This window comes from Amblyomma maculatum, chromosome 8 (assembly GCF_055883805.1).
Source record: "Amblyomma maculatum isolate TAMU_Amacu chromosome 8, ASM5588380v1, whole genome shotgun sequence".
Classification (NCBI taxonomy): domain Eukaryota; kingdom Metazoa; phylum Arthropoda; class Arachnida; order Ixodida; family Ixodidae; genus Amblyomma; species Amblyomma maculatum.
In genome coordinates, this window is record NC_139351.1 from 29,676,605 (window position 1) to 29,748,693 (window position 72,089).

Consider the following 72,089-nt stretch of genomic DNA (forward strand, 5'->3'; position numbering starts at 1 on the left):
CAAATCATTCGTCTCCTTATACAGCTTACCGGTATCATCGCTAACTATCCTACCGCCTACTTCTACAGAGCACTCAGTAATGATATCTCTGAAATTATTGTTCCTTGCCTCTAGGGTAATGTCGCCATCCTCAGTTAGAGCTGAAAACCTATTCTGTAGCGAGATCCTGAACTCTTCTGCCCTCCCCCTCACCGCTAATTCGTTGATGGGTTTCTTGATATCATTTTTTGATATATCTATATCATTTCCTGTGAACCAAAAATGAACGCCTGTTCATTTTTGGTTCACAGGAAAGGAAAGGCGCAGTATCTGTCCCACTTGTTCTGTGGACACCTGAACGGGGCCGTAAGGGAAGGGAGGAAGTTGGTAGCGAAAGCGAAAAGAGAGAAGGGGTTTCGTAGTGGAGGGCTCCGGAGAAACATCGACCACCTGGGGATCTTTAACGTGCACTGACGCGCACTGAAATCGATATTATTACTGAGCGCGCTGTAGAAGTAGGTGGTAAGATAGAGAGGATAGCGGTAAGCTGTCTAAGGAGAATAACGATTTAAGAAACACCAGAGTATAAAAACTCCCAATACAACCGACCACATGAATTGGCAGATATCAAAGCAACAGAACCATGTTAATTGGAGAAATATGGGAGTGGGTATATAGTCAGGCTAATGATGATGATGATAATATCTAATCAATAAGCACGAAGTGGCTGATATAATGAAGTATAGCATGGAGAAAATTGAGCATGCTGTAAGAACGGAGGAAGCCTTAAAGCGGTGCAAAATGAATTGGGTATAGGTAAAAATCAGATGTATACACTAAGGGACAAGGCTGGCAACGTCATCACGAATATGGACAAGATAGTCAAAGTAGCCGAGGAGTTCTATACTGATGTCTACATAGCCAAAGTAGTCAGGACAGTGGTTAGAGCGCCCGTCTCGGCTGCGGGAGGTGGTTAGTTCGAAACCCACCGCCGGACACCTACCGGTAAAAATGGGTACAAGCGTCCCCCGGCCTGGCGCTCGGCTTTTCTAGGGGTGTGCGTATGGGAGAAGCTCCGTAAACCCCGCTGCGCGCCCCTTCTCCGCAGTGGGCCCAAACCCAGTTTCGAACCTCGCAGCCTGCAAAGGTACTTGCTTTGAGCCTCACCTGAAGTGCTCCCTTTGAGCCTCAGCTGCAGCAGTCGATCCTAAAAAAGAAAAAGGCCACATAATGGGCTTTTTGCCGCGCGAGGCGGCCTTATTGTTGTCCGATGGCGGAACGGGTCACTGCCACCTCGGCGCAACTATTTAGGCCTTGACACCTTTTCCCAAACATTTCACCCAAGAAGAGCCGAGCACCAGGCCGGGGAAAGCTTGCACCCATTGAAAAACCGGTGGGTAACCGGCGGCACCAGGGATCGAACCCGGTACCTCCCGATTGCGAGAACATGCTCTACCACAAGGCCACCGCTTCTTTTTTTTTTTTTCTTTATTGCATGAATTGGTACAAATACATCAGTAAAAGATCGTGGTTGCCATGCTCCTTGGCTGACAACCGTGTCTAATGGACTTTCATTACCACAAGTTCGCCCATCAGACTCAAGACCTCCTCCGCAGTGTCTTGCTGCTTCAAAATTTCTTCTAGTTTACATACTTGTTCAACAAAATAATCACATACAGATAGTAGAAGCTTTGGATGGCCAGAAGTACAGAGGCGCTGCGATAAGAGCGCGCACGGAAAAAAATGGAGGACGCTTAAGCTTCGCCTTCAAGAGTGGAACGCGATAGCGTTATTGCACCTCGTTCGCGCCGCCCACTCATTCGCTCGGTATGCTCTTGAGTCCCGAAAGGGAGAAGCGGGTGAGCGAAGATGGTTGGTTGGTTCACAGGAAGGGAAAGGCGCAGTATCTGTCACACTTGCTCTGTGGACACCTGAAACGCGCCGTAAGGGAAGGGAGGAAGGTGGGAGTGAAAGTGGAAAGAGAGAAAGGGGGAGCCTTAGTGAAGGGCTACGGAGTAATTTCGACCACCTGGGGATCTTTAACGTGCGCTGACATCGCACAGCACACGGACGCCACTTCGTTTCGCCTCCATCGAAACGCAGCCGCCGAGGTCGGGTTCGAAATAAAGTTTTTCAACTCGATCGTGACGCTGACGGCTCACGTCCCTGGAGAGACTATCTATCTATCTATCTATCTATCTATCTATCTATCTATCTATCTATCTATCTATCTATCTATCTATCTATCTATCTATCTATCTATCTATCTATCTATCTATCTATCTATCTATCTATCTATCTATCTATCTATCTATCTATCTATCATCTATCTATCTATCTATCTATCTATCTATCTATCTATCTATCTATCTATCTATCTATCTATCTATCTATCTATCTATCTATCTATCTATCTATCTATCTATCTATCTATCTATCTATCTATCTATCTATCTATCTATCTATCTATCTATCTATCTATCTATCTATCTATCTATCTATCTATCTATCTATCTATCTATCTATCTTGCCGTGGCGCAAACACCACCACTATCTATCTAGTCAGCCTTATCCAGTTCTCAAGGCGTCGTTTAGTTGTCTCCAAAGCCACAGCCCTCTCATCCCGCTGTGTCACATCACTATCCACCGCAGCGTCTCCTTGCAGCTGTACAGACGCGAACCCCAGCACCTGCGGCAAGGTCGACCCACTAGGCTAGCATGGCATGAGCACTTGGCAGGTCATCACTATATGTGTTCGATCGTCTCTGTCTCCCGGCCGCACACAAGGCATCAGCGTTGTCCTTGCCCTCGATCCGCACGTGCCATTTCTTCGTGCGCAGCACCCCCGCACGGGCCTCAAAAAGCAGGGCGCTCCCCAGGGAGTTGTCGTAGAACTGCTCCTGAGTGATGTCGCTCTAGTGCATGGAGTAGCGTTGTGGAGTACACACTGAGAGCCGGCTTGGCCGCTGCACAGTTCGCCACTGCCTGGCTTCCGCCGTTGCCACGTGCTCACGCACCTTCGCAGTAGTCTAGCAGGTGTCTTTGGTGTTTATTTTTATTTATTTTCGATACCCTCAAGCGCCGAGGCATTACAGAGGGGAGTGGGCAAGCAAAGAACGCAAAAAAAAAAAAAAAGCTTTTTTTTTCGTTAGGCGGCACAACAACGTAGTTTAAAATTTAGCAACATACAGTATTCCAAGCAGTCAAGGAAATACAGAAAAAAAGTGCGGAAACAACAAATGTAACAAATGAAACGCAAGAAAGTGATCACAGCAGAAACAAAAAATAATAAAAAACGAAGAAAATAACAAAGCACTAAGAACTAACTATTCGCATCAGATAAAAGCGTCCCCATCAGAGACTGTTGGCAGTTGTACCATGGTTGTACCCGATACTTTGCACCCAGTTCACGTAACCTCCTTATCCAGCTCGTGCATACTCCGCAGTAGAAAAGGCTACGCTGTACTCGATGAACCCAACGGTCCGCTCCCAGAGTCCATGAACGCATTTCAAAACTAATCTTGGCCACTGCGGTGTGGAACGGTTGCCAGCTGGCGGTACGGGCTGAAGAGATAACGCGAGATCCCTGTTTGCCTCATGACCGTCGATGCGTGCATTATGCATTAAGTTGGCCTTTTTAGAAGAGCAGGTATGCCATATGAAAAAGGAGATCTAAGTTGCTTCACGACTGAACGGCCCGTGCTTGTTCCGGTGCTTCGACAGTGCATTTCAGTGCACCATTCGCAGGCCTTTTGGAGGCACGGTAACAACTGAGTAGTCCTGATATGGGTGGACTACTCCTACCCCTTTTTAAGCCCAAGGGCGGGTATACAGACCCATTTGAGCGATCCCTCGCGCCCCATTTACTCAGCCCGAGGAACCAATTCAGCACTATCGTCGTCTTCCTTGGCCGAGAGCATTAGCCCAAAGAGGGCGTTCGATCATGCCAGCGACGCAGCCATCGCTGACCCGACCTCGCGAAGCATGAAAAGCTGGCGACACGGCTGCCGACGCTCTGCCGCTGTGGGACATCAAGGTCGAAATCGAAGCGGTGCTCTGAGCTCGCTCAGCAGTCGACGAGCGACCGGCGCGCGGGCACCAAGGAAAACACCTTCATGGGCGATGCACCCCGGTGAGGCGAGCAGAGACGATGCGCCGCAACGCAGCTAGGAGGCTGCACCGCGCGTACTGCCCATTGGACGCCGCCTTTATCTCGGCGCTCCTGCTGTCCATAAAACGGAGGCCGCGCCGCGACGCGCGTCGGCGCTATGCCGTCGTCTGCTGCGAGCGGCCCAACATCGGCATACTCTCTCCCTCGACGACGCGCGACGGAAGTGACGTGAGGAGACTTGTGGCGGAACACCCCTCGCCAACGACGACGTCACGGAGCGGCGGCGCTGACGCCACCCGCCGCCGAGCTGCTGCCCGCGGCGGCGTCTCAAAGATGGCTCTCCTGTTTTACACGCTCTACGGGTTTGCCATCGTCTTCTTCGCCGGCTGGTGGTTCGTCTGGTTGCTTCACTTATTGGCCATCTTCAACGGGTGAGTCCCTGCGCAGCCCGCCGAGCGCGCGAACCGTCGTTCTGCCCAGGCAGCCTTCCTTGGCTTTCCGGCGCCGGACAAACTGCTGCCGGAGCTCCCTGCGACGTGCGGTACCCTCTGGGACGGAGGATTCCTCGAGCGAAGTTTGTGGGCCAACCGCGCACGCGAGGGTGAAAGTGGGCATCTCGGCGACAGGCTGAATCGGCGTCGTCGGCCCAGCCGCTGAAGATACGTCCCGATGCTCCCAGTCGCGCCACCGACAAATACCCGCAGATTGTCGCCGTGATTTGGCAGCCGCAGCTTGCCCGCCGCGCTCGCCGGCGCGTTGGATGGGCGTGGTTTTTGTTCTTTCTCGACGCCTTGCAACGGGCGTCGGCAGAAAGGGCGTCGTGCTCGGTATTTTTTTTTCCTTGGACGAGGGCCTGCCTTGTTTTCCTCGGTACGCGCCCTTCAGCGACGATTACCGCACCGAGTGGCGATCGTCGGCTGCCCGCCCCATGTGAAGTGCGGTGTGTGACCAGTGCTGTGGTGTGTCGCAGGCATCCCGTCAGACTGCACGTTGGGGACAGTGCTCGCCGTGAGTCATCGGGCCGGAACGGCTCCGCTGCGTCCTATCAGTCAGTCGGTGTTGACTCGCTTACGAACGAGTCGCGAGTCCAAATGTCGTTCTTCCGCCTGTTAGCTGCAGAGCGATGCGTTTCGTGAGTCGCCTGAATTCCGCGTTTTTCATCGTTTTCCTTACGAGTTCAAACAGGGCCTTCAACCTTGTTTGTCCAATTAGACTCTGAGAGCTTTCCGCAGCAACGCTCGGTCTGTGCCACGAAACCCGTGCCCGGGTAACGGGATTACTAGCGCAGCAGTCGTCCCGATCGTTGCGCGCCTTTGTGGTGGCGGTTTCTCCTAGTCTGCACGTTTGGTTTTTTCCTGCCCGCGATTCGAGGTCGTAGGCCGCTAGCCTGCGAGGGCGCGAGTCCGCCTTGATTTCGCCGGCGCGACACTGTCGTCACGAGGACGATCTCGAGATTTTCCGCTCTGGACGGCACGGTGAAGTCGCATATTGCAAGCGCATTCGCAAGTTCCGCACCTGGGTCCGTGTCGCAACGTGGCGAAATGCTGGGAATGCAGTTGTGACGCACGAAAATGTTTTCCGCGCTCTGAATATGCGTGCCTACCACGCGCGTTCGTCCGTACGGCTAGGCGCGTGCTGCTGGATGTTCTTGCAACCGCTGCCGGCACTCGTTTTCGTCAAAACAATGGGATAATCCGGGGTTTGGCTTGCATTACAATTCGCCGCCTCTTTCCAGCCCAGTTTTCGATGGTTCGATCCGCGCAGTCGGAGCACAAAGTTCCAGTACCTTAACTTTTTGGAACAGGGCCCTTGGTATATGCTGCCTCTGTCCAATAGCATATTCGTGATCTTTCCAGACATGCACTCTTAGTCCTCAAGCAAAGGCCAGAAATGGTTTAAGTTAGGTTAAAAAATTGAAAATTGCATTCCTCTCCTCCTTGCAGGCAACTAGTCTCAAATTAAGGTTTTTCATCATTGATCACTGTGATAGATTTCTCAGAAGTGAAGTTGGTGGCATAAATTGAGCATTTTGTAGTGGTGCTAGCGTGCTTTCAACTTTGTGTTTCATACTTTGCACATGCTTCATGAAGGCTTTGTGAATAGTGCGAAGGGATAAGCGTAATATTCATTGTGTTGCATTATATTGACAGCACATGGTATCAAAGGCCACATAACTACAGCTTGACAGAGCAGGGAAAGGTTGTCATCGTGGCTTTCATAGTAGGGAGCTGCACGCTTAATAAATGCTTGGTTTGTTTATTTTTGAGACCCTCAGGGCACAAAGGCATTGCGTAGGGGAATGGGAGAGCATAAAGTATGAAATATACAGTGCAGCAAGAAAAATATAAGTGCATTTGAAGCAGCAAAACAAGAATGTTGTCAGCAATGCTATTGAGTCTGCCTAGCGAATTGCTAAAATGCAAGAATATAATTTTTTTTATTTAAAAAGGAAGTTAATACTTTTTGCCTTTCTCTTTATTGCATGAGTGTATCATGGTGCATGATCTATAGCATATCAGTTATCTCGTGTGCAGGCAAGTCACTGCCTCATATTTGCGGGAGAGCCCGTTCAGAACGATGTTTTGAAACCTGGCACCCAAATTTCTCTGAAACTAGCAGGTTAACCAATTTTGTCTCACCACTTAGGGAAGGCAGACTGCTGAAAGCATTGAATAGTCCCAGTGTGCCAACACTACCTAGCAGTGCATAGGCTGTACAAGTAATGCCTGGGTTTGAGCATAATGCCTGATTTAGAAGCACCAGTATACAAGCTACGTGTGCAAACAAATGTTTTTTTAAATCGCACCATTTATGTGGTGTACAATGCATATCGAAGCATCTGCCTCTGCTTTCGTAAGGTCAAGCAATCTGAAAGCATACACATGAGAATGTATGCAAAAACATTTGAAATTGATTGTTTAGTCACTGTAAATGCCATGTCCTTTATGCTGGAGAGTTCATCTAGAAGAAAATTTTGATAGAAAGACCAAATATCAAGAGCTAACAAGTCTCTCTGGTTTCTGTGGACAATACACTATACTCGAGCAGCAGTCTCATGCATGGGGTCATATGCATGACTGCAAGAAACATCAACACCGCTGCAGAGCCTCTGGTGAATGTTGCTTTTAAATTCTCCTGCTGTGCAGCTTTGGACGGACGTTTTCAGCACCCCCTGAGTGCGAAAATAGTCAGAGGGAGGAAGTTGGCGGCAGAATGAACCGTTTGCAAAATGGGCACCTGCCATTCAAAAGCCAGTGCAGAGATAGTCAGGTCACCATTTTCACGTGCTAGCAGGCACACAGTCATGGGTTGGAAGTGAGGCATATAGATCTTTTAGAAGTATCTCGGGTAATCTTTTATATGAAGTCTTTAACCACATGTTGCAGGTGTGGCAACTATGGTTAGGCCCCTCATGAATACCAGGATGCTGTCTTGAGCATGAAGCATAGCCTTCCAGCAGTGTCAGCATGTACCAGCGTAATGTGACATTTTCCACCCAGAAGAGCTGGCCTTGGCTCTTACCGGGCTCTGCACTCATCTTGCAAGTAGTTTCCACTGTGTCGAACCTGCAGCTGTCTGAGCTTATCACAGTGGTGTGCGCTGTGTAAGTGTGTTCCATCCACGTCCATAATGCAGCAGCTGGTGGCTTCATCGCTGGGAAGAAAAAAGAACCATTATGCAGCTTCTGCGTGCAGGTATGCGCAGGAGACTGAACCGACCAGGCATGTGTCACGTTAGCAATTGGTGGCACATTGCATTGCAACAGGCCTCTGCAGGGCTCTGTTCGTGAAGATTTTCACTGCTGATCCACTGAACAAGATGCTCGCTGTACTTTCCAAAGAAAAGCAGAAGCGTGTTTCCAATTACTGCATTAGTGTCAGCACTGCTTGTATATTTGGGGATTACTTGCTGTCCTGCTGTCATCGGGAGTGGGCATGAAAATTGCAGGTTCCACAGTGCTGCAGACAACTTGTGAGATGAAGTATACACTTGGTGCGAGTCGGCACATGTGGCTATCTGGGCTGCAGTTGACAGACTAGTGGGGAAAAGGAATGAGGACTGCATTTGAAGTGCTTCCTGTGTGTCGCATCCATTTCATGCTGTTACGCAATTTCCATGGGAGCTCTATGCTTTCCTTAGTCAGCTGCATGCTGGCATACTTTGCTTCCCTATGCACCACAACTGCACGGTTTCATGACTCATCACGTAGAGGTAACCAGCACGGCATGCATGGATTGTTTATTCTCTTGGTCCATCGTAGCTGTAGCCAAGAGCAGTCAAGTGCAAGCAGGATGTTGCACAGTAGGTGCAGAGCTGATGGGAGCAGTCTGTTCACTGCTTACGTTAAGGAGAATGTCAGCATCAAAGTGCAGGGGCACTGGCTTTACTACCGTTTTGCAGCATTGGCATGCTGCCAGCTCAGTTGTGGTGTCTTTTGCAAGCAGTAATCTTCTCGCAGTCCACGCTTCCTTTGCAGTCATAGCCCTTGCTCAGCGTGTAAGTACATTATCAGGTCACCTCAGCAATGCCAACGGACTGCATCCAAACAAAATATTCAAACAGGTTTTTGGCATGCATTGTAGTCTGAAGATGTGTAATGCTGTACATGTGTGAGGGTGTTGAATCCAGCAGAGGTTATTGCCCTGCACACGGTGTACTTTTGCAGTTATTTCGGCAGTCCATTTTGTTTCATTTTTTTCTTTTTTTTGTTTGTCTGGCTATTTCCTGAATGGAAAGGGAGTATGTAGCGGGAGCTATTTCAATGAATGAACTGAGCTGTGTGCCGCTGATTCGCAGCACATTGTAGTGCAGTGTTTCAAGCGCGGGATATGCTTTTGGATTTTCTGGTCCCTATGCATCTTGCATGGCACTTGCAGCACTGTTTCTGCTCTAATGAGGCAAGCGGATGGAGTGTCTCAGATCTACATGTACGTCGCTGAGCCATACTCGTGCAAGACACGCATGTTTACTTACATTTTTAAAGGTGATTGAGGTCGTGCTGTCGCTTTTATCCATTGCCTTGCACTCTTCTGTGTTCATCCCATTGCACATGCATTGTTTTTGGCAGATTTGGGATGGGATGTAGAATAGCCTGGCTGCTATTGAGTTGACTTAAGGGTTGCCATTCTGTAGAAAGCATGTTCTGCTCTGGAGCCTAGGGAGACACTGGATCAATTCCCAAGTGTAGCAGCCGCATTTGAATGTGCGCAAAGTGCAAAAGACGCTCATTTGACATGCGCTTGCTCTGCATAGTAAAAAAAAAAAACTCCACGAGGCGGAAATTAATCTGGAGCCCTTCACTACAGCATCCCGCATTGCCTAGGAGCAGCAGTATTGTAGTGCTAAGCTTCGCATACCATACCAAAACAAAGGTGCCACGTGGCGTGAACAAACAATCATTCTGGCCTCGATCATCGTCAGATGGTCGCTGTGTGCATGTTTGCCTGCTTGCATGCTTCCGGTGTCGTTCTGTGTGTGGCATTTTTTGGGAGCGCAGCTGCTTGTTCTAACCCTGTAGTTGTATTTGTGCGAAGCTGGGACACTGTGTCACGAGGCCATTTCCAGGCAGGAAGGAGACGCGTCGGCGGCTGTTCGCACTCACAGCTGGCTTGGTGGCGCAGGGTTTTCATCATTGGTGCTAGAGCAACAGTACTGTCGGCAGCAAAAATTAATTGGTCATGAGTGTGCAGAAGAAAAGTTTATTTCGAGCCTAAAATATCTCTAGGTCTGGCCTCTATGCTCTGTCCACTGGTGACACTAACATGTGACCGGATTGTGAGGCAGAGCTGCCATGAATTTATTTATTAATGCCGCGAAGGCAGCGTCCCTTATACAACTCTTGCTGCCAATAGTGCATCAACAGTACATAGATCTTGTCCTGCTGGATATCTAGTCAGGTTCTTCATCCAGTGTGGAATTTGTGTTAAGATTACACACATTCAAGTGTGGCACTGCCCTGGTGCTTATCACGTGCTTAGCAAGGTTTGATAATGGACGTGGCTGAGGTGACTTATCTTGGGCTCTTTTTTTTTCACAATGTCCTCACATATTCTACTCTTGAAAGGATGCTGTTATTGTGCGATGGAATGCATTGTGCTGGGGTCACTGGGCTGCTGACATGCCCTTTCCAAGGACGTTATCCTGATGCTGCAATTCAGGTTCATGCAGCAGTGATTATACTCATTTATGAGCGTTCACAAATGTTCGACTTTGCATTTTTGTTCTGCATTTTCATTAAAGGGCCATGTCATAATGCACCGAAGAAGAAAAAAAAGTGGCTGCTGAGCTTAGCTAGGCACAGATATACATACAGAAGAAAAATTTAGCTCTCATTAGGTTTGTTTTACCACATCTTGCTATGCTTGACCAAGTATTTGGCGGATGCTTCACGCTCTTGTTGGGATTAAGGAGGCCGGATTGAGGTCTTGGTAAAACTTTGTCAGAGGGGATGAAACACAGAATGAAATCTGACAGCTTAGCATGTGAAAAAGCCTGGCACAGGGAAAAGAGATGGCACAGTTTTGACCTTGTGGCCAGCAAAGTTGATCCGTTTGCCTTACCTTGGATTCTAAACCAGGCTTTTTGTATTAGTTACTGAAAGGAGGCTTCAAAGACACCCATGCAAACTCCAAAAATGCAGGTAGTAATTCTCATACATTGAAACCGTACTCTGCCTCCTCAAGACTGAAGTCTATTTTTATACCTTTCTTGAATTTTGCATCTGTGTATTGATCTCAAACTCGTGTGCAACATTCAGACTTGAGACAATTATCTGCATAGAGTGCTGGCTTCTAGGGCATTACTATTAGGAAGTGTCAGATATTTAAAGCTTTTGCTCCAGCTTAATTTGTGCCTGGTCTAAGACACGTACTGTCCATATGCATGACCTTATCATCATGTCTTGGCCATGACAGTGGTTTGTCCTGTGCATGACAGTTGTAAATACCAGTTGTAAAACTCCACTGCAAACCTGGCCGTTCCTTATGGCCACTTTTCAGCGGTTGGCAGGTGAAGGTTCTAGCTAGGAGTCGCAAGTGGACACTGCCGCTATTTGTCGGCAATAAAATTTTAGAAGCAAAATCTAAAATATTGGTCAAATATTTAGGCGAATCCTCCAAGGTGGAGTACATTTCCCAAGCGCAGCCATACGGCTACAAAGGAAAGCTATGCAGCTTTCCTTTGTAGCCGTATAGCTGCACTGGGGTGGATGTCAATGAGTAATTGCTCCGTTATTAGAAATCTACTCCACCTTAGGGGTTTTCCATAAATATTTGACCAACACCATTCCCACTTTGAATTATAGATCAATTCGCTTTCGCCCTACCATCAGATTTGCTAACCGTCCTGGTTAGCTCATTCAGTAGAGAAACTGCCCTCGAAAAACGGTGGTGCCGGGTTCGATCCCCGCATCATGACAAACTTTTCTTTAACTACAGAGTTTCTGAGAAAGCTGTATGGCTGCGCATGGGTGGATGGATGTTAAAAATTTATAATAGTTTTTGTTGTGGCATTAAACTTGTATCTTTGCCTGTGAGGTGTTCCTTGCTGCATCCTTTTCTCTTTTTTCTTTTACTTTGCTGAAAGAATGTCGTAGCAGTTATCAACCAGACATTGAGTTCATAACTTGCATGCAGCTAACCTAGCAAGGTTAGCTAGGTTAGCTTCACTGACATCAGCTGGCCACTATTTTGTTGTGCGTGGAGCATGGTGAAAGATCATGAGTGTGTTTAATCGGTTTCTTCACACCTACTCGAGCCTTCACCACTGAAACTGCGTGCTGAACGACATATGTGAATACTAACGGTACAGCTAGCTAGCGTGAGTAAAGTTTTGGCACAATCAGGCGTGCATATTTGAATGGTGGGTCCTGTAGGGATCTTTCAACCAGTGTGATCAAAGTGCTTTTTTGTTGAGGAAGAGTGAGCCTGTAGAACAAGAGATGGCGGCAGCACTGCTCTCTGACAACCCTGTTTACTTTGCCCGTCTGCAGGAAAATGAAGCTTCACAAGAAGAAAACGCTGCCACCGCTCGAGGTTCCACTGCCCGGTGTGTCCATCATCAAGCCCCTCACGGGGGTGGATCCAAACCTCTTCAGCAACCTAGAGTCATTTTTCACAATGAACTATCCACAGGTGAGGCCTTCGCACTTTATAGCTCCTTCCTGCTGTTGTGGGGTAGCTGAAATTTTCATGATCATCTTTTGCTTATTCATGCTCACTGTGTGCACTGAGCTTTCGTGTTGCGGCAAAAGTTTCATAGGCTCTGCGCACATCAAGGGATACTGAGGGCACACTGAAATTAGACTGTTGCCGCTAGATTTTATTTTATTTATTTATTTGTACATACTGCAGCCTCGATGAGGCTATGGCAGGACTGGGCAAACAAAGAAAAGTCTATCAAGAAAATATGAACATATAAAACGAAGAAAATAAAAAATGTCTCTAGGAAGCAATGGCAATCAAAAATTCTTCAATGGGTAGCGAGCGGACGTTTCCAGGCAGCGAATTGCAGAGTTCAATGGTCAGAGGAAAGAAGCTGTGTTTAGATGTCCCAGTGAGGGAAAGCTGCATTCCAATCACGGTGACTTTGCTCAGTCTGAATCTGCTAGAAAAGATGGAAGTAATTAAATACAGGTGTCACCGCTGTTGAACTTCTCACTTGCCATGGTAATGGAGTCTCTTTCGGTCGGGACACCTTTGGGCTTGACACGAGTCGAGGTAAAAATTGTTCCATGCACGAACACTAGATGTGTAACTTTCAAGAAAGCCGCACTGTCCGAGGGATGAAGCCTACTGAACAATATCTGTGCACCACTGGCAACTTGAGCCACAAAGATGGTGCCGGCAAGAGAAGAGGAAGCTCATCAAGGAAGCAACAAGAGATAACGCGCCCACTGTGCCCGGTGAATAGAGGGTGTGTCGTGCTATTGTGGTGCCTGGGCTTTCTCTTCAGAACACCTCAAAATGCGCACTAAAATGCTGTGCAGCAACCGCTAAATCATGGATGGGGCTTTGTTTGCCTGTGGATTCCGATCCTTAACATTGTGCTCAGCTGAACAAAGGCAAAATGTGCCAGTGCACCTAAGTTGCATTTATTATTTTAGCCTGGTAAGTCGGGAGCCAATTTTTAATGCAGTTTTCTGAATGCCAAATGTGTATTCTGCCACTGAACCAATGAACGCAGAGTGAGGAAGAGCTGCACAGGCTCTGTTTACTGTGAACAAAAGCGCGATGATAGAATTGCCCTCAATGTCATAGCCTGAGCCGCTTTGAGGCACTAAACCCTGTAGACCACACCAAGCCTGTGTGCACACTTCACAAAAGCATATAATGTGCCGAAGACTTGTGTTTTTGTCTATGATGTGTACATGTGCGAGTCTGATCAGAAATTTCTTCTGCATTGTGTGGCTGCCCACGATAATTTCAGGTGGTTAGTTTCTTTTGTGCACGTGAAGCCTGTTTCTTCTGCACATGCACATTGAAATGAGTTATAAGCAGAGGGCACCTGCTTTTCTTTACGGGACTTGCACCTTGCGATGTCTGAAGACTCAGCTGGTCGTGGGGCTGATGCGTTGGATATGGTTTCTGTGTGTGTCTCTGGTCTTTTCAAATGGCTCCTCTAAGTTCTAGTAATAACATTATGGGGGGAGCGGCACGCTAGGATCGTCCTGTCCACACCGCATCTTATGTCCTCTCTGAAGTCGCTTCTTTTTTTCTCTCCCACAGCATGAATCCAGTGTAAATATGTGATAAAAAGGCATTTGCGACAGTTCATCTTTCTTGGAAGCTTTAAATGTACTAGGAGAGTTTTAAAACTTTCACTTTCTATTTTTTCAGCAGCACAGCCACCTATCTTTGGAGAAAAAAAAGCCAGTAGTGTTCCCAACGAGTAACCTATTTTGGTCTTCCCCAGTTTGATACTCTGTTTGGTGATCTGCTGGTGCCAGCTTAGCTGACCGGGCTGTCCAAACAGAGGCTGCGCCTCAGCGGGGAAGTGATAGCGACGAGTGATAGTGGGCGGCATGCCTTGACGGTTTTTCAAGAGGCCAGCGCTCAGCGCAAGTGTTTTGGTGATAGCCCAACGGTGCAAAGTTCTGTGAGGGCTGGGCCACTTGACAGTGCGCTGGCTGGCTCTGCTCAGCACGCTTCCTCGGCTGTGTCCCTCGTGTACTGTACAGAATGAAAGACCGGTGATTGGGGTTGCCTTGTGTTAGAGAGAGAAACTTAAATTAAAAATGGAGTAGTTGGTGAATATTTTACTTGTGATTAGTTGTCTTGCTGTTCTAAGAAGGGAAGGGAATTGAGGGAGAAAAATATTGAAAAATTGTAGAGGTTAACAAAAATAATGAGGAACGAAGTGGATGGTGGTAGCTTTGACAGTAAATAGTCAGCGGTGTTTTGGCTATGCTGTGTAAATTGCAGAACCCGGTGAGGCCAAGCGTAAAGGTTTTGTTTTTAACATCTGCCTGTGGTGTCCTTTAAACCTTTCCTTCAAGCTCTGTCCCCCTCTATTAACCTCCACAGAGTCTTGCAGAGGACTAGTGTGCACGAGAGATAGTTTAGAGCAGTCGCTGGTGTCTCATAGGCCTTCATATATAGAATTAAATATCTGGTTGGCGAAGAACACTGAAAATAAGAAGTAGCAAACATTTTTTGTCTTGTTTTTTACATCATTCACATTCAAGTAAAGCTTAAGTAAACTGCACAGAAGTGTGTACCGTACTTAAAAATTTGGTGTAAGTTTTATACTCGGTTCCATATACTACTGGATTTTTGTGTAGGAAGGACCCACATGAAACCAGATGGAGATGTCATATCGCCGCTGAACACTAAACTCATTGATTCGGCCGTCAAGGGACCAGAAGAAATAACCAAATAAACTGAAAGTAGCTCAGATTATCAAACAACCCTGAAAAAACTGTCAGAAACAGTTCGTATCGCGATACTTTTTTCTGATGAATTCCTGCATGCTGATTGTCTGCATTTGAGAAGCAAACAGTTTCTGAAACAGAAATCTGATATTAACATATTCGAAATTCTGAATATTTGCACACCCCCAATAAAGATTAAGGGTGCAAAATGTGGAACATAAAAGAAAGATACGCAGGCACGGGCACTGTCTAGATCGCATTCTTCTGAGTCTTTTATTTTGCAAGGTTGATTTTTGTGTCAAATCTTCGCTGCATCTCTGGCTTACTTGGATTGGCAAAAGTAAGTTGTGCTGGGTCTGCTGAGCGCACCCTTGTTCCTGGCTCGGCTCATATGCGTCCAGCGTTCATACCCTGTGAACATTCACGAAACAGTCTACTGATCTGTTAACAAGTACGGCCAATGGTGCGATTTTTTGTTTGTTTCTGAGAGCATCTGTTCTGAGGACAAAAGAAAAAAAAAAGCAGTTACAGCACAGTGAACAGATTTTGCATAGGTTTGCTTCGGCGCCGTGCATGACAACTGGGGTGACAGGAAAGAGTCGCACTGCATGGTTTAGAAGCAAGCATTGCAAGCTGTACATTAGTAATAGGCATTACCTTGTTTGCCTACATGCTTGTCCACATGACCTTACCCAAGGAGAAATCCTATTGGCTGTGCAAATAGAATAATTTATTTGTACAAGCATAGCTGGGTCTTTGCAGGACAGTGTGCTCCTAGATTCTTTATATATTGTAGCGAACTCTTGATTACAATGGTTGAATTCGTTTCTTTTTTTCTTTTTGACAGGTGTGTGCGAGCGAAGTAATGCTGAAAAGCTCAGATAGGAAATTTTGTTTTTTACTATGCATATCAGATTGTGTTTCTGCTGCAAATTAAGTGCAGTCTTACAAATGTATATTTTGAAGCAAGTGAACGACTTTCAGGCCAGTGTTTGGCAGCTCCATGCCGCACTTTGTGTGCTCTTGTGCACTCTGTAGAAAAGAATTACATTTTTGCTTGCTTGATGCACAAAATATCGACAGCAGTGTTAAGTTTTGCGAAAGGGCAACACGATCGAAATCAGAATGTTCCAGAGTCAGCATAAATGCTTCAACTTGGGGAATACTGTCAAGCGTTAACCGCCACCAAATCACCAACGTAAAGCCTAGCTCAATGCATAGCTGATCACTGGGCAGAATAACATGTGTTCATATATAGGGTGAAAAGGGGGGTGTGAGAGCAGGGGACCATGTTTTTGCATGCAGAGGTCTGTAGTCGTGGCTTGGGCACCAAAGGGGCAATTTGTTGGTGTGACTGGCTGTTTCGAAGCACATCTGGGTGGCCGAGCACGGCAGTCTCACAGCCATTCAGTAGGGGCCCCTTGTCGCACTATTGTCTATGCTGGAACGCACAGGTACGCACAGGTGGGTGATGAGAGCGTCTGTCATTGCGCTCCCCTCGAGGGGCATTCATTGTACTGTGAAGAGCAGATATCAAGCAGGAGCCTCTTGACGAGCTGTCAGAATAGCAGACAGAGAATTGGCCAAAGACTTGAAGCCAACACATGTGGCCTTGTTGACGTCTGGCCACTAAGAAAAATGGGATGCTACCGTAGCCAGATTGCCTCCCGGTGCACCGTTACGATTTCTCTTGTGGCTTTTTATGTTGTGCAGTAATTTCTGTATGCACAACGCAATGCAGGTGTGCTGTCACTTTATTGTGTAATCAAGACGTTGACGAAAGTCTATCTGGTCAGGCATGCTGCAATGTAAGGAAGTAGTAGTCGGTTGCCATAGTTGAAGGAAGGTCTTTTGAAACTGCTGCTGGCTCCTCTTGTTTACAATGCAGGACAAGACTAGCGTCTTATCTGAAGAATATGTACTGCGTTTGCCAGACATTGATGCCTTGCAAGGTGTTTTCGTTAGTGTACCAAGTTTCTGGTGTGGTCTGGATGATAGAGGTTGTAATTCTCATTTAGCCATATCATGTCTTAAACATTGCACAGGAATGAAGGAATCTTTCCTTTACAGGAAAGATGCCTTTATGCTCTTGATTGAGAGGGAACATGCTCAACTTTTCGAAGTTTCAGCTGCCTTGTATGCAGGCAGCATTTGCGCTGGCAACAGTGTGGGCGAGATAAATATAGCAGCTTGCACGCAGCCCCTTTATTGTGTTTAGAGCGAAGATGCAGAGCCAGTGACACTGACCTATCAGATAGGAGCATGGAAACACTAGCTTATCATGTGAGACCGGCCGATTGCGCGGGTGTGAGGGCACCTCGAGCGTTGTGCATGCGTAGGCTGATGCTGAGTATGTGTGCCCCGAGGGTGTTGCCCCGTATTGCACTCTTCCCTTTTTGCTGACCGGTGCACAGCGAAGGCTGCACCATGGCACTGAATGGATCCCAAAGGGGGTGGCAAGGAAGTGTTCTCTGTAAAGGCTTGTTTGTATAAACAGTTTATTCTTGAAGTCATCACTGCTTGAAGCCTTAACCTGTCCTCAGGATTCATTTCTTTGTGTTCGCGAAAAAACTTGGTGATCCGGCTGAAGCTAGTTTGCTGAGCGGAAGCTCGATTAAGCGTGGTCAGATACGGTTTGCTGTGGTTTAACTCCTCCATGGCTCTCTGCGAACCTCAAGGACACTAGGCAAAATCTAGACGAATTGGAGGTGTCGAGAGCATTTTCAATGGGAGGTCTTATGATTCGAGCCAGATAGGCAGCGCTGGAGGGAAAGGGAAGGCAAGGGGACTGGATGGTTGTGTGGCATTGTGCCAGGCAATATTGTATATTTGTTGAGATATATATGTACATGTACCATATGTGAGATATGTAGATGTACCAGTACAAATAAAGCTTGCTAGGTGTGTGAAGGAGAGAGAAGAAGCAGGTGTGCGATGTAGAAGAAGCGAGTGGGCGGCGCCGGTTTCTCGTGCCACACCTGTGGTCATTTCTCGCAAGGACATGACCTCAATTTGACATGGGAGTAGTAGAGCTTTAAAGTAACCAATGCTTCAGCTGCTTTTGACTGTTGCCAGTCATTTTTAACAGCTGCTGGTGGAGGAATATAAAGAAAGAAGAGAAACGGTTTTCTACAGCGGAAGCAGAACATTATACTGTGTCGTTTTTACAGCTTGCGCAGCTGGCCAGAGAGCTCATTCTCGCAAGCTGTGTCTTCAGCTTTTCCATGCTTTGTTCATGTTCAGTGCAGCTGTGGTGATCGTAATTGTCACCTGACTTGACACTGACACTGATGTTGACAGTGCAGAGTCTAGTTTCGGTGTTCTGCATTCCACATTTTTCAAAAAGTTCCTGCAGTTCATATGTGCTGTTTGTGATGTGTCAGCTGACCGTCATGCCTTCCAAACATCATTGCCTGTACCAGTCTGCTTCTGGACTCGGTCAACCATGTGGCTGGGGACATATTGGAACAGCACTTTGCGTGCTGATGATTTGGTACTGCTTGAACAACTGGGTTTCTCAATTATTTGTTCTGGAGAATTCCACTGCTGACAGGGGTCAGTACTACACTCGACTGCAGAACCCAAGGACGAAGGGTTGAATCCCGGCCACTGTGGCCACTTGTCGATAGAGGCGAAAAGCGAGAGGCGAAAAGCGAAATGCTCATGTGCCGTGCGATGTCGGTGCACGTTAAAGAACCTCGGGTGGTCGAAATTTCCGAAGCCCTCCGCTACAGTGTCTCTCATAGCCTGATGAATCGCTTCGATGCATTAAACCCCAAAGCACTGAGTGCATTTTTTTTAATGCTTAAAATGTGATAACTTTGATTCTTAAAAAAAAAAAAAGAGGCAAGATTTAAATATCCTTTGCTGCATTTTAAAACTTCTGACTGTGTGCCGGCAAATGTTCAATGCGGAGAAATTCGTGAAATTTCTGAGGTACAGAGAAAGATTAAAGCCCCCCTTCCCTTCTTTGCCGAGATGTGTGCTTGGGTCTGTCAGTTGCACTATTGGCTGGAGAGTACCAACAAGAGCACCCCTTAGACATGCAGCGGTAGGCATGACCAAGTATCGGTCGCTTGGCATACAATAGTTGTTCATGATTGTTCGAGTGACTGGGTTTTGTTGCTATCTCAGTAGTCGCAGGTGTTTGTGGGCTTTTAAAATCATCTGCAAGCCATCGGGGATGCTGCCCCATCTGTGGTGGAGGGTTTTTGAGTGCTAGTATCTGGTACTCACCCCCTCTATTTTTTTTATATGCGCATACATTTCAGCCATTTGCTTTCTCCCAATGCAGCTGGAATGCTGTCCTTCTATGGACATGCAGGTTGCACAGGGCAGCATGATTTGGGAATACTAAGGTCAACACTGTTGTTTTACACTCACACTTGAAATTGGTGGCACAGCTTGTCATTTCTCGTGGACATTGTTTGCATTCACTCTTTTCAGACCTTTTTTGCTATTGTTCTTGGTAAATTAACACTGAAAAGACATGTTTTCAAGCACCTCAGTTGTGACTTGTGAAAAGTGTTTTTTCAAAGGTGTGGCACTTCATGAAGAGTTTACCTGCAAGCAGTTTGGTCCATGGGACAGGCTGCATGTAGTGATGGGAATGGTTGGAGGTGTTGTCTAACTTCGCCCAGCTATATGCAGAGGACGGTGCTTGTTTTTGTGTGTGTTTGTGTGCTTGCTTGGAACTGTGCTGTGTCCTTATGTTCTGCCCTCTCCTTTCCCCCTCTCTAGTTTGAGCTGCTGTTCTGCATCCAGGACGAGGGTGACCCCTCCATAATGCTCGTGCGCCGCCTCATGGAGAAGCACCCCTTGGTTGATGCCAGGATGTTTGTAGGCAAGTGGCCGGTCCTCACTCGTATTTAATAACCCATCAGTTATAGACAGGGCCAGTCGTAATTTTATTTTCTAGTTTTGAGGTGGACTGGAATGCTGCTTGTACAGCCTGACTGGGTCCAGAAAACCTGGCGTGTATTGAAGACTTCTGCCTGGGCTAGTTGGTTCATGGCTAAGTGATGGAAGAACAGCGCGGAAAAAAAACGAGGATGAAGAAATGCGCATAAACACAAGACACGTGCCCATCCTGTGTTTGCATGTATTCCTTCGTCCTCGTTTGTTTGTGCTGTTGTTTCATTACCCTGCATGCAGTGATGCATGGGCAGTACAGAAAGAAAGAAGATTGTTTTCATACACAGTAAAACATGTTTCACAGGTATCTGTGCCAACCTTCAATTAACTTAGGAGGATGGAATGAAGAAGACTCATCATTCAGATAATGATGACAATAGACTTAACGACCAACTAAAGCAATTCGCCACCCAGCAGTAAGTGAAGACAAAATATTGTCGCAGCTGTACTTTGCTACTGTCCGTAATATGTTTATATTCGGGATGGGCAAATGTTGAATTTTTGCGAATACGAGTCGAGTATGAATGTAGGGAAAAAAGTATCTTCAAGTATCGAACTCTGATCATTCAAAAAAAATTTTAAAAAGTTAAGAGATAGCAAACATTCTTGTTCTTGTTAATTTCAGAATTCACATGGTATTTGCAAATAGAATGAAATTAGAAATGCGCAGAAGTGCACACGCTACTGAAGAATTCAGTATCAATTTTACACAGGACTCGGTACACTATTTTTGTACAGGAAGGACCTGCATGAAGCTTGGTGCAGCTGTAGTATCGGTGCTGAACACAGTGAACACTTGTTAATTTGGCTTTTGAGGAACCGGACAAAATGTCCGAATAACCTGAAAACTCGCATTATCTTCTGGGCCCAAGAAAACTGTCACAAATGATTGGCATCACAGTAATTTTATCTGATGAACAACTGCACGATGGTTATCTGCATTTGAGAGGGAAATGAAGTGAGAACTACTTTTTTTTTTTTTTTCTGGTTCTGACAAGTTCTGTGCTTTACGCATTACCGGGAAGGCCCTCTTTTCAAAAGAGAAGATACCTTTTTGTGAAACCCCTCACATTTTGAGGATGCTTCACAGCACAGCCCACACAGTCAACCATTGCTGTGAAGCGTGCAGTGTGGTCAAATTGCAGTGAATTAGAAAATTTTCGGTGTATTAGGTAATTATTAAAATATTTGAAAATTTTAATAAGCTGGTTTTTTATTTAATATGAGTACACAAAATAACAAACATATTTTATTCGCATTGAAAATTTTGGATACTGTATAAACTGCATTATAGGTCGAGTGAAGTGAAAAGAAAAATGAAATTAAAAAAAAAGTGGAAAAGTGCATATATTTACATCGACTGTGTCCCTGCATCACTGGAGCTACAATCTCACTCTGAACTTTCAGCAGCGTCTTCGGAAGACGACTCTTTGCTGCTCACCATCTCTGAGAGTGTGTCATCTAGATCCATCGAGTGTGTTGCTTACGCAGCATTTCTTGAAAGGCTGCATGTGAACAGCTGATCTTGTCAGCGGCAACGCTCGCCGAACTGTCGCTGAGAGAGGGACTATGTTGCTGTTCGCTTCAGCGAATATCACTTTTTCTGAAAGCCACTGTAAACTGCCTCCACATGCCATTATTCATTGCTAAAGAGGCATTTTATACTCTCATTAGCTTCGGACTGAAAAAAAAAGCCAGCCACTCTAGGAAATTGATATGGTTCTGGCTGTCCGTTCACGAGCAGGCATGTCACTTGTCGCCAGACTGTGCCTCAAATTCTGCTAAAGACCGCTATATAAGACGAGGGGCAACTTTAGCTTGCTTTTTTTCTCTTTTTTACAAATAATTTCGACCTATATTCGAGTTTATACGGTATTTGCACACTCCTAGTTTATATATATATGTCGTGTCTGGGGTATGGGACAACATATGAGCTAACATATTTGTAATTGAGTAAATGTAGAAGGCAGTGCTTATGAGCTAAGCTCTCAAGCTATGGCCTGTCTTAGATGGCAGAATGAGCATTATTGCTGTCTCATTTTACCTCGCATGGAAAAAGAAATGGTGCTTTCTGTCATTGTGACCACTACCACTGCAGTGGTGGACAGTGGTTACAACTAGGGTTCAACAGAAAGGCAGTGGCCCAACAGGTGTCGAGGCAGGAAGCCGGTTGGTACAGGATGCAGCAGTTTACCCTTGTCACTTAGTGGCGCATTGTGTTCAGCAGCGGGGAGGTGTCCATGGTACTATCTCTCTGTCTCCAGGAGGCTGCCCAGTCGGCGTGAACCCCAAGATCAACAACATGCAGCCAGGCTACGAAGCTGCCAAGTACGAGCTCATCCTCATCTCGGACAGCGGGATTCGGAGTAAATACTCTTTGCCCCATTTTTTTTTTTTTTTTTGTGCTGTTGTTTTTAGTGCGCGAGCTTGGGTGTGTTGCTTTTAAAAAGAGCCAAATTTTGACGAGTCAAAATCGTCGTTAAATAAAGCGAGTGATGATAAATAAAAATGCAAGGAGGGAGGTTGCGCCGCGTGTTGTGACGGCAGACCGCACTGCCCCCGCATCTGTATCTCACTGATGGCAAAAAGATTGGCAACAAAGGCAATTGAGCAATATATCTCATTAGTAGGACATGTAGTGCAAAGAAAAGTTAGCTGATGGTCACTTAGCCTAACAAATTGCATGCCAAGGGAAGGAAAATGTAGTTGGGTGAGGTTAACAAGTTCATGGGGTCAAGTGTATGCAGCTAGTAAAAGACCGGGTTAATCAGAGAAACATAGGAGAGGCCTTGGCCCTGCAGTGAGTATAATCCGGCTGATGATGTATGTGTATGTCTCCTTAGTGTCACTGTGGATGAAGCGGGTCTATCAGGCTTAGTTTAGCCTGGCAATGCGGTGCTAGTGAACCTAACTCCACAAATCAGCTGTCATTTCTCCCACTCATCTCTTCTCCTGTGCAGAAGACGTGCAGTGCCTTTCTGTGGGTTCCCCAACCTAATTGACTTTTATTGCGAAAGCAATACTACAACAGCCGAGACCTCTGGTGGCTGCAGCTACGGTATGAAGAGGCGTAGCTATGGTCTCCTCATATAAAAATCAGCCTGCCATGACATTTGAATTCACGTTACCCTTATGCCATGGGCAAGAGCTGCCAACTTGGGTCGCTCCTTTCATATGGGAGGTGATATCAGAATCAGCCTGCCAGAACTGTTTGCATTCTCGTTACCCCTATGACATGCAGGCACGTCCATATGGCTTGGTTGAAGCATGACTTTATATGTGGGCTGGTAGCCTACACTCTCGTGTCATACCCTTAAGAGATGAGCTTAAGTGTCCCCAATAAAGTAGCACCTTACACTGATAGGGCGTGATAGGGGAATAAGGTAGCAGGCAAAAGGAGGGTCTGCCGTTGCTTTTCGCAATTCAACTAGGGTTAACCAGAGCTAAACCACAACTAATTGTTATTCATTCAGTCACTTATTTCTTTACCTGTGCATGCAGGAGTCCCTGTAGGGGGTCTAGTAGGAGTAGGGAGAGTAAAAAAACAGGCCATTCAAAGGGCAGGCATGTAAGATTTGCAGTGCACTTACTGTGATAAGCAAGGGTTCAAGTCAGGCAAAAGATGGTTTTGAAACTTGACTTCAGAGAGCTGGAAATTACCATGACACGCACGAAATATAGGGAAGCTTACTTAAGAAAGAAAACACGAATGTAGCTGATGTTCTGCACTGTATGAAAAGGAAGCTATTTAGCTGGACACCATTTTGCTTCTCATTAAAAAATAGACAAATTTATATATGTAGGTGTATGGATGGAAACGTGTATCGTTCAGTTCATTATTGCCTCTTTTGTGGGTGCCAGTAAGTGAAAAAATAAAGAAGGAATTAATGTAGCAATGTTAAAATTTTAACTAACTTTTATAATGGTGGGGACAAACTGCACTTATCTACAAGGAACAGGCTGATATTGCCAAATTTCAAGTTGAACCAGCAGAAAAGAAAACAGACAGCTTTTCCTCCAGCTGCTCTATTTTGTCAATTTCAGATACATTATGGTTTGTGTGCTAGAGCGAGTGTAGCAACTTGACATCAAATCGGCAACCCAGACTTAGCTTGTGCTCGTGATATTTTCTCTCGTACCTTATGCACCTGGGCGTATGCTTGTTTTGCGCAGCTAACAGTTTGGGGGATTGGATGGAAAATGTGACAGGGAGGCTTGCGTGTGTCATAGTAGTGGTGGGAGATTTGACACAGTATTTTACCTGCACCCATTCCCGCGTGCAGTGAAGGAGGACACGCTGCTGGACATGGTACTGACCATGGCTGACGATGTGGCCCTGGTGCACCAGATGCCTTTCGCCTGTGATAGGAAAGGGTTCCCAGCCATCTTGGAGAAGGTGAGGAGGCCCCATTAGAACTGGGGATTATTTCCCTGTAGGATGCCAGTCCCAGTTGCTGCTCACAATTCATTCCATTGTTTGCTTCCCCCTATGCAATGATCAAGGGCTAGTATGTGGAACTGCTTGGCTCCAGCAAGGGCTTCTGCTTTTGGCGTGAATGTGAGGCAGAAGCAAAGGGGTCATCGCACGAGGTCGAGCTATTGGGCACACCTACCAGCGAAAGTATAGCTTTTAGTGGTAGAGGAGAACAACCGAAGGTTGCCGCCTGATGTATCACATGTCACACTGACCTAAACTGTAAAATAATGATCCACATGTAATATGCCACTGCATTGGGAGTTACTTGAGCGGTCAGCGAGGAGCATGTTATGGCAGAGGGACTCTTTAGAAGGGTTTCAACAGTGTTGTATAGTTTAGTTTGTTTTATGTTTTCTTCAATGGTGGTTTGGTTTATATGAGTGAATGTCTCAAAGCGACTCTGGCTATGAGAGATGCCGTAGTTGGAGGGCTACAGAATGATTTCAATCACCTGGGGTTCTTTAACATGCACCAACGTTGCACTACATACAGGCTGTTTTTAATGAGAACAATAAAGCCTTGTGCGGGGTCACCTTGCACACGGCTGGTGGGAAAGGCCTTCCAGCGTATGATGAAAAAACTAACAGCCTTGGTAGGTTTGGGTTCAGTTGGCAGAGGCAGAGCTTGTAAATTTATTAGTCTCACGTACACAAGAAAAGACACTGGCAGACGAGTGTTTAGCTCAGAAAAAGACTTTTTCGAGGTCGTAGGTTGCTCCACGTCTCCCAGCTAAGTGTAGTCGCAAGACGGGCGACGGGAGCTCCTCGGCAAACCATGCTGACAGTTGTCTTCCCATGCAGTCGGCATAGTTAATGCTTAGCAGAGTACTGCTCAGGGTGAGAATCGTTTGCTGTCTGTAGGAACAGCATCTGTTGACCATTCTCTTTTAAGTGCCCAGTGCGCCATATCAGCATTGTGGGGCCATCCAGAATTTTGGGAAGATGTTGTGACCTCCTCCACTCATTCCCTTTCCCCACTGGCTGGCTGAAGAGATGGGGAGCAAGCCTACCTCAAGGTTCTCATTGGCTTGCGCGCATTCCCTTTCCCCACTGGCTGCTGGCTGGCTGAAGAGATGAGGAGCAAGCCTACCTCAAGGTTCTTATTTGCATAAAAGATTGTTTTTGGGTAAGCTACCATATTGTCACGTGTGGGTGACAATGCGGTTGACAACAATTGAGGAAACTTTGTCTTCATGGGAATAGACTCTTTATTGGGCTGACTTGCGCCTGCAAAAGAAGTGAGCAAATCGGCAGTGGCGATAGCAACAAACATGCTCGTTGGTCGTCGAACTAAGAATGCTCGTTTCACTTGTCAGCGCTTAATTTAAAAGCGGCATAGAAACGTCTAGATAAAACCGTCGACAGTGACTAGCATAACCGGGAACATTCTAGAAATACAAGCGCGTGGCTGGTATCTTTCGAGATAAATTGCGAATATCTGCCGCAACAAAGGAAATGATAAAGCCGCGTCTCACAACGAGCATGAACAAACAAAGGATACAGAAGTGATTCGCATGCTAGATTCACAGTGATAAGACCGCATACCTGTGGCTGTCAAAAAAGAAAAAATAAGCATTTGAATGGTTCAGGGCATTACTCCCCCCTTTGTCCCAAAATAAACAATGCAACTTAGACATAAGCATTACAATGTGTAAACACCACGGAATCTTTAAAGCACATAATATCGCTTCAGACGAACAACATGTACGATTTCTGGGTGTCCGTGTCGCCATTGTGATGCTGTTTTACCGTCGGGAATGACTTCATAGTCGAGTTATCCGGCGTGGCGAAGGATTTTTATATGGCCCAAAGTATTGATGCAACAACTTTTCACCAAGTCCGCGATGGCAAATTGGTGTCCACATCCAGACTTGGTCTCCGGCTTTTACTCTGCATGGCGACGTCGCAAGTTGTATCGTTGTGCGTTGGTGCGTTGTTGGTCCTTAATGTGCAGCTGTGCAAGTCGTCGAGCTTCTGCATGATCATTTCTTCTGTTGTGGCAGATGATTCGAGATGCATCTCAAATTATTCCAGTCACACGCTTGTATTTTTACAATGATAAGACTGCGTGCCTGCTGCTGTCGAAAAAGAACAAATAAACATTTGAATGGTTCGCAGCAGTATTCACTTTAAGTACCCCCTTTTTCCCATGATCATCATGCCGAAAATGAGGGGGGGTACTTAGATTCGAGAAACCTAAACTAGCCTTCCCCCCTGTTCTCTCGTCGATATCTTAGGGAGCTGGGCGCTAGGAATAACATTTTATTCAGCAAACTAACCTGGTAAGCATCTTTGCCACCAGCTGTCATGTTTGAACGCAGTAGCACAAGATGCTGGCGATCGTGCCTCAGATGCCACACGACCTCAGCATCAGTACGTGAGCCAGTGCGCTAGCTGCCCCGTCTACATGTTCTTCCTTGCAAAAAAAAAAGAGGGCGCTTAGATTCGTGCAAATACAATACTTTTTGCATGTTGAGGAAAGGCAACCTACTTTGTAGATGTATTTGGTCCGGCTCTTTGTTACTGTTCTCAAAGATGCTAACAAAAGAGGTTAACAAGGAGAGGCGATTCTTTCTTTAAAGCCCCTTGTACTTTGATACTAAAGACCCATCTGCGTGTGGCTATGAGGGTTGCTCTTTGGTGGAGGTGAAATGCTAGGTGCCCGCATGCTGTGCAATGTCTATGCATGTTGAGAAACCTCAGCTGGTCGAAATTATCCTGAGCCCTACACTACGGCGCCCCTCGTAATTTGTCACTTTTTTTGACTGAGACCACTCAAACCAAACGATCCTCTGAATCTTGTCAGGTTTATTTATTTTATATTCTTGACCCCATGCCATAATAACATCCTTTAACACTTTCCTGTTCTCGCCTGTTTGCATCGATAACCCGCTATCGATGGTTTCACGATTCGAATTTTCCCGCTGCTCCTTGACAAGTGGCAGCATCCAGTGGGTAATAGATGAACTCTTCTTTCAGTTTCGTTTTTGGTTTTATTTTTTCCGCCGTGCCGCGCCCGTGCAGCTGGGCTCAGGGTCAGGTGACTGGGGCTCCTTGTATAAATCAAGGCATCGACACGCGCTGCTACTGCGCGGAAACGGCGCGTTTCCGCGCATTTTGCTACGCGAACAGCAGCAGTGATGATTCTGAAAATGACTTCAGCTCTTCAGACTTCAGCAGATGCAGTGAAACTGCGTTAAACCGAACCGGAACGTCAACAGCCATGCCCCAATAAGTTTCGCTTCCGCCCCTGAAAAGTTCCCCTGCGTGCTGATCGGAAGAGATCTGTGTTCTGAAGGTCACAATCTTTACCTGCAGAGTGTCAATGTCTTTCGGGGGGGACTACTTGCCGTTGCTAGCGCAGAGAGTCGTGTTTTCCACTAAAAGACAGCCATGAATTGACGTCCACGTAGTTGACCTCGACCACTGTTTTCTTTCCTAACTCAGCAAGTGCTGTACACAGAAAGCTAGAATTTGCTGCAATGTCGCATCGGATTTTGTTTTAAAAAACTTGCAGTATGTTGAAATTTGGAATTTTGTTTTTTTGAAGAAACTGATGTTTTGTGAGTTTATTTTAAGTACAATTTATTTTTCGTTTTTTTTTTTCTTTTTTTCACTTACATAATAAAGATGTTAATTGTGACTAATACCATTGTGAAGAGAATTTCCTCCTCTACAATTTGATATCATGCACTCCTGTACCAGGCAAGTTTTGCTAAAAAAATTTTTTAATGACACCACCCAAAAACTACTACCTTTCCCGCGGACAGGAAAGTGTTAAACCTCCGGGTTGTTTACAACTTGTCATGTTTGTTGCTTCGAAAACTGCTTTCATTTCTCATGAGTTTGAAGCACTATTTTGCATGCATTTTCCCACCACTGAAGTTCATAATCATGACTCTTTAATGTACAGCACTCTGGCATTTTGAATTTTATTGTCGTGTGCGCCACCCGCCGGGGTGGCGCAGTTGTTACGGCGCTCGACTACTGTTCCCAAGGGTGCGGGATCGAATCCCGGCCTCGGTGGCCGCTTTTCGTTGGAAGCGAAAAGCAAGGCGCCCGTGTGCTGTGCGATGTCAGTGCACATTAAAGAACCCCGGGTGGTCAAAATTTCCGGAGTCCTCCACTACGGCGTCTCTCATAGCCTGAGTCGCTTTGGGACGTTAAACCCCACAAACCAAACCAAACCAAACATTGTGTGTTGGAAGCAAGCTTACCTACAGCCATGGTGCCTGTGTCGGGATTTATCTCCCCCCCCCCCCCCCCCGCCCCCTCCCCCCAGTGGCTTTCTGCCACTGCAGTGCGCATTCACTTCACAAGTGGTCTACAACTTTGTTGGTGATATCTGTGCAGTTAAGCATCAGTTTGTGGTGCATGCTGTGCACAGCAGATACGAAGCCTCTCTGGAGAACGCGGTAGCTGCCTAGCCACGCATGGCACGCTGTGAAACTTTTGTTGTTTGTCACTGTTTATGACTCACAGTTGTGGCCTCACCTTGCGCAGGTTTATTTTGGGACGGCGCACGCTCGCATCTACCTTGCTGCTGACTTCTTGCGTATCAACTGCGCAACGGGCATGTCAGCGTTGATGCGGAAGAAGCTGCTTGACGAGGTTGGCGGCATCAGAGCGTTCGGCCACTACTTGGCAGAGGACTTCTTTTTTGCCAAGTCTTTCGAGGACAGGTGGGTTTGCGCCAATTTATTTATTTATTTATTTCTGCATACTATGATCTTTGTTCAAGACCATAGCAGGGTGGGTACATACACACAATTGGGCGTACAGCAAGACCGAACAATATTGGTGAATTATTTCAGGTGCTCTTCAAATGGTTTCAATGATTTCTGCATGGCTGCGTCGTTAGTGAGGTTATTCCAGTCAACTTTGGTTCGTGGGATGTAAGAGTATTTATAGGAATTAACTCTTGAGGTTAGAGGCGCTATTGTTTTTTCGGGTCATCTCATTTTGTAACCTGTCGTGAAAATGCCAGATGTGTTAATATGGTAATGAACTGAAAGAAGAGCTGAAAAGCTAGGTAGCTCCATTCGTTTTCCCCCTCTTTTTGTTTGTGCTCTAATCTTTGCAGGGGGAAGGCTTTTGAACCTGGGCGAGAACAATGTGCAAGTGTGTGTGAATATCAGCAGCTCAAGTGGCACTTGAAGCCAGTCTAAATTTGAAGGAAAAAAAGAAAAGTTGTGTTGCTTTTGTGGTAACATTGTCAAATAGACACCTGTCCGTGGTATGGGCCAAGTTCAAACTTTGACTTTGCTTTGCCAAATAGATGTACATTAAAGAAAAAGAAGCCTCAAAAGAAAAGGCAAACTAACTCTTTTTGATGGGACAGCAATGGTTGTAACAAACTTTTGATCACGTTGATAACATGGTTTTGATAATATGGGTTGCAAAAAAAGGATTGAAATCGATTGAGTGCGTAGTCGTCAGATGTGCAACGTTTTGAAGCTCGAGTCGTCGACACGGATGCCGCTATTCTCGCATGCGACTCAAACGCTGCCGCATGTTAGAAGCACGCTCAAAAATAGCCGCTTCGCGGGAAAAATTAAACTGCATCAAAATCTGACTACACACTAGATGGTATAGCGTGTCTGTGAGCGACGCGGAAGGGTTCAATATCTGTGCGCGAAGTCATCGTTAGCGGGCTGACGATGCTCAATGGGCACGTAAGAAAAGAGTTAGCGAGGCTACATAATATTGTCACCTGTGATCAAGTTTAGAGGTGGGAAGGTGCAATAAGAATCTGCCTTCCAGTGCTCTTGGGTGCTGTGTCAAGTATGCTATCTCTAGGCAACACAGGCGTGTTCATATGGCTTGATTAAAGCGGGACTTTATATGTCGGGTGGTCGCCTATGCTATCGTATTATACTACTTTTAAAGGCGGAGCTTAAGTGTCCCCATTAAATTTTTTTTTTAAGGGTGAGCATACAAGACTCCTCAAAGTGCCAACACAGTGGCTGACTGGTTTTTCAAAATCCAGTGATTTGGACTTGTGTCATTTTGAGACTTTACTGAGGAACCGTCCGCACCTCATAGAAATATGCACGCTTTAACGACCAATATTTCAGACCCTTTGAATCGAAAAGTATGACTTTCGGACTGCGTGGTCTGATCGAGTCCATTGCTGGTTCCAATGGAAGCCAGCTGACTGCGAGGAATTTCTGCATGGGGTCCTCCCTCTTCTTTTGTAAAGACAACCGCGCTTGTTCTTATGCTCCGCGCGCTCCTGCTGCCACTGTTCGCTGCGGCGTATGGCAAACTGAAGTTTGCTTATCCAAAAAACCTCTGTGTTCTAAACACAAAGAAAAGAGTGCAAGACATTTAAACACGGGTATCGCCACAAGTCACTGACTTCCAAAAAAGATGATCGCACTGTTGTTTGTGGCCGTGACGTCCCGAAATTGAATTGAGTGGACAGAATGTATTAAAGTCCAACTTTCTGCGCAATAAATTCCTCTTTCTTTCTTTTTTTTTTTTTTTTTTTGCCTTTTTCACTTGAGCAAGCATCATAGGAAGCCGCCAGTGAATCAGTTTCTTTACGAAGTTTGCAGTTGGATGGAGTTTTCCTTCCATGTTCTTCCTTTAAATTTATGCCAGCCTGCTGGCCTTCACCTTGTGATATGTGTTGCTCAGTGCGATCTCTGTGCAGGGGCTGGAAGATCAGGATCAGCTCGCAGCCTGCCTGGCAGAACTCTGGCCTCTGCGAGGTCGGCCTCTTCCAGACCCGGGTGGCAAGGTGAGAACCACACCTGTACAGCTGCTGTTTGGGGAAAAGGTAGTTTTTAACCTCAATAGTAACCAACCCTCTAATTGCCAATTCCTTGCTGAGCTGTGTCCAAGCACATCACAAGCAGCTGTGCAAAAGCTGGGATTCGCTAGCACCACTGTTTGCTTGCCTCGGCCTTAGTCTTGCATGCAAACGTTAACTTTCCTTTCCCTTTTGCTCACTTGTCTTCATTTTCATACTGAGCAATGAAGCAGTTTTTGGGTATCACAGACGTGTATGCATAGTTAACCTATCCAGCCTGGGAAGAGATTTTAATTACTCAGAGTGCATGAAATTTGAAATTAATTCGAAAGTAAATTGTGACAGCAAAGCAAAATAATGCGGCGAAGCATTCTCGCAACGCGACGTGGCCATTTTGTAAAGAGGGCCTTCCCGGCAGTGTGCACAAAGGGAAGAACTTGAGCAAACCAGGAAAAAGCGCCTTTCTTACGTGGATTTCATCCCAAATGCGAGTTTGTCTGATAAAATTACTGTGAAGGAAATGAATTTTTAGCAGTTTTTCAGGACCATTCAATTACTCAAGCTTTCAGCTAATTCAGACATTTTTTTCTAGTCTCTTGAAGGCCGGCTTAACGAGAGTGTGCTGTATTCAGCAGTGACGTGACAGCTTCACCTGCTTTCATGCAGTTCCTGCCTGTACAAAAAAGCAGTTACAGAATCTTATATAAAATATACTGGATTTTTCAGTATTGCATATACATTTTGTGCAACTCTAGCTTAATATAATATGCAAATACAGTGGAACCCTATTCATACATTTTTCACTGGACCAGGAAAAACAAAACTGAGCAGCCAGGAAAATGCACCAGTGGGGAAAGCTCCTAAAGTTAATATAGTGCAGCTTTGACTTTGAAACTATTTATTCTCACAAAGTGAGCTTAGGACTTAAAAAATAGGGAATGGTGGATTGCCGTTTCTTTTTCTCATTGGAAACCACCACGCATTTCTAAGACCGTATTGCTGTCAGCGTCGCTTTGAAGTGCGACGTGCCTACAGAGGAATGCTGTGACCTATCAACTCCCCAGAGTCATGCGGCTTGTGCTTCTCGGCGCCATTGCAGCCGGCAACTTCACTCTTGTTCGAGTTTGCAACAATCTCTGCGAAGCTTTGCCACTCCGATGTCACAACAGCAACATCCACGGCGGTGGTCGTCTAATGTGGCTCCCGTGGCACTTAGCGCATTCGTAGCCTCAATTAGCTCTTGATCACGAGAGGCTGATTCTGCCTCTTCATCTTCCGCGGTAGGCTCCACTTCCTCGTCTATGCGAAAGCAATACCGCTCAAAGTAGTGCTGTGCAGTTGATGCGCTCACTGCCGAGCCTTCCACTTGCGCGATACCATCAAAGCACAACGAAGATTGCTGTTACAATGAGATAAGACCGGTTTCTTCAGACAACACGAAATCGGCTAATCTTAGCCAATCCAGGCTGAGCAGGGAAGCCTCATTTGAACCTTCTGCGCTTTCTGATGTCTGGTCTCCTTGGCAACCAAACGAGGTGAACTCGCTAAGCCTAGCAGCTCGTCAGTCCAGAAGCAATCGGAAAATAGGGTGCGTTTTATCGCTAAAATCTGGTGGTGTGGACATCATTAGACATAGCACAAGCTTCAAACACGCGGCACCATGCAGCAATAACAAAGAATCGGTGTTGAGGCGAGCGGCCATCGCTTGGCTGGACGCTGCCATGTTGCTGTAACCCGAGTGCCCCAAGGTGGCTTGGGGCAAACGCTATTTCCGAAAAATAGGATCTGAACCAAGCGCTAACCCAAGACTCTAAACATGCCTTACGTTTTGCGCATGCTCATTTTGATGCCCGAAGCTCCTTGGGGGCCTCAAGGCTTGGAGCCCACTATTCTAAATCTTTCTAGCTTCTGTGTCAGTGTGCATTTGTGGCCTCTAAGGTTAGACAACGGGGCAGGGCTCAGGAAAGTTCAGCAAACCTTGCCTTAATGCCCGATCTAAGAGACCATGACTCTGTCATCCATCCCGTAATATGGGGCCCTACACCACACATAATTTTCTTAAACTTTTTGCTGAGTGATAGTTTCCCCTTCACCTCTAGGTACCGCTAATTCAAACAATGAGCAATCCGCCCCCCACAGGATGGGGACAAAAGCATGTCTCCTGCTACTAGTTCCATGAATAATGCTGGAGTTTCATCTGGGAGCAAGATCTTTTGATTGGAAAATAAGGCTTGGGGAGACGCTTACTTACAGATGTGCGGAAATCGTTCACTGCTGCCTCAACAGAGATGCTAGCAGGGGCTGTCCTCTTTGTGTGTACTGGTTTTTCGAGTGCCTGCTGGTCCGTTCTTGCATTTAAAAGGGAACAAAATGGAAAGTTTTCAGTCAAGTATGGGTCCTAGACTAGCATGAACATATTGAAAATTGGCGTTTTCTGGTTTTAGCCGATTCAATAACTTTTTTTACTGGCAGATGTTTATTGGTATTTTTATGCTTGAAACTGGAAAGTACACGGCCTAATTCTGACCCCAACTTGCGGAGCCTCTTTAGAAAATAAAATAAAAAATTGATCTCGAATACAGTCGAATCCGGATATATCGAACTCGAAGGGGATCGCGAAATATTTCAATATATCGCTAATTCGATATACAGAAATCGGCTTGAGACGTCACTTGCGATCATGAAAAATGATACGGTATTTATCGCGTAGTCAACCCACTCTCATAATGAACCCACTGCCCAATTTTGCACCCGAGAATTTGAAGAAGAAAAAAAAGCGTTCGGTGGCGCGTTCCTCCGTTTCGACCGTCGCATCCACAGCTCATTTATTGACAGCGTGCCAAGGTGCTGCGCAGCGATAACACCACGACGTGTTTATCTTTTAACCACACTTTTCATAGATCCTGCGGTGGCAGGGAGTAAACTTGGTAGAGTGCCCGCGTGATGGCTTGATTGCACAAGCCTGGTTCGATTTATCATGCCGCGCTTAGGGTGGGGCGGGCGTAGTCCACTGCTACAAAATCATTGGCAAGCGTGATAGCTGTAAATGCTGTTTGGAGCAAACAATGCTAAAAGCCGGTGGCATGACCGCAGCCGACCGCATGCTTTCGTTGATTCATAGGTGCAAGAATGAACGACTCTCACCAAAACACTCGCGCCAAAACAAAAGAACAAAAAACACTGCCGCTTCTTATCGTCCGCAGCCGCCATAGCTTACGCTGCGCCGCACGTTCGGTCCGACAAGAACAACTCTCGCAAAAGAAAAAAACGATTGCCGCTTCTTAACCTCCGCAGCCGCCATAGCATACGTTCAGCCCGACGGCAAGAATAAAGGACTCTTGCAAAAAAAAATATATATAGATCTGCCGTTTTTTAGCGTTCACGGCCACGGTAGCTTACGCGCGTTCAGCACGACGACATGAGACGCTCATCGCACGCCAGCGGCCGCACGCAGAGCATTCACAACACGCACTGGAGAAGCGTCTGCCACAGGCTGAGCTGGCTTGTCCGCGCATGCGTAGTGCGTGCTGCTGCGAACGAAACCGGGAAAGAGAGAGGAAGGGGAGAGACAAAGCTCAACAGAAGAGTGGGCGCACCCTTGCGCTTCGCTCTAGTGTTTTTCCCCTCTCCCGAACACCGCGGCTGCATTGGTTCCCTCTTGTTCCTTCACACACGTGGCTTGCAAACGTCACGTGGCGTGCTAGCGTGGCAGCGATCATCGCAGATGCGCGCGCCTTTGGGGAAGGGTGCGGCGCTGCCCTAGACCAGCCGTCGCCGAGCTGTGTCCTCTCATTCCCTCCGCGTGTGACTTGAAAACGTCACGCGGCAAACGGCCGAGGTGAAGCGATGTCTTTGAGGGAGGTGCACCGTCCAATGCGTGGTGCAGAGTTTGATGTATCGAACGTCCGGTGAAATTGAGTTCGATGTACGACGCAGCTTTCCTATACTTTTACATGGGGTTTTCAAGGGGATATTTTGCGAGCTCAATATAATCAAAACTTGAAATATCCGGGTTCAGTGTATCCAGGTTCGACTGTATAGGTCGCCACTAAAGTGCGCTGAAGCATTAGCTCCCCTGTAAGTTTTCAGAAGACCGAGTCTTTTAAAGATATTTATTTGCACAGGAATTGCCTCTTACGATTCGATTTGTTGTCGCACGCAAGAAGGACACAGTCGGGGCAGTCGCTCTACCGACTGAGCTAACCAGGACGGTCAGCAGATTAGATGGTAGGGCGAGTGGTGCCGGGTTCGATTCCCGGATCAGGACGAATTTTTCTTTAACTACGAAGTTTCTGAGAAAGCTGTATAGCTTTCCTTTGTAGCCGTATGGCTGCGCTTGGGTGGATGCAATGAGTAATTACTCCCTTATTACAAGGACGCAGTCACGATCATCTGAGCCACTGCTGGTGCTGCTGGCCGTCGGAAGCGGTGATAAGATGCTGCACGTGGAAAGTTTTCTCTTGGATCATGTTGGCTGGCAGTGTGTACCAAGAGTCGACCATTGGGCCACTTGGCTCAAAGAAGGGCACTTCAGCCGCCTTGTTCATGTCTTGAAGCTTTCCTTTTGAAGACTTTTAGTGTACATTGCGCCGATGCAGTCTTTGAATGGCTTGTTCTGCACAACGTCTAGAAGCTGAAGGATAGATATCAAGTCAATCCACCCAGAAAGAACCAAGTTCCATCCGCTACTGCGGTCTTCATTCGGCAGCTGATGTGACCATGGAAGGAGTCCAGGATGAGCATGCCGTGGAGCTTCAGCAATGCATCGGGCCGCCTTCACCATGCTAGACAAAACCACTTGAGGACACTTTCATCATTTGAAAAACCATTTTTGTTCACTTGTGCAATAACCTTGGACGATCCTCTTGAACAGAAGAAAGGGTGGCAGCTTGTACCCATTGCTTGTATGGCACATCACCGGGAAGCGGTTGTGCTTGTTGCCCATGGCCAGCTGGCAAACCTGGCATTTCCTTTTCACGGACACTGTTTTCATACTAGGCATGTCAAACGAGACTGGAGTCTGGTCGGCATTGCCAGTTTGACCAAGCAGAAATTAATGTTTTGCCTTCAAGCCCTTCAGGTAGCACAAAAATGCGCTGTTTATCTTCACATGCTTCGGACAACTTTTGGTATATAGTCGTGCATCTCCTTAGACTTAGGAAAATTTGCTAAAGCCAATATCTGCATCAAAGAGTCCACGAAATGGGCAAAAAATTTTATGAGACGTTCCATCTCATAAAATTTTTTGCCCATTTCGTGGACTCTTTCAAGCCAGTGCTTGGGATGCACATATCCGCAACAGCTTCAGTGTCACTGTTGCAAACATACAGGCTCTTGCTCGCTTGGTCTTGAATCCAGTCTCGAACTGCATCTGCAGTGGCGGGGATTTTGGGCCACGATAAGTACGGCGTGTTGCTTTCTCTAATCCGCCACTCACTTTTCCGACACGTCAAACTTCTGCCCTGCTGAGATGTTTTTCGCCTCTACACAGAGGATAACTCTCTGCTTGAAAGCCGTGCAGTATTGTTGCCAAGGGTGCAGTGGCCAGTGTTGGCAACTCAAAAGTGAAAAACCCGCGGCGAGAAGCCCCAAAATTTGCTAAGGTCAATATCTGCATCAAAAAGTTATTTTATGCCATTTATGTTTTGTTCTGCATATAATAAACCCATGCTATAAATAGATGTAGTACAAAGAAATTTTTTCGCTCTTTACTAGACACTTCGAATGCGTTCTGCAGGTTTAAATTAAAATTGTAAAGGAACTTTTTTCCTGACTTTGAACTGCTAACTGCACATATACTTTCACGTGAAAAAAACATCCATTTCACCTTGGTCTGCCGAGAACTCTGCTGGCGATTGTCTGCTCCTACCGCCTGTTCTATGTTCCATCTCGCAAAGCTGTTTGCAGTGCAGCAAACATCTAGTGGAACAAAGTACAGGCGAGATTCCAGCACTGCTGCAAACACTCACCTTCATATCATGTGGATCTTTTTGATTACTTTTGCGAACAGTTTGTAGTTATAGCAGCATATTTATTCTGCCTTAGAAGTCCGGCTCGAATAGTTGAGATGAAATGTGTAATCTCTGTTCACATTAAATTCCCTGTTTGCATTTGGTGATGTTTAGTTAATTGAATGATCTAAAAAGGGCCCACGAAAAGCTGTTTACTAGAATTATTAAACGCGCTCTGGGAATAAGTATCCCATCAATCCTTTCTACTACGGAAAATTTTTTAGGCTAGCTTCATTAGCGACAAACAAACCGGCGATCAAAAATCATGCTCCTCCTTCCCTTCTTCAACTCAACCCATGCTGGCGTGTAAGAAGAAAGAAGAAAACTAGTCGCGACAATGCCCCACCATGCCCTGTCCTGCTCGCCTAACTTGGGAGTGTCCAATGAGCGGGCGCGCCCTGCAGCCCCAATGATGTCAGTGGGGAAGCTTCTGCGTGGCGATGTGTCACCCAAATCGACTGCGAACGGTCGTCAGGAGCACTTTTTAAAACTTATTTGCAAATTATCGGTTCTGCGTAAAGCTTTCAAATCTGACTCGAATATTCACAGTGACCACCTCTATGAATTGGTTGCATTAGAATTAGTAATGCATCCAACCTCTGCGTTCGACCAGAGCACCATCAGTGCGAGGACAAGAAACTTGGCCCTCTTGAAGGAATTTTCTTTTAAGGCATCCCTGCTTCTTCACTTCGGCACAGAGTGCAGCCACTCACCTACGGTTGTTCCAGCTGATCAGTGTGGGTTACCTCTATCGCAGCTGAACGGCAACAATTATTTCTCGTGGTACTCATGAATTTTGTAATGGCAACCGATGAATTTTTAACTGCACAAAGAGCATTCATTTGCATTTGAAACTTTGAATATCTTGTCTCGAAAAATATGGTCCTGCAGCCACTTTTTCTCCTAAACTCCTGTAGATACTTGATAGGGCCCTTTCCGGCAGATTGCGTGCTATGCAACAGCAGAGGCCATGATTACATTAACAAACGCTATGCAAATCAATTGCCACCTCATTGACTTCATGCACTTACAGTGAATCCGCCTTTTTCACAAGGCCACTCCGCGCATGCACGCCTTTTTCCGGGTTGAGAACAAACCACCAACCAAAGCTGTACATGCACAGTTCTTGGCCTCCGCGATCGGCGCAACCGGAGCTGATCTCAGAGGCCATGTGTAGTTAATATTCCAGACAGGCGTATGCGACAGATGGCGGTAGCTGTCAAAAACACACACCATCATTTCGCTGGCGGCTGCATCTCCCACAGACGTTTTCAACCAGTAGCAGATGAATTTTTTACCACTCCCAGAGGGCGCCACATTTTGTGAAATAGGTGGATTCCTTTTGCAGAAATGAAATTAGTTTTAAAGAGCTTAGACTATTTTTAACTAAATATGTAGGATCACCAAAAACTGCCAGAAAAAAAGCCAACAAGACCTAAAACCGCTAAAAAACCCACCTCCCGTGATGCAACATTTTTGCCCGCTATATAGTTTATAAAAACTTGGTATATTTAGCGGCAAAACCGCTAATTTGGCAGCACTGGTCTGGCGGATTGTTGGCATCTATTAGGCACACTAATAATGCGCACCGCTGACAGTCAGCGATCCGACCTCCCAAAGCGAAACGCAGAAAAAAAAACTGTGCAGAGGGATCTTCTGACAGTACATGACTAGTCGCATGGTTTGAGATTGAATTGGATTCGATCTGAGGCACGGCATTACCTATTTTTATGTGGATTGCCCATGATTCGTCTACAAAGCATTTCTGTCCAATGAAAACTAAAATTTGGGGTTTATGTTTAGGCGAATTCGTGTTTTTTAAGCAGTCCGCTTTTGTACCATGCCTGGCAACTATCGCGGATATATGTGTGAATCCACGTGGTATTACCTGCTTTTGACTCCACGTATGTGTAGAATTCATGACTTCTCGCAAGGATCGACTCCGTTCATTAGTCAACCCTCAAAGTTCAGAAGGCCATCTTTCGAAAGAAAAGTCGACTCATATAGTCGGCCATGTGCGGTAGTTAATAAATGTTGATTCCATGCTACAACCCCTGATTGTTGCAACTTGTAACAGCTTTCATTCTGCAACTTATAGCGCAGTGCCTGTGCTGGCACTTTCGCACGATTGCTTATTTAGTATGCTGAAATAGTGCATTTTATTACAAATACTTCATGTGTATTGATGAGTTTCACTGGTCACTGACCATGGTCAAGAACAAATGATGTTTTGGGACTAAGCGAAATTGCTAAAAAACGATACTAACTTTACAAAAAGCGAGCCGTAGCGCCCCCGAGACGTCATTTGTTGTTGACCATAATCCGTGACCAGTGAACCTCACCAAGCCATGATTCCTTACCAGACGGCATGCCATCGTGCCATCGACTGCTTCATGCATATTCGTTTTGGTTTTTCGCTTTACTATTCATATTCGATCTGAAAGCAAAGCGTTGTATTAAATTCAGCTTTTAAAGCATTCTATCGCCTATCGCCAGAAAGGGCAAAGCAGAGGCACAGGGAATTTGTGACGAAGGCTAAGCTTGGGAAGAGTGCTGAGATGGTGTGTGGTGTGCAGGTGGGCCAAGCTGCGGTTTGCCATGGTGCCGCACACTATGCTGTTGGAGCCTCTGTCCGAATGCATGCTGTTGGGGGCCCTGGTGGCGTGGGCGACCAGCTTCCTGTTCCAGTGGGACGCCTTCGCAGTCTACCTGCTGCACCTGCTGCTCTGGTTCCTGCTCGACTGGATGCTGCTCAGCATCATCCAGGTGCGGGCACATCACGAGGCTCCAATTTCGTCGCCTTCGATGACCTCCACATGAGGGTGGCCTTGCTCTGCTGAGAAGCATGCAGATGGGATAATGAATAAGGCTCTGAATAGTAACTTTTTTGGAATACAGCTCATAACTATGATTGAATGGCACAGCGGGCATTTTCAGTGTCCTATTTCAGCACACAAAGCCATTGCCTGAAAAAGGAAAAGGCCATTGATGCTTTGCCATGCTCACTGGAGCCAGGTCAGCCCTTTGCTTAAAATGGCTCTCCGAAATTGGCCGAATTGACGTACATATGACCGGTCGGTAATTGTGGCTTTATGAGGTTGGCTAGTCACTGACCGTGGTCAGGAACAAATGACGTTTCGGGAGCACTATGGCTCCCTTGTTCTTGGCTGTAATCAGTGAGCCTCATCAAGTCCTTTAACTGGTTCTGGCATTCGCACAGCACAGATAGCCATGTGTATACACACTTGGCAGCTGGCTGCAGATCGCGCACTAGCGCATAGCAGGCATCCTTGGAGTTGAAATGCAGCTGCTTATGTACTGCGATGCCATCCCTCACGAGGTGTCTTGTGAACTGACACCACGTGAAACAAGGCTTCTCATAAATGTTGTTTGCTTGGGATGGATACTTCGAGTACTAAACATTCGGTTAGAATTAAACACCAGATACAGTGAGAGCATGTGCAAACCTGAACTGATTGCAGCCCCATCTGTCCAGTTCGTCACATATAGCACAGCTTACTGAGCTACGCCATTTGGACCATGTTTCAATATGTAGCCGCACTTCATTTGGTGCATAATGGGATAAAAAAGTGGTGCAAATGGTGGTGGATAGTGTTTTAAGGAGGCAGGATGCTAGGCCTGCAGTCAACTTTTGAACTGCTCCACGAATTTTGATAAAACTTTTCAAGGTTGACTGAGCTTCCTCTTATTAAATTGCATTCTAAATGTCATCACCTTAGCATAAATACGAAAAAAGTTATAGCTATCATATTAAGCAATTAAATGTATGGTAAATATATGCTAGTCAAATCTTTTTAGTACAAACACATCAACGAATTTTTCAAATAACAATTTTTTGAAAGTTCCTAACTCGTTTTTAATATCTTTTTGTGTAAAATTACCTCCATACTATGAATATCAATATAGCGCATATTTCAGAATAAAGTACCATAAAAATCCGCTTATCATCATCAGCCTGACTATATCCCCTACAGGGCAAAGGCCTCTGCCATATTCCTCCAATTAACCTGGTCTTGTGCTAATTGCATCCACTTGACCCCTGCGAACTTCTTGACCTCATCTGCACACTTAACTTTCTGCCACCCCCTGCTATGCTTTCCCTTCCTAGGGAATCTAGTTTGTTTATTTAGATTTATCGAATCACCTCGAAAAAACTGACAGCAACCAGTTGCATTGCGGTAAATTTACGGTATTTACTCGCGTAATGAACACACTTGCAAAATGCACCCACCCACCCCTGATTTTTGCCTAGGAATAAAAAAAGAAAAAGAAAGACCAGTCCTTAGCGCTTCCCCCCCGTTTCGCGCAGTCACTGTCCACAACGCATTTCTTCGCATTGCGCCAAGATGCTGCACTAGCTTAGCAGAGGGAGTGGTGGGGGCGATCTTGGCAGACTACCAGCACTTGTCCGGTTGTGCAAGCCTCGTTTTCAGTATGTTCGCTTTATCATGCCATGGGCGATTGGGGCAGACACCGTTTACTGCCTGGAACGCGCTAGAGCAGCAAATGCCTTTTGAAGCGAACGATGCTAAAAGCCGGTGTCATGATCGCGGCTGACCGCATGCTCCCGTTGATGACCGATGGGTGGAAGGATGGACGACTCTCACAAAAAATAAAATAAAAAATCCCGCGTAATTCGTAGCGCTCAACCTAAGGTCATGGCCCTTCATGTGCATTGGCTGGGACCACGTGACAGTGCTTATCTATATTTCAGAATGAACAGGGCTCGAATAACGAGTATTTAGTTGCTAGTTTCGGAGATTGCACGGAAGAGAGAGCAGGCAGCCGCGGCCGCCAACCCCTACCCTCTGTCGCCGCCGCGCCTGTCATGGCGCCATTTAGGCTTTACCCACTTTTCGTGGTTTCATCTTCTATTCCCGTTTTGGACGTGTGCAGCCTCTAGCTATGCCGCTATATCACTGAGGGCTTTTTTGTTTTGCCACGTGCTGTTGCATCAGGCCGCCCAGACATGGCGGCACGTAGTTCAAATTATTCGTTGCGGAACCGACTCACGTTCAAATTAACGGTCTTTTTTGTACACAGATCTCTATGCAGCTTAGCCGGACCAAGTAGTGTAATTCGAATTATCAGAAAATTCTAATTAGCGAGGTTCGAATTAACGAGCTTTCACTGTATTTACACTACATTTCACAGTTTCTTCACGAGGTATATACCTTCGCGTCCAACGCCACTCCGCGCCAGGCACTGAATAGTGCCACGAACCTTCATATACCTGGGTGTCTAGCAACCAGGAATTGTCAGGGAAATTTTATGCACCGAGAAAAATCAGTGAAACGTCAGGGAAACCATCAAAAATTTTGGCAAATCAGAGGAAATGGCACAATATATTCTGATATTCTGCAATGCATTTTCATTTTAAGCTAATGCACAGTATTCATGCAGATATTTTTTTTTTGTGCTGTCTCGCCAGCGCACGGCCGCTGCGGCGACATATTACTTTGACATCAACGCATGGCTGAGCTGCCACAATACAAGGACCAATACGCACGTGAGGTGGGCACTCGCTAAAATATGCGGAAGCGCTGCGTGAGAGTAGCACGTGACAAAAAGCTGGAATAACTGCAGCGGCCAGCGTGAAAGTGATCGGCGAGCTGTGCTGCTAGTACGCGCGCACGGCCATATTGGATTGGACTGTTTTGGCTTTTTGCAGGGTGGACGGCCCGCATGCTCTGATGGAGGCATCAGTGTGCTTTTCACTTTTCAGTAAACTTTTGACGTTCTTAACGGCTATTAACACTAATGGCAGCCTTTTCACTATTGTAAATTGTGGAATATGATTAATGAATAGGTTTTTGTTGTGAATTTTTTGTCTGGGCTATCAGCAGCTACAGTTTTGAGTCGCTTTATTTGTCAGGGAATTTGAACTGAAATAATCAGGGAAGATCTGGAAAAGTCGGGAATGTTGAGAATACTGGTTTGCTAGACACCCTGTATACTGGTGCTGGTTCACTCCTCTACTCGTGCCGACACGCTAGATCGGGGAATTTCACACACCATGGGGAGAAGGGCAGCTCACACTCGTCCTAGCAATCTCAGAAGCCACATGGTCTTCAGTTTGTTATAAAACCAGTAAGTCGCTTCCGGCTCCGATGCGGGATGGCAGCGCACAAGCTGCCGGTTAGCATTTGCCACGTTCATGCCTCTTCGCGTCTAGCACTGCATGCAGGCGTGCAGTGTATACGCCTAAGAATAGTTGTCGGATCCAGGGCTTTCGGAGTTATGGTCGTCCGATGTATTCGCCAAGAGTCCCTTGCTAAAGACATCTTTCCCGTACCTCTAAAGGCGTTTGGTATTCCACATGTCTCGAAGGTGCGACCAAGACTCTTCTTGGGAATGTTGGTCAAGCATCTGCGATTCGGCTGTAGGGCATGCCATCATGGCTGGAGAGGCCCGTGAGAGACCCATGCAATGTGCCGAAGGACACTTTTGCTACCCTACATTGTGCATGCAAGGTGCGGTCAACCTTCTTCCGATCAGCATGCATCGCTGGCACCGTGGATTGCAGGGTCATTATGGTAAAACCGAAACCATCGAAACAGTCTGCCGACACCACCACTAGATAGCGCCTCCTCTTGCTGGAAGCCTGATGTTAAGAGCGCTGATTAATAACGAGGCCAGAACTGCGAATTCAGACTGAAAATCGTTCGGATCTGCATATACTGTACCGTATTCACTCGCTTGATGCTCGCACCCCCCCGCATTAGGCGTCAAAAATTTGAATTTTTTTCCCTCGCATAATCATCGCACCACCAATATTACCACCATGAGAGTCGTCTGCTAGTAGCAGCAAGTGCCATCTTTGGAGTGCTACTGAACCTAGCTGGCCTCGTTGTGTGCTCGCGCTACCTGGCGGCGATAGCGTGCTTGGGTACATCCTTATCATCATAGGTTATGCTCGTCTTTGTTTTGTTTTTTACCTCCATGATGTTTGTAGTCATCGTGGCCATTTTGAGAGGTATCTCCGCATCTTCGTTCCATTCATGTTACTTGCTTTGTTCCACCACCTACTGTTCTTGGTGCTGCATCGCGATAGGACGGTACACAAGCTGTACAGTTGCTTTTAAGGGGGGGGGCATGGAGATTGAAGTGAAATTCTTTAATTTTTGTAGTAAAGCAATAAAACTTGGCATGCTTATTGAAAACTGTGCTGAATGGCTAATTCCAAAGCTTTATTAAGATATTTCCAGTAGTTTTGATATTAAAAATTTATATTTGTATCATTGTTTACCAAACTTGCAGAAAGCCAGGCGTAACAAAAAATTGTGGTAGAAGCCCATAGTTGGTCTTACATTTTAGCCATATGAATGGTTCATGCAGTAACATTCCCCAAATATTTTTATCAGCTTGACTTTTTTTTACACAGAACATTACATCCATGCTTGCATAATGCACTCATTTTCACCATTTCAAAATAGCTAAAAAGTAAAAGAATGACACCATATTTTGAATATATGGGAATGTCATTGCATAAAGAAATCACCAAGGAATATAATGCAACAAACCTCCTGAAAATTCATCAAGCCATTGCCGTGCTACGCTTTCTGCAAGCAGGACAGTTGGGTCAAAAGGCATTTTTGAGAAAACTAACATTAAAGTTGCACAGCCACTTTTCGCCCATCAAAACGCCTCTGCATTGAAATACTGTATCGCTACGCTGCACGCTTCCTTTTGGGTTGTTTCCGAGGGCGCAGAACGCGGTTCCAGGCACCTGAATGGTGCGAATTGGGTTAGGCAAACATTTGCCGCAAGCCTGGCAGCGTATCACTCGCCATCGCAAAAACGGAAGTTTCTCCATATCAGAACTGCATCGCGATGTCGCGGCTAGTCGATGGAGCCGGGACCTAAGATTAACTGCTGGGAATCGATTTCAGGCCTAGGTGCCATGGAATGGTACTATTCCGGTTGCACTAACGTTCACTGTCGTACTCGAGAGCTCGCGCCGCATCAGCGTCACCCGCCCTGGTGAAAACGGAACTTTCTCCGTGTCGACACTGCACTGCGACGTTGGTTGACGGTGCCGGGTCTTCGGGTTCACTTCCTAGCATCGATTCCAAGGTCAGGTCAGCCTTCCGCGACATATCTCCGTAATCTTCACCGAGTGCATTGGGGCATATCCGTGTGGCTGCGCGATTGCATCAGCCGAGCTTTCCACGTGTCTTGAGACTTCCGTTCGTTGGAGCCGTACCGCGTCGAAACATAAGTACGATATCCTTGTCGCTTCCACCACCGCTTCAGTTTCTTTGCCTTTCGGACGGACCGCACGGTGCGCTGATACTTTTCGAAAAGTGTTTTTGCCGACACGGTCCTCGCTTTGTCCGATTTGCCGCTGATCGCTTCTTTTTCTGGATAGGAGGCTTGCGTTCGTGCTTCCCGCACGCATACTTCGTCCTATACTTCTGCACCGCACACCACTGCATCTCTGGCACACAGAGGAAGCCTCACGCAACTGTGGGGGGGACTAAAAATGCAGAACACCAGCCGCGGATTCCCAAACTACCGAACAGTTGACAAAAGCGTGTGTGAATGAGGCAGGAGCAGACGCTGCAAGCAATGGCGCGCTTTCCAGCAGCCACTCGGAAAGCGTGCTGAGCGCCACGTGACTGGCGCAGCCAATCAACGCCTAGAAGTGGCTCTGCGAGGCCTTTGCATTTACTTTTGTTTGTTTATTTTTTGTCTGGACATGTGGCTCCGATGGGAGGAGTACTGCGGTGAAACAAGCTTTCCAGTGGTACCGAAATTTTCGTGATCAGCGCTCCGGCTGCTGAGTTATTGCGCTCGGAAATCGACCATTTTCGCGAACATTTCGGGCAATTTTTTGCTACCAGAGGTCACAAAAACAATTTTTAGGCACACTTTAATGCTGTTTTCAGCGGAATGTTTTTGCAATGTGATTGAACAAGCCTTTTAGATTCCAAATTTGATCTTTTCTAAAATTTGATTTTTCGCGAAATTTCAGCAATTTGATCCCCCCGTCCCCTCTTACGCTGAAAGCTTTCGAGTACACGCTACAGCACAGCAACCGCGCTGCCAACTGACACCTCTGCGTCAAGTTCGGCGTAGTAGGTTACTGGAGACGGCGATTGCAGTGTCAACACAGACTCGGATCAAGCCTCTGATTAAGAGCGGAACTGTATGGTCTGCTGTGAATATTATACCACGAAACGCGGGAAGTGATGATGAGGCTGCGTGCGGAAAATAAAGTGCTTTAGCAATTCGTGCTTTTGGTGACCTTGTAAATTTAAAGCAAAGGTAAGTTCTGGTTGAAAGTAACGCTCTGGTTATATTTAGCTGGCCTAAGGATCCCGATTCACACCTACTTAAATTTTTTAAATTTGCTTTTAGCGCTCCAAAAGATTACCTGAAAATTTTCCTTGCTTAATTATCACACTTCGCATCAATTTCCCGCTGAAAAAGTGTGAGCATTATGCGAGTAAATACGGTATTTACTCGCATAATGCTCGCACTTCATTTTATAGAAAATTGATGCAAAGTTAGGGGGTGCGATAATTATGCGGGGAAAGCTCTTGGGCAAATGTTTTGGAGCGCTAAAAGCAAATTTAAATATAGGTGTGAAACAGGATTCTTACACCAGCCATTGTAAATATAACCAAAACGTTGCTTTCAAGCAGAACTTACCTATTGTTATAAAACTACAAGGTCGCCAAAAACACCTCATTCGCCACACGTAGCTTCACCATCACTCCCCGCGTTCGTGGTACATACAATGCTCACAACAGACCATACGGTTCTACACTTGATCAGTGACTTGATCCGAGCCCGTGTTGACTCTGCAGTCACCATCTCCAGTCATGTATCCTGAAGTGCGTGCTGGCAGCACAGTTGCCATGCTCTAACGCATACTCGATAGCTTTCAGCATAAAAGCGGATGTATAGTTTGCGTACCGCCCCATCACGTTGTGGCACCAAGAACAAGGTAGACAGTAGAACAAAACAAGTAACATGGTCGGAACAAGAAGACAACGACGAGACACTGAGACACCTGACAAAATGGCGGAACGAAGGCTACACAATGCATAGAGCTAATACACACGACGACTCAACGAGCATAACCTATGATGTTGATGATATTGTCACGTATCGATAGAACGCCAAGGAGGGCCCAAAGATATGACTGGTTTAATGGTCGACCAGGACGAGTCTTGCGCTCAAACTTCCTTCTGTTCCAGACTCGCGCTTGTGGTCTCAGTCATCATCTTTGCCGTCATCTTCTACTGCGTCTTCTACTCGAGCACGCTGTCGCCGCCTGGTAGCACGCGCACACAATTACGCCAGCTAGTTTCGGTAGTGCTCCAAAGATGACGCTTGTTACTACTAGGAGACAATTCTCGTGGCAGTGATTTTGGTGGTGTAATGATTACGCGAAAGAAAATGTCCAATTTTTGACAGCCAATTAGGGGGGGGGGGGGGGTGAGCATTACGTGAGTAAATATGGTAATACGAGGCGGAAATTTGACATAATAAAATAGGCAAAAACCTTGTATTATACGTGGGTTTATACGATATGTAATTCATCTTTACCTTTGTAATCGAGCATCAGTGTTACGAATTGAACTAAAATTAACAATGCCACAACTTTTGCATGAAACGGCAACCGCCATTTCTTTGTGTGTGACGTAGGCTGTATCTAACACCACCATATCTTGTGCCAACTCCTAGTGCCACCACAAAGCTGTGGTTTAATATGCAGTTGCAAGCAGAGCTTTTGGATCACACCAGTCGCAAAACTCCGCTTCAAAAAGTGACCGGATTTTGTGCTCATTTTTCGGGTGTCTATGAATTGTCGTGCCATCTGGAAGCGCTCAATACAAGCTTGTTCCCGCCGGGGTGGTGCTGTGGTAAGACGCTCGACTACTGTCCGGAGTTCCTGGGTTCGAACCCGACTACGGCGGCTGCGTTTCGATGGAGGCGAAACGAAGTGGCGTCCGTGTGCTGTGCCATGTCAGCGCACGTTAAAGATCCCCAGGTGGTCGAAATTACTTTATAGCCCTCCACTACGGCTACCCTTTTTCTCTTTCCACCTTCACTCCCACCTTCATCCCTTCCCTTACGGCATGGTTCAGGTGTCCACATAGCAAGTGTGACAGATACTGTGCCTTTCCCTTCCTGTGAACCAATTATTATTACTATTATTATTGCCGCCATTGCCATTTGGAAATCAGAATTTTCTCTCCTCTTTTCCATCTTAACTAACTACTATATGGCTGTTATTCTAATAATTTTTGCTGCTGTAAGTCTTCAACTAATTTTACTGTCCATAATGGTTGCGCATTTATCAACAATCGGACAGTCTGGAATTTAGACGCAGTTTTCTTTAATGGCCGCGGGTGCCACCACTATTCGTAAACACCCGAATTTTGACCAATCAAAACCGCCCTTTTTGATACATGGGCCCTATGCGAAGTTTCGCAACTGGTAGTATTGAGGAGCTCTGGTTGTAAGCAGGTCTAGCTGCCTGCGATTTTCCCCTTGCGCGATCGTGCCATTTGCATATGTGGGCAGGAATTTTTGTCGTGAATGGTCTATTGCCAAGTTCGTGCAAGACCCAACAATGAACGCAGTCAGCAATGGCTGGAAGAAGCTGAAGCAGTTTTTGCTGCAGGAAAAAGTGGCCGCATAGCAAGAAGCTAATGCAGGCAAAAGCAAATAGGCCTCTGCAGACAGCACTGCAGATGAAGTCACGTCTGTCTTTTATTGCACATGGGCAAAGTCCGCACTTTCATTGCACAGTGTAGTGACGTACCTGATGAGGTCGTACTTAAAATGGAAGGTGTAGAGAATTTTTAATTGGTAATGTGTGCTGCACGTGGCAGAAGAAAATTGATTTGTTCGCATAAAGCAGCTTTGAAGTTAGGGCAACATTTTCGCTTGAAATTTTGCTTGTGCATGTGTGAGGGCGTGCACACGTGTCTGCTGCTAAGGTGCGTCATTTTCACACCTAGGTTTGACCACTGGCTTATAACAGCAAGTTTTTCATTACAGCTTTCATCGTGGTAGGAATTTTCTGGTACCTCAGTGATGATTGCTCATTTTCTGTCAATAGCTAAGTTTACTTCAATTAGAATGTGCTTACATATGCGTCACAAAGTGCATTGTGTGCCCTGTGATCTTTGCTCTGTGACCTTATGTGTGTTCTTTCATCCTGGTCTCCCACAGAATGGCCTTCTTCCCTTCAACAAGTGGGAGTTTGTAGTAGCGTGGACATTTCGCGAGTGCGGCGCCCTCTACCTCTTCCTGCATGCATTGTGGAACCCGACGATTCGGTGGCGTGCTGGGCTCTACCGATTACGGTGGGGCGGCACGGTCGAAGTGGTCAAGCCTGACTCCTAGTGACACTTGCCCCTAGGAGATGTGCCGCAGGCACCGAACAAAGACCCTTTCCCCTCCCTCCTCGGGAGACAACGGTGGACCACTTCATTCCTGCACACTTACTCTGGTGCCGCTGTGCGTTGTGTGACTCTGGGAGGGTGCCACCTTCCGTGGTGGCTTTCAGTGTTTTACTTCGAGTGCCAGGAGTGCGTGCTGGCTGCGCGTTTCGACGGCAAGACTCAACAAATGTGCGCGTGTGTGTGTGTGCGTGCGTGTGCTTGCACACGAGCTTTGTACATAGAATGTGAGGAACTTGTGTCTGTCAACTCCCCCCCCTCCCTTCTTTTTTTTTTCTTTTTCTGGCCTCATTCTTGTTATCCTTTTGTTTTAACTCGCCTCATCCTGTTTATTTCCTGGGCCCAAGAACAGGATGTACTCGTTCGGCCAGACACGACCATCGCTCCTGGAGGATGCTGCCGTCACTTTAGGATTTTTCACATGATGTTCTGTTTTTCTAGCTTCCCTCTTTTCCTTTTTTCATCACTTTGCGCCTTGTTATTTCTCCACTGACATTAACCAGATGTGAAGTGGGACTCCATCTTTATATTGTTCTTGTTTCCACTGTTTTTTTGTTGCTTGTGGGTTGGTTGTTGTTTCAATAAGAAAAAAAAAAGCTCTTCTTTCTTTTCTTTTTCCTTCTCAGAGACATGACCCATGATACACTCGCAGAAGCTTAAAGACTACAATGGCTTTCATTGTGCAAACAAGTCTTGGGGTCATAATTGTTTTCTAGGGGTGGGGGAACGAGCAGCGACACATTTATTAGCAGAGAGGCACGTCTTGGGAACTTTTGAACAGTGTTATCATTATGTCATGCATTGCTGTACATATAAAGTGAATGTGAAGCGACCAAGGAGCTTTCTTCGTGCCCTAGAACAACACTAGGAAGCGAGCAGCAGATGTACTGGACATTTTTCCATTGCTCTGAGTGCATAGCGTTTTATCTAGGCAGCGTTTATTTATTTTGACTGGTGACTTTCCAGGCAGTTCCTGGGCAAAGCAGAGATATTGAATGCTTTGCTCATGCTGGCACAAGTAGTATTGGGTTCAGTTTGGCTTGAAACACAGCCAGTATCTGCAGGAAGGGAATGAAGATGTCTGCTGAGGCTTGCAATGTCTTCATGTACGCATCAAAGTGGCACTGCTCTAGTCACCAGTTGTGAGTGGCAATTCTGGATCAAAAAAGAAACTTTCTCTAAGACGAGGTTCTCTTTTTGTTGAGGAGTAGACAGTAATGACCGTCGTGCCGTCACCTGCTGTAACAATGTGCTCCCCAGAGGCACATCTGTGTGCGTCTTTCAGCATCACTGGTTGGTTGGATGAATGGCATCGGGCCCCATTTAGGAACAAAGCATGTTTTTCAACATTATTAAAATGGGCTACGATCTTCCTGCAAATAGAAATTCCAAATTTTTTCTAAATTTTGACAGCAGATCACAAAAGGTGGAGCAAGGCTGGAACTAATACTTTACTATGGTGAGTAAAGTTATGCATTAAGCCACATCGCCTTGGAAACTGAAGGACGGTATTATTCAGTAGGACTTCATTGGTGTTTTCCCAGTTTGTATGTTCAAAATTGTGTAGCATCAGAACTTCCCATAGTTAGCTATTCGTAGGGTTAATATGTTCATAGACAACACAATTTTCTGATGAGTGTGTTCATAATTTCGATATTTGTTTTCTTGACAGGTTTTGAGTGCCTATGCACTAGCATGTATGTGAACAGGCCAGGCTGGATACTATGAAACATTGTCATAAGCACTGCTGTAGTAATCTACCACAATGACTCTCAGCAATGCATAAGCATGGTGGAACGGAGCATTAAAAAAAAATTGACAGTGGACAGGCTTCGGCTGCTTTCATCATTGACATAGCTGGAGCTCATGCTTTGCAAAGTTACTTTCTGCACTAAAGAGAGTGCAAATGCAAATAGAAGTATGCAACCAGTAAAAAATCTATTGAAATACTGCACCAATGTGTGCTGACCAGCCTTTATAGGTTGTACCTATTCTTGAATCACCTTTTTTTAGAACCTTGGTGGTTTTAGACTGCAGGCTTTTTTCAGGTAATGCACTTTTTCTCTGCATTTTTTAAAACTTATTTACAAGCTTCTGCTGTATCTGGGCCTTTTGGTTCTTTTGATTGTATCATCGAAGTACTTCTTCCAAGAGTTTGGTCTAAAGCCTTTTGCAAAGCCTGCCTGCTGAGGTTTGCTTCACCAGGCCGTTGAGGCCTGCTGTCATTGTGGCGCAGAATGCCATGCAAAGAGCTGCCAGCTGCACATTGCGGAAACACACTTGATTTGTGTGTTCATGCATTCCATGAAGAAAGCAGGTTTGTAGAACGAAGTCTGACTTCAAGCGTACCTTGCATCCACAGTATCAGCCATGCTTTAAGCCTATGGCACGAAAAACGATTTTCAGCAAGTTCTTCCTGTGAGGATCGTTCTACTTTGGCATTGAGCCTTGCCATTAAAGGAAGGGTTGAATGAGGGCAGTGGTGTTACCTCTGTTAATTCACTGATTGACATAGCTGTGCTGTATTTCAAAGGCCTGCCTTAAGCATATCGTGAAAATATTGCCTTGCTCAAACCCTCATGTGGTTGGCTGCTCGACACTCGCTGCTTTCTTAATGGAGCACACAAGTGTAGTTAGCTGTATTATGAAAAGGGGAGGGGGACATCATGATCACCAGCCTTGTGATCTGTCCACAAGCGCACCATTTTTCTAAGTTTCCTCGAGAAAAATAAGACCCATCGAACATTTTCAGCCTGAAAGGCAACTCCGGATGTTTTCAGAGATCCACATATTGTAATCAAACTTCTGCTGTAGGTTCTTTTTTCCTGTCCTGATCATTTCCACCAAGGTTGGCAGCAGTGCCACAGTTAATTTCTGGTCAATTCAATTCAATGTTTGGAATTCGATGTCCTCAGCATAGGAGTCTTCTATGGAAACTCCGTTCGTGACATCGCGAACATTAATCAGCTCGCCACGATGGCTCATTGGTTAGGGCACCGGACTGCTGATTTCTACGATGCAGCTTCAATCATGGCGGAATTTCAGTGGAAGCATACATTAATCTCTAATTATTTCCAGCTCTTTGGTTGGCCAACAAATTTTATGGTTTCCATTGCGTTATCTTGGGTCTCTCATTAGCCGAATCATTTCCAGTCACTATGCGAATGTTTTTCCAATTTTGTCTGTGATGTCATCTCTGCATCAACTGGAACGTCTCTGGCCACAAACCAAAGTTTTGGACTTTGCTTGCTGTTTCTACCAATTTAAAACTGTTGTAATGTGTGTTTCAAAAATGGACTATCATGATGGAGATGGGCGACTCTGAGAAATGTGATGTGATCTTTAACTCAATGTTGGGAAACTTCGCCAGAGTTGCCCTGTGTGCAGAATTAACTCAGATACTTTTTGTTATCCGACTGTTTCATTCCATATCGCAGCTACCCACACAGGCCTAAATCTCCAGGTGTTGTTGACAAGGGTAACAACCACCCTGTCATTGCCGTGCAAAGACTACATTCAAGCCTTCCAACATGCTTTTCTCACTGGATGAAAACTGCGTGGGAGTGTGATTGCTGGACAGTAAATTTCTTTTTGGTAAACTTGCACTCTGGTGAAGATGTCGCTCTTGTTCCTGTTCTAAAATGTTTCTATGAACTGAGCTGTTAGCCCGCCTGTAACATTGCCACGTTGCTGTAGACATACATGTCTGTGCTATCACCAAGCTCACATGCACCAAACAGTCTGTTTCCAGCAGGCTCCAACCGAAGTTTTGTAGCCATTAGGAGCACCGATTATCACTGCCTAGTACTATGTGCCCAGACACCTTTATTGTAGTCGTCACTTTTCTGACGGTTCCAACTGCCACATCACTGTAGCCGACTGGAGATTAGCCTGTTCAGTGCATATGTGAGCGTAGTTTCAAATATATCTTGTTGCTACTTTTGTGCTTCTGCTTGTTTCGTATGCCTAATTGGCATTTTTCTGGAGCGCCTCCCTCTGTGATTCTTACAGGTAGCAAATAGGAACCGCAGGTATGGGTAAATACCAGTACTCTACCATTTGCTCGCAGTACAGCAACGATCGGTGCAACAGCATCCAAAGTTCTTGATAGGTCAGTCAATTATCTGTGATGACACATTTGGCAACTGAGTGCTACCACCTTGGGTGTCCAAAAAAATTGTGCTTCTTTCTGCAAGTTTGTATCCAAATCCTTGCTTTGCAAGCTTAGTACAGGGGCTAAGACGAGTTGCTCGTCTTGGGTAGAAGGTGTTAGAGGGGTGGCAACAGACACGATTGTTGCCCTCAGTTGCCTTTTTATGGCCAGTGGAAGAGGCCACAAGTTTGAGGATGCAACTGAATGCGTAAACATTTGCATCACGTCCAAAAGACTGTTTTGCTACCTCTGTTGGATTATGTAGGGTGAAAACTTCAGCTTGACCCAATCATGACACAGAGCTAGGTGCAGTGTTCGGGATGTGGCAACACACAAGAGTAGCAGCTCTTACGTTTGTTTTCACTCCTTGTGGTGTCTCGGTCTCCACTGGTCCGCATCACTTTTCATTGCATGAGGTCCTGCGCATCGTAACAGCGATCTGGCATCCTTGGGCGGTTCTTGCTCTAAATTTAACCTTGCTTGCTCACTGGTTTGAAGCTCTTATGACTACTCTATAAGGGTGAAGCAGGAAAGGCTTGGCAGGTGCCTTTTATGTGTCCATCTGATGCCATTGGGACTTTGCTCTGCTGCAAACAGAGCTCAGAGATGTTTGTCAGTATTTGGTTTACTCTTAGCAGGATACAGCTTCAGAAAACAGCAGTTTACAACCTATAGGTCATGGTATGCAACATGTATTGTTCCCCTGAACACTAAATGAAATTGTTTTTGATATTTGACTATACCAAACAAGAGGCATCGAAATTGTTATCTGAAGGTTACATCGAATTTAGTCGACCAGAAAAGTTTTAGCAGTGGATTACATTGTGTCACGAGGGAATTGAATACCGTTTACTGCAATCTTAAGCTGTATTCAACTATGTTATTGTGTTCACATCTCAACACCAAGCCTGTTCGGGCAAATTTGTGTAGCTTCCCTTTTTGTGTCATGATGTGTCAGCGTTTTGATATGACAGCTGCACCGAATGTTGCCATCTTGATATTGCCATGGATTATGAACAACTGATGGAACTGTACCGAGATTTCTAATTGACCAGCACTACCACTGCATTGCTCTTTATTTCAAGGATTTTTACAAGACTCAGCCCAAAGTTTCTTTGTTATCGCAATAAGCGAACGGTGACAAATAAACAAAGTATATAAAAATGCCATTGCGTGCAGATTTTTTCATCACACGAAGTTCCTGCAACAAAAGGCAAATATGTGTGCCCTCAGCCTCCTGCACACTGAACAATTGTGTTGCATTCGTCGTGTGATGGATGGTGTCCTGCGTTTTTCCAGCACCTACGTTTTGCAATTTTCTAAATCTAAAGCCTTGTATGCAACAGAAAAAGTGGTGCAAGAAACCTCAGATTTGTCAAACTGCTCTAACGTCATCGAGCACCCGGAGACCAGTCTGCAACCGGTATGACTCGAAAAGGCTTCTTGGGAAACAGCATCACGCATGGAACTAATGGGACTTGTATACACTAACTTTTGGTTGCATTTTTTGTTAATGATGCACTAGACATTATTATATCATTATTTGATGCATAAACAATTGATCAGCACTTGGTTTCTGCCTATAACCGCTATTTATTTTTCTCACCACTTCAAACTGACAATTCTTTCTAGTGGCACTTTCTCAATGACGGTCATAGCTTCCAACCCGCGATATACAGCTTTAGCACCATAGTATGGTAAAAACGGCAACTGCTATCGCGAGACTCATGCATGCCAAGCGACAGTTTACTTTAGCACTACCGCGCGCCGTCAGAGGCGCACGCGCTTATAGGCCCGTGCGTGCCGAATCCGCCGGCATTTGATGGGAATGTGCCGCCATCTGTCGTTCTCAGGATTGTCTGTGCATATGTATACTGACGCCCGCGCGTCGCGCTAAACTAAATAGACAGCTCTACCGTGCGCCGTCAGCGGCGCCCGCACTGATGGGCCCCTGCGTGCCGAGTCCGCCGACATATAACTAGTGTTCCTGTATATGCTGAGGAGCGCAAGAACACTACATATGGCGGAAATGCGGCGCATCTGTCGACCTCGTGGTGATCTGCGTATGTGCACTAATGCTCGCGCTGTAACGGTGCGGCAGAGCTAGACAGTTTCTAATAAGGAGTGCCAGAATAGGGAGACCATATATTGGTTAGGGCGCTAGTCATCATCATCATCCTCAGCCTGACTATATACACCACTGCATAGTGTTCCTGTATAGCATATACAGGAACACTACCACTGCAGGGCGAAGGCCTCTCCCATATATTATAGTGCTCTAGATATCCTATATTCCTCCAATTAATCCGGTCCTGTGCGAGCTGCTTCCACTTGACCTCTGCAAACTTCTTAACCTCATCCGCCCACAATTAATTTTTCATATCCATACCATCAATCAGGTGATGGAAAAATGCCCGGAATATAACCAGCCCTTATACATAGCATTCATTGATTACGAAAAAGCATTTGACTCAGTAGAAACCTCGGCGGTCATAAAGGCATTGCGAAATCAGGGTGTAGATGAGACGTACCTGAAAGTGCTGGAAGAGATATATAGAGGGTGCACAGCAACATACAGAAATAAAATTCCTATAAAGGTGTTAGGCAAGAGACACGTACGGTCTCCCCAATACTATTCACAGCTTGCTTAAAAGAAGTATTCAGAGACTTGGAATGGAAGCAGTTAAGGATAACAGTAGATGGAGAATACCTCAGTAATCTGCGATTTGCTGGTGACAGCCTTGCTATAAGTACCTCAGGGGATGAATTTCAAAGAATGATTGATGACCTAGACAGGAAAACTAAAAAGGTAGGCTTGAAAATCAATATGCAGAAGACTAAGGTAAAGTTCAATAACCTAGGGAACAGCAGTTTACGTTGGAAATAGTAGGCGAATATATGTTTATTTAGGGCAGGTATAGTATACCACAGATCCGGACCATGAAAGGGAAATAACATAAGGATAATAAGACTGGGATGGAGCGCATTTGGCAAGCACTTCCAGATTATGACTAGTGGCTTATCGGTATCGCTCAAGAGGGAAGTATACAACAGTTGCATCTTAATTACTTGTACTTACATTGAATAAGCGTGGAATCTAACAAAGAGGGTTCTACTTAAGTTGAGGACAACGCAGAGGGCTATGGAAAGAAAAATGGTAGAGATAACGTTATAGGAATCGCGCAGAATGGGTCAGAGAAATAATTCGTCACTGGCATTCTAGTGGAAATCAAGATGAAGAAATGGGCATGGCAGGACATGTAGCGCGAAGAAAGGATAACCGATGGTCGCTTAAGGGCACGGCCGGTCTCGAGGGAGAGAGCGCGCACTCTTTCTTACAGCCTTCTCAATCGCCGCGGGAACAATGGGAAATTTTCTCCTTGAGTTACGCTCTCCGCCACCGCAAGGGGCGCGACCTGCTCACTGTTCGCTCCGCGTCTGCTTCAGCAGCGGCGGGTGGCTTTTGCCTGGTTTCGCGCTGTCGCTCGCTAGTTTCGTGGTGAGTGCAGCACCGAAATTAAAGAGCACAGAAGGTAGATGCAGCAGCGGCATGTCGTCAACGTACCACACGTGAACGGATATAAAAAACACTGTCGTTCAGCAAACGTTCGACAAGCATGGCATACATTGCGGCATGGTAGCTACTTTTGTCCATTTTAATCCGAATTTTCCCCAAGCCTGTGCAAGAATAGGAACAAAAAGAAAACTGAATGAGCAGTGATCACATCGAAGCTTCTTCAGGGCTAACATGACAGCAACTCGTTTGCAACAGCAAAACCATCTTTCAGCGCTAGGTGCGAAACCATTCATGTAGCACCGAAGATGAAAAAAATTTCATAAAAATGTAATGTACAGGGACTTGAATATTTGGGGGCTGGGATTTAAAAAATTCCTATGCAAAATCTACTGTTCCATTCGAGCTGAAATAACGTACACAAAGTAGCAAAATATCGTCTACGTTATCTGATAGGTGATTCAACATCAGTACTTGCCTAGATTTTCCGAAATCGAGAAAAAACTGCTCTCGGCGGCGTGCACAATTTTCGCAGAAGAGAGTTGAAAAGCTATTTTGACATGATACGTCATCTGTCGAGCAGTGAGACAAGCTCCATCCCGGCCGCACGGCCGGTCTCGAGGGAGAGCGCGTTTCTCTCTTCTCTTACGGCCTCTCCAATGGAGTCTGTTTCTACCGCCCGCCGCGCCTCGGTGAGGTCGCCACCGCCCCACTGCTGCTCCTCCGCTACAGCAGTTCACGCGCAAGGGAAACGCGCGCTCGCTCTTCGCTCCGCCCGCATCGGTTGCAACCGACAAGTCCTGATATTTCACCCCTTATGGCTTATAGGAAGAAGCCGTAATCAGCTTCTGATTTATCGTGTATGAGCAATAAAATAGTCAATAATGCGCATGCGCGCGAGAGCGCGCGCGCCTTCGTCAGTGCTGTCGCGCACGGTCGAATGAAGTTTCGGGTGCACTTACATCAACACTTTTTACGCCTAAATTTTTCACAAAACTATATGTACCATTTTATGCAGTGTGCCTTTGAAAGCTGTAAGCAGGTATTGCGCTACCTGACGCTAGTGCATGGCAAACTGTTCAGTGGATATTCTGTCAACCGCTACCGTTTTCGTTTAGAGCAAAAGAGGCACTGACGAAAATTCATAGCACGTCTCAGATTCAGAGTAAGGAACAAAAATTTACGCATACAGTTAAAATTTCAGTTGTCTAGTGAAGTGGGCTGTTCTAGCTTCGTTTGAAACAAATCAGTAGGTTGAAAGTCAGCAGATGTATACGTAATCTCGCGACTGACGCACACGTAGACAGTCGTAGTCAGTTGAATACCAGTGATAAAAAAAAAACATTAAATCAAGGAAATGGGCATAAACAGATATGCATAATTGAAAAGAGCAGCAAGCAATAAAAAAAATGTCCTTCAAAGTTAACACATTGCACTCATTCATCAAAACGGTACATGCGGCTAGAAAATTAAAGTCTCAAAATCTTTCTGGACGGTTTGTGCACATAAGGAGCTGGCCTTTCGTTCCTGTCTGTCACCTTCTTAGCATAATTGACAAGATGGATTCTGAGAAATTTCTCACATAATAAAGAAGCGGAACTTATAGCATGGCTATTGTCAATTCCTTCCAGGCAACTCAGCAAAGGTGAGTGCTCAAGTGCTGGCTGGATTAAGATTTGAAGGACTTCAAGGACATTTGTGTGTGGTAGGTGCACGACAGCTTTTTCAAAAAAAGACACAACCTTGTCCAAGAGGGCTACAATCTCTGGTTTTGGATAATGCAGACCGCTAGAATCTTGTCCTCGCAGAATAGTGTACATAGGGCTGCTTCTTTCGCTGGTTTCAAGAAGGATAGCACAAGCGTCTCACCCGAAGTCACTGATTAACTTCACAATTAATGTATCCAGCGACGAAGGCTAAACCAGAATACGTGACAGTGGGTAATGGGATGACAGGAGATACCATCACTTCTTTCAGTTCCTCGGTCATTGATTGCGGCAGAGCTGAAATGATTTCGTCGGTGTCGACACTAGGTTCCTAGGCGCGCAATACAGCGCGACATACAACTCCTATAGTCACCTCTGAATAAATAGCACAGAGAAAAGCTTTTATATTCATTATTGAGGAGTGTCCCTTGAGTAACAGTGGCGAATGTGTAATAAGCAAAGCATTCTACCAAAATAATGGGGCAGCGATTGCTCTCTAAGGCAGGCATTACTGCACAGATAGTTACAAGGAACTATTAGTTCAAAAACATACTAGAAAAAGAAAGAAAATATTGCTAGGAATTAGGGCTTGAAATAGATTTCCTATTTTTTCATGAAATAATTATAACATCATGTAAACATTTCATTAAACCAACGTTTATTTGCAAAATTAAAATAATGTTTATAATACAACATAAAACATTTTCTGATCTATGAATTATAGCAAAATTGAAAACAAAACTTAAAAGCGTTTACTCTGACGTTATACTAATACTTTATGTCATGTAAGCATTATGCAACTTACATTACATTTCTATAAAATTATTTTCATCTTCGGTGTTAGTACCTCGATGGTTTCTCATCTAGCGCTGAAAGACGGTTTTGCCATTGTTGCTGTTATGTTTGCCTTGAATTAGGAAGCTTCTATGTGTTCACTGCTCACTCACTTTTTTATTCATCTTCTTGTACAGGCTTGGGAAAAAATTAAGATTAAAATGAACAAAAGTAGATACCATGCCGCAATACATGTCATATGCTTGTCGAGCGTTTGCTGAGTGACAGTGTTTTTTAATATAAAGACCCCATTCACGTGTGTAGCACGCTGACAGGATGCCGCTGTAGCATCTACCTTCTGTAATCGTTCGTTTAGCGGCTGCACTCACCACGAAACCCGCGGGCGACAGCGCGAAACTATAGTGCCTAGAATATACTGGCTAGTGTGCCGAGGGCGCGCGCTGGCGTGTCCGCCGCGGTGATGCCTTCCCGCTACCACCGCGGGGCGGCGCTACCAATAGCTAAGGTGCTATCGCTCCGCGTTCGCGGCCTCGGCAGCATAGGCGGCATATAGGTCCGGATAGCGCGCTGCGCTTTTCACTATGAAACCTGTCTCTCGACCGTTTAAGCGCACTTTGTGTCTAAAAACAGTCTTGGTGGAAGACATTCATACCGTCCTAGTACTGTGCGGAGAAAATTATACGCTCAAATAGCGCTCGAGGAAGCGTTTAACAAATACTGTCTGGTCCATGTCTGCTATATATCTGTTTTATTTATTCAGCTGAACCGGATAAGGTCTTAAGCAGAACACATATTGACTTCCTGATATCCAGCGAGAGAAGAAATTTGAGAAAACCACCTAAAGTTGACACGTTGGTTGCAATAGTTTGTTAGTCTTTGATTAAACGATCGAGTCCGGGCCGGATTCAATATATTGCTATGAAATATTCCGATGACGATTTTATTTGATCTAGAGCCACTCGATTGCGATCCGCGCATCGCGATCGCGGATGTTGCGTATCGTATCTATCTTCCTTCTGAGTGAGCGCTCAGTCAGCTCATATCCAGGTGGTTGTCCCGAATTATGGCAACTATATTCTCAATCGCGATCTAACCCGGAACGGATCGACGACGACTGTTATTGTCCGTGTGACACAGGTATCAGAAAATGCCCTTAATATTTTACACTGTTCATTAATCCAACTTTGAATTTTATTTACTCTTCGGTCTTTTCTTATGGTCCATGGTATATCGCGATGCCGCAGTCAAGTGCTACGAACGTCAATACGGGCCTCATGCTTTCGGATAGTTTACGTCGACGTTTCTGCAATTCAGTCATGCTTATTGCTAAGGTGATATAGGTGATAGGTTAGTGACGTTTTATAGCGTCACATATATGCTACAGAAAAGAAGGGCGCTTTTTATGTTTTCAAAGATCGCATTCGACAATAAACACAAGCAGTCTGAATCTGTTCTTACTTTTATTCATTTGTTTTATTAGGAATAAGTCACTTAATTGTTGCTTCATACATAAATGATTATTATGCGGTGCGCTTTTTTTTGTAACAGAAGGAAAGACAAGAAACAAAAGTGGTGATTGTATCACTGATTCTTTTTTTTTTTACAAAGTCTACAATATAGTAAAATTTGAGCAAAAAGTCGCAGCAACAATAAACAAGTAAAAATATAGAAATGAACCGCTAAAGGTTTTGGAGAAAGGCCGCACATATGACACCGCAATAATTTTAAAGTAGTCTGATACCAATTTTTGGTGGTATTTTTTTTTTCACTTGCTAATGATGCGCTAGATAATCCTGTAATTCTCCACGTGGTTTCTCGCTTACCACCGCTAAGTAATTTATAATTAATTTTACTTTCTTCACCAGTTTCGGCTTCGCGGTTTCAGCAGCCGAGCGGTTGTTGTACGGTCACAATTGTCTAGGTCACGCGCGGGATTTAAAAAAAAAAAAAAAAAAGAAAGCTTTAACCACAGACTCACTTATTAGCTCCTCATTTTGCGCTTTCAATACAGCCACTTGTTCTGCGCTCCATGCCAGTTTTCTCTTAGCTCTTCTCAGAGCGCGAGAAATGTTGCAGCATTTATTTGGCTAGTTGCATGCTTTTTCCTTCTTTCTGCGCATCTTGTGTAAGCCTCCGCTGGTATTTGCATTAAGCGCAGCTAACCCCTTCAGAGTTGACGGTCAAGCGACACTTTTTCTGCAAAATATATTCCCATGAATGATATGTGCTTCCTGAATCAGCTGGTTGCAGGCCACATTCGGAACAAAGACCCTCCAGTGCACTCTGCCTATATAGCTCTATCTTCAGCTTTAGATATTGTTGTATTGTACGCGCTTGTTTTTTTCTTTTCCGAGAGTATACACTGTAGTGTCCACAGAACTGCGTTCAGGCTTCCAAAAGTTATCACTTTTTCTATGTACAAAGTGACAAAGTTCTTTTTTTTTTTTTTTTTTTTTTTTTTTAAGGCTCGATAACGCGCGTAGGCTACAGATCCAGCAGGTGCTTCGGTTAATTTGGTCCAAGTTGCAGGTATGTAAACTGAGTCAAACGGATCCCGATGCTCAAAGCTGCACGTCTGCTGCTGCGGGCATGAGTTCTCGCTCGGCTCTTCTAGCTGCTGCCAGCTCCTTGGAAGCATTGTCAAACATCCTTGACGGTGCGTGCATGGCTGTCGTCTGCACCACTGGCATTACGGCACTGCGTTTTTTGTCGTTTAGCGGCCGGTTGGTCACAGAGGTTCCTCAACTTTCTTTTAGATGTCTTCTTAGGCAGAAGATAGTTCGGATAATGGTCGAATAGCATTGGCACGGTTTCAGGATTAATTCGTGGTCTATCTCTATAGCGAGCTCGTTGACGATGCCGTTTACTGTCACTTTGAACGTTCTCTTGATGTAGCTCTCCTCAAAATATTTTTCGCAGACAACACACGTTGAAGTCAACTTGCGGTCCTGTCTTTTAATCAGCCGCTTCCACTACGCAAGCTGCGCAGGGTCCGATGGCACACCGAACATAGAAACCTAGTCCTGATTCGAGCGGTAGCCACTCCGACAAAGCGACACGAAACATGTCTTTTCCCTGCCCTGATGCTTTATTTTTAGCATCATTAGTCGTTGCAAATTTAATTATCTCATATGAATGCAAGAAACAGAACGACTAAAACAAAAGAACAGCGTAGACGCGTCCAAAGCGCTCGAACCCACTGATGGCTCGGCCAGCGCAGCTGCGTCAAATCAAGGGCGCGCCGGCGGCCGACGGCGTCGACGGCACCTTTACGATGAGCAGCGCCCCTGGCGGCCAAAGTTGGAAGGCATCGCCGGCGCGGACACCTCCTCCCATTGAGAGAGCCCTCCGCACGGCACACTAGCCAGTATATTCTAGGCACTATAGCGAAACCAGGCAAATGCCACCCGCCATGGTAGAAGAACAAATGGTAGCGTAACTCCCATAGAAGCCTGCGTGTCGACTCTGAGCGAGGCTTTAGTTTCCCAGCGCCCCCTGCGAACTGTGAGGCACAACAATCACGTGACGTTGCTTGTGACGTCTTAGGGACGTGCTTTTGGCGGGGAATTTGATCGTCTTTTTACTTATGAACGAAAAACAAGGCCAACAACGACGGAGGCAGAACGATGCTCGGATAAGGCAGAAAAATGGACGCCGTAACTGTTCAGCCAACTTGACATGGATTTCTACAGTCAAGTTTTACGTTAACTGAAATGTTACGGCATCTTTAACCACCTTATCATAGCATCGTTCTGCCTCCGTCGTCGTTAGCCTAGTCTTTCGTCGCGCGTCATGTAAACGCATTCTGGGGCTTATTTCTTCGGGCACATTTGTGAACAAGGGCCTTCAAGTGAATTCGGCAAGCACATGGATAGAATCACATGGCTTGAGGCATTTCACTAAGGGCATAAATGAGTGAAGCTGTGCTGCATAGAAAGCCAGGCTTTATTAATTCACGATTACTTACATAGACGCTTCACGACAATGAAATCTTTAAGTGTGGGAAAGCGACCACCGCTCATTCGTCACGTTCTTCATGAAATCCTCGTGATAACAAAATGACCTCTGCGTAGGTCTCCTAACGAGACGCGGCGAGATTATAAAAGAGCAAAAAATCTTGCTAACAAACAAAGTACATATCAGTGTCAAAGAACAACAAAAACAAACGAACGGAATAACTAACTCTAGCGCTAGAACGCCAACCTGTAAGAGCTTAGGTAAGCAATTCAAATTGGGATTACTAGTATTTAGAAGTTAATGCGTCTGAGAAGTCAAAATATCTACGATATAGCTTTGCTCCAACAAATCTCGCCCTGTTCATGAATCCATTATTTTACTCGCGCTTCATTTGCCACTGAGAGGAGTCAATGTGAGGTTACAAATTTACAACTTAAGCATTTAACATGTTCATGAGAAAGATCCCATTGACAATAGGAACATCACTGTAATAACAGCTAAAGCACGTTCAGCGAACGTTGGTGCGGTAATAGGACGCAACAAGCAAAACACGCAGCAAAGGGAGCGGAACGGAAGGTTTTGAGCAATGCGACACGCATCTTGGGGGCAATAAAATCTCACCTTCACCGTTCAATTAAAACATGCAGCGATACGCCGCTCATGCAGACGTGTATCCGTAAAACAAGCCACCACTTTTGCGACGTGCCTGGGAGGCCGAGCCGAGCTGCCGAGCTGTGACGCAGCATTGTCCCATCGTCCGGAAATGCGCACATGCAGCGGCAATCAGTTTCTCATCGAGCACAGACAGTCTTCGCCTTGCTGTAAAGCTCTACCACAACCAGCATAATAAAAAACTGACTGTTTGTTACAGATAACCCACTCTGTACGCAGCGCGCAACGATGAACGTTGAACCGGGGCCGATGACGCACCCATCCCGCGCATGAAAAAAGCTTTGGTCTGAGCCATATCTGAGCTTTGGGCAACTACGCAGCGGATAATAAGTGGCCGAGAGAGGCCGTTAGAAACAAGTTAAAATATTATTAAAAATGTGACCCGTTTTTTCTTACGCAAGAAACGAAAACTGCATTCATTCCTGAGCGAGAATATTATGTTTACTTTCTAGTTCTTTGGAGTTCTGGCAGATCTTATTTTCTGTGCGCTAGTAATTTGCCTCACAGTAGAGTCCCTAGAAGTATTTGCTAGTCTGCCGTCCGAGCGGGGTTCCCTATGGAACCGGTAGGCCGCTTCCCGGATGAAAGCGCAGGGGGCGCTGTACGCATTCGGAGCGTGGTCGCGTTGTGTACGTGGTGCTGTGGCGGTTGTGCCGTACTGCGAATCTGCGCCGCGCTGATCCGTTTGTGCCGTGACAAGGCTCGTGCACCACGTGCACTTTTTTTCGCTCGCGGGCCGGAATGCGCGCAAATTAGCTAGCATGTGTGCAAGTGTGCCTTTTTTATGGATATGTGATCGCGTCATGTCCAGAAAACGGGGTAAGCTTTATAGCACATGTTTCTTGCCCGGGTGCAAGACCGGGTAGCGCTCGTGCAAGGTGAAATGTTCTCTTCAGGACACCGAAAGACGCAGGGAAGAGGCAAGAGTGGGAGCGCAACATCAAGCGCGGCTGCAAAGGCAATAACATTGTTTATTGTCTCAGCTAGGGCATAAAGGAATATGCAAAACAAAAATTAAAAGGCGTAATAAATGAAAGAAAATAAATAGACTGGCTGTGTTCTAATAAAATTCAAGAGAGAACGATGATAAGGCCCTTGCGTGCAAGCAATGTACGAAGATGGGTTGCTCGGTGAAAGGCCCACTGCCGTCAGGTGCCGATATTGTCGGCTTCAGTGGCGGGCAAACCCACAAGTGGTGAATATCTTCCTCATTTTGTGAGTTGCAGACAGGAAATCCTGGACGTTGATATATATCGGATGATCCGGATCGGGGTTGCCCTCACATTACTGTAACACGAATAAGCTAGTGTCGACGTTTGTGAGCGACACTTCAAACCCTGCTTTATTGAGCGAAGTTTTAAGACAGGTAAAGGTAATTGAGATTCCACGGGATGTTACGCAACTCACGAAGGATGCCATCTCAACGCTGTTTCCTGACACTCCGAAATACTCGTTGAAACCCCTGCCTCTCAAGAGAAAGGAGAGCAACTTGTACGAGCAAAAACAGTCAGCAGGGAGACCTGCAGAGAAAGAAAAAAAGTGCACTGATCCTGGAGCATCAGTGGAGCCAGTTGAAGAATACAGCGGTGGTGGATCGTGTGACGTGAGCCTGCTCCAGGAATGCAGAAAGCTGCATGCCACCGCCACTGGGGACAAATGTCGATCTTTCTGATGTTGAACAATGACCATTCGCATAGTGCCACTCAAGCGAGGACGAATCTCCGGAGGCAATTGCCATCGGCGAGTTCTGTTCCATCGCAGTGGTGAAGCTGCCATGAATGCTGCTGTGTGCATTCGAGGAAACAAAGTCAAGGAGATAGCTGTAAAGTCGACAGAAGAGGTAATTAATCTTATTCAGGACATTGCGAAACTCAGCTTATGTCCTGGCAGCGGATTGGAGCCTATTACCAAGACCTTTCCCACCTACAATGGGCGTTGCTTAATTTGCGACGAACTGTACCATTATTTCTGATGCAACATGCATATAGCCTGCAAATACTTGCGAAAGTTAACTCAGAACACCCTGTCAAGAAGAAGAAAAAAATAAGAAACAGACTTCTATGTCTCAAGCAGTTTGTCGTACGAAGGACAAGGTGGCAAAGCTGGTAAAAGCTCTCGGTGAAATGAGAAATGAAAATGAACACCTTCAAGAACAGTTTGAAAGAAGTGTTAGTGCCCTTCCTCTCAACTAACAGCTGGCTGTTAAAATATGTTTTAGAGGTTACTAAACGCAAGTCAACAAAAGTGATGGCATACTCTGATGAGTGGCTACTAGGCTTCATAAGCAGCAAAGAATGCCTATCAGCAGTTTGCCTGAAGCGCGGTGCGATTTGAAGGGCTCGGGTTCCCATCTTGCGTGCTTTAATTGTGCATGCATCCGAAAGTTTCTAGTTCTACATACGTGTTATAACTTAGCTAAACGTCCGAAGAAGTTAAGATGAAACTATAGCGTGAATGAAAACGCCGGCGACAGCGCTCTGTTGCTCGCACACATGGTCCTTGGAGCCAAGAATGTGCGTCTAGTATGCAAGCGCAATTTGCACAAAATCCTCAGAAGTCTTTATTACAATACGGCACGGCGGTAGCTTCAGCAGGATAATAGGGTATAAAAAGCAGCTTCATTTCTACATCGGCTCAGGGGCATGCGCGCAAAACTTCGCTCACGAAAAAAAAAAAAAAGTCGCATCCGTGGTTATGCCAACAACTAGGCTGCGAATTAAATATTACGACTAAACTGAAATCAAAGACTAAAGAGCGGCATCGCATGTACAAGGCACCTGACAATGAGCATGCAGCGAATGCATTTCGAAGCGCGCGGGCGCGCGCGTCGTCTGCTCCGTCAGCAGTGGCGCACTCCGGTTCACCGCAGCGCCACCGCGGCGATCATTCAGCGGCAGACCCCGCCGCGGCCGGCGGACGACAGACTAGCAATATTTCTAGGGACCCTACTCACAGTTCGCAGGAGCCCTCATCATCGAGTTGATGCCGCTGGCAGTAGGCAGCTGCACGCGTTTTCTTCCAAGTTGCGCGACCAGTTGTACATTGACCTTGCACCCGCCGCCACTGAAGCAGATGCGGAGCGAACAGTGAGCAGGTCGCGCCCCTTGCGGCGGCGGAGAGCGTGACTCAAGGAGAAAAGTTCCCATTGTTCACGCGGCGATTGAGAAGGCCGTAAGAAAGAGCGCGCGCTCTCTCCCTCGAGACCGGCCGTGCCGGCCGTTGGCGCGCTTGCCTCGCTGCCCGACAGATGACGCATCATGTCAAAATAGCTTTTCGACTCTCTTCTGCGAAAATTTTGCACGCCGCCGAGAGCAGTTTTTTCTCGATTTCGGAAAATCTAGGCTAGTACCAATGTTGAATCACTTATCAGATAAATTAGACTATATTTTGCTACTTTGTGAACGTTATTTCAGCTCGAATGGGGTAGTAGATTTTCCATAGGAATTTTTAAAATCGCAGCCCCCAAATATTCAAGTCCCTGTATATTGCAAAATGCTTGCATGATATAAAGTATTAGTATACAAAGTAAACGTTGTAAAGTTGAGTTTTAAATGTTATAGCAATTCATATATTAGGGAATGTGTGGTATTATAAACATTATTTTAATTTTGCAAATAAACATAGTTTTAATGAAATTTTCACATGATATTATGCTTGTTATCAAAACAAAATATGGTTTGATATTCATGACACCACTTGTGCTCGAAGTGCTAAAAAAAGGCCAATAAATGATGAAGGGGATACAGTGACTTACAAATGAGTTCACCTGTTATATAGAAAGTGTGTAAGAAACTTCTAAAGCGTTAAAGAAGGACACTCTCACTAGACTCATTTCAAGCCTTATATAGCGACCCATTGAGACTCTCTTCGCGAAAGTAAGGTTAATGTGCGGAATGGAATGACATGCTAGATGCGAGGGCCGTAACAGCTAGCGGCACATGACTACATTGTCAAGACGGACGTTTCATCTGAGAGAAAAATCAAGGCACTGAAGGAAGTGACGGCATCTCCTACCATCCCATTTCCCACTGTCACATATATTCCGGCTCACCTTACGTCGCTGGATATATCGTTTAGTTAATCAACTTCGGGTGTGACGCTTGCGCTATTCTTCTTGAAACTAGCGAAAGAAGCAGCCCCATGTGGTACGCTCTTCTACGAGGACAATGTTCTAGTGGACTGCATTATCCGAAACCAGAGCTTGTTGCCCTATAGACAAGCGTCAGCCCGTGACGTCAGTGGAGATGCGGTGGCGCCGGCGACAGCAGTGACTTTCGTGGTGTAGGCAAAAGCGCGGGTCGTCTGCATTGGATGCGCGGCGCTTGCTGTGTTTTCGGGCATAATTCCCAATATTTCTACGAGCTGTGGTGCGGTTGATTGCGCCACGAGGCACAAAAAGCAAAATGGCACTTGTTTTAACATGTTTCTTGCGGTAGAATAAAGATGAGAGCGAAGGGCAGCGGCATTGATCGCGACAAGTAGACTCTTCGGTGACGGATTGCCTTTGCGGTTAACATATATATGCGTTGCAGTTCTTCACCGAAACTAGATCAGTTCGTTTGCAACCCTTAATTATCATGATTGCTTTTCGGCGACACGACGAATAGCGCAAGAACAAACGCCTGCAGCTCGTGCCCATTTTGATATGTTATTAAGTTGTAAGAAGTTCAGACGCGATATATTCCGTGTGCGTATGATCCCGCAGGGAAGCTGCACTGTGAGTTCTATTCACTTACAGTGCTGCCCGTGCATATGTTCACACAGAAAGGACACAAACGCTGCTGTGAAGGTAATTGCAATTACTTTGAGCGCGGTCACTCCAGTACGATATTGCTGGCTATAACAAGCCCGGACCTGTAAAGTATATAGCTTTTCTCTGTTTGTACTTTCCCGAGTTTCAACCAGTCTCTTCATCACCGGTTCTATAGTAAACATAATTGTTATGATCCGGGCAGTCCCGCAGCATTATTTCTCATTTCTAAATTTTATTTTTGGAGGTCATTATAAGATCATGACGAACGAATTAAATATCCACGTACAATCTAGCTCTGATCGAACAGGATATTTAAGTATATATGGTACATGGAGTTCAACGTCTCAAAGAGGAATCGACTATGAGGGGTGCAAAATAAGCAGAATAAGATGATGCGCATTTGAATAAACAATTTCCATGTATATTAAAAAAAGCTCAACAGATCACGCAAATTTCGCTGCAAGCGATCGTGGAGAACAAAGAGAACAAAATGAGAGCTTTCGTACTGGCATTCATGTACATATTAACCTGTGAATGACCTTGCTACATCTGTAAATGAGATAGACGTCAACGTCTTTTTTATCGGGCAGGCGAAAACAAGTTGGCAGTGCACTTTGCCAACATGTTAAAAAGATCTAAAAGATTGAGTTCTTCTTTTTAGATACGAAATTCTATGACTTGCTAGAAATGTGATTTCTAGTTTACTATATACAGTTGCCGATAATATTGTTCTTTAGAGTGAGTGCTTGAAGCAATTACAGAAAGGCAGTCAATAGATTCGTCATATGAAAAACACACTTCCAGTCATTCATATTGTCGTCCTCCTTGCATGCGCTAGGAATAGGCCTGGGAGTTGAACAGGGTTGGCTATTAGTCTTTCTTATACATTGCGCTTTCTCGTTTTTATTTAACTTGATCACTCACGGCCATCGCCTACGTACCGCAGCCGCGAGCTGTTGAGGCCACGGAGAAGGAAGCCAATGCAGCGCTCTTCGCCAAGTAATTCTAGCTGTAATCGGCTGATATTGTGCGGAAATACTCTCCGGGCATAAACCAAGCTATTTCTACGCATAAGCGAAGCTTACGTTTCATTATATTCGCACGCGCGAACTGGTTTCGAAGGCAGCGTCGCTTTGCGCAGTGTAGGCACGCCGCGCTTTTGCCTACACCCCATGTCGTTGCCGATCGCAGCGCCACCTTTGTTTACAAACATGACGCTTGTCTATTGGACAAACTGTTTTTTTTTTTTCGAAAAAGCTGCCATGCAGCTACTACACACAAATGTTCTCGAAGTACTTAAGATACTGATTCAGTCAGCATTTCAGAACTCAGCACTGAGTTGCCCGAAAGGAATTGACAACAGCTATGTTATTAGGTCTGCTTCTTTGATATTTGAAAAAATTCTCAGAATTCTTCTTCTCAATTAATTATACCAGGAAAGTGACAGAGAAGACCGAGAGGCCAACTCCTTATGTGCACAAGCCGTGCAGGAACATTTTGAGCCTGAAGTTTCTAGACGCAGGTCGCATTTTGATGAATTGATGAATATATAGTGCAATGTGTAACTTTGAAGGACAATTTTTTTATTGTTTGCCGCTCTTTTCGATTCTGCTTAACTGTTTATGCCTATTTCTTTGATTAAAAGTAGTCGCGAAACTACATATACATCTTCGGTCTTTCAACCGACTGATATGTTTTGAACGAAGCTAGAACAGCCCACTCCACTAGACAAGTGAAATTTTTACTATATGAGTAAATTTTTGTTATTTACTCTGAATCTGAGACGCGCCATGAATTTTTGCCGGTGCCTCTTCTGATCTAAACGAAAACGGTAGCGGTTGACAGAATCTCTACCCAACAGTTCACCATGCACTCACGTCAGGTCGCGCTACACCTGCTTAAAGCATTCAAAGGCAGATTGCACAGCCTGGTGAATTTATTTTTGTACAAAACTTAGGGGTAAAACATTTTGAAGTGTACCCGAAGCTTATATTCGACCGTGCACGGCTGCACTGACGAAGGAGCGCGCGCGTGAGCGGATTGTTGACTGTATTTTATTCCTCGTACACGATAAATGTTCGATGTTGATTACGGACTTTGTATAAACCATAGACTGACGCGGGCGAAGCTAAGAGCGAGCGCGCGTTTCCCTTGCGCGTGAACGGCTGTAGCGGAGGAGCAGCAGTGGGGCGGTGGCGACCCCACAGAGGCGCGGCGGGCGGTGGAAACAGACCCGATTGGAGAGGCCATAAGAGAAGAGATGCGCTCTCTCTCTCGAGACCGACCGTGCCTGTATATCCCTCGGCCATCGACTACCGAGGCTACCGCCGCACCTGTTCTGCCACAACTGCAAGCGCCGCCTGGCTGAGTGGTGGGCCGTGGTGCAAGGGTACGACTGATGGGTCCCTATGTGCTGAGGACTGTGTTTTCTTTTTATGTTAAGCTTTTTGGTTTTGGTCGGACTCGTGTAAACCGACGTCCACCCATTGCAAAGGGCATTACCGTTACATCATTATCATTCCGAGCGATTCGGCACGCATGGGCCATTCAGTGCGTTCGAGGCGGACTGCGCGCGGTAGCGATGAGTGGAGGTCAGTGGATGTAAGCTCAACTTCACTTTTAATGCGATAGTATTTATTGCCTTATGATTCGTGTGACCAGAAGACGTCCCTCGCACCTGTCAATTTCCCTGAGATTGATAATAATGAAACAGATCAGTGATAATTAATCATGGTAATTATAATTATTATGTTTGGTTTGGTTTATGGGGTTTAACGTCCCAAAGCGACTCAGCCTATGAGAGACGCCGTAGTGGAGGACTCCGGAAATTTCGACCACCTGGGGTTCTTTAATGTGTGCACTAACATCACACAGCACACGGGCGCCTTGCTTTTCGCTTCCACCAAAAGCGACCGCTGAGGCCGAGATTCGATCCCGCATCCTTGGGCACAGTGGCCGAGCGCCGTAACCACTGC

At 45.8% G+C, this 72,089-nt stretch overlaps 1 protein-coding gene across 2 annotated transcripts; it reads left to right on the forward strand.

Moving 5' to 3' along the window:
- Nucleotides 1-4,271: 4,271 nt before the first annotated feature.
- Nucleotides 4,272-54,886, forward strand: GlcT (ceramide glucosyltransferase). Of its 2 annotated transcripts, none has more exons than XM_084576156.1 (9): nt 4,272-4,521; nt 12,081-12,222; nt 19,701-19,803; nt 22,139-22,240; nt 24,158-24,270; nt 28,854-29,032; nt 31,009-31,095; nt 39,695-39,884; nt 49,335-54,886. In XM_084576156.1, exons 1-9 carry the CDS (start codon nt 4,424-4,426, stop codon nt 49,506-49,508), a joined length of 1,188 nt encoding a protein of 395 aa, XP_084432282.1. In that variant the 5' UTR covers nt 4,272-4,423; the 3' UTR covers nt 49,509-54,886. The 2 variants fall into 2 exon arrangements, with proteins under 2 accessions (XP_084432282.1, XP_084432281.1); XM_084576155.1 differs by lacking the exon at nt 4,272-4,521 and adding an exon at nt 4,611-5,098.
- Nucleotides 54,887-72,089: the final 17,203 nt, after the last annotated feature.

Excerpts from the sequence above, each read along its gene's own strand:
- GlcT (XM_084576156.1), top strand. The coding sequence starts at position 4,424 with ATGGCTCTCCTGTTTTACACGCTCTACGGGTTTGCCATCGTCTTCTTC. Across the intron at positions 4,522-12,080 it reads TTATTGGCCATCTTCAACGG|GAAAATGAAGCTTCACAAGA; the intron begins GTGAGTCCCTGC and ends GCCCGTCTGCAG. Across the intron at positions 19,804-22,138 it reads TGATGCCAGGATGTTTGTAG|GAGGCTGCCCAGTCGGCGTG; the intron begins GCAAGTGGCCGG and ends CTCTGTCTCCAG.